Below are 72,089 nucleotides of genomic sequence, written 5' to 3'. Positions count from 1 at the left end.
TGAAGAAGGTTACCTCAGAGGACCTTGACCCAGGTAATGTTCTGGGGACCTGGGTTCAAATCCCGCCATGGCAGATTGTGGAATTTGAATTTAGTAAATATCTGGAATTAAGAATCTAATAATGACATGAATCAATTGTAAATTATCAGAAAAAAACCATCTGGTTCACTAATGACTTTTACGGAGGGAAACTGTCATCCTTACCTAGTCTGGCCTACATGTGATTCCAGACCCGTAACAATGCGGTTGACTCTTAACTGCCCTCTGGGCAATTAGGGATGGGCAATAAATGCTGCCTAGCTAGCAATGCCCTCATCCATCAATGAATAAAGAAAAAAAAAAGGGCTAATGGGCTGAAGAGTGGCAGATAGAGTTTAACTTAGATAAATGTGAGGTGTTGCATTTTGGTAAGGCAACCCAGGGCAGGACTTAAACACTTAATGTTAGGCCCCTGGGTAGTGTTGCTGAACAAAGAGACCTAGGGGTATAGGTGCACAGTTCCTTGAACGTGGAGTCACAGCTAGACAGGATGGTGAAGAAGGCATTTGGCATGCTTGCCTTCATTAGTCAGTGATTGCATTTAGGAGTTGGGATGTCATGTTGCAACTGTACAGGTCACTGGTTAGACCACTTTTATAACACTGTGCTCAGTTCTAGTCTCCCTGCTATAGGAAAGATGTTGTGAAACTTGAAAGGGTGCAGAAAAGATTTACAATGATGTTGATGGGGTTGGAGGATTTGGCCTGGAACATCAGAGGCTGAGGGGTGACATTATACAGGTCTATAACATCATGAGGGGCATCGATATGATGCATAGCCAAGGTCTTTTCCCCAGGGGAGGGGAGTACAAACCTAGAGGGCATAGGTTTAAAGTGAAACAGGTAGATTTAAATGGGACCTAAGGGGTAACATTTTCACGCAAGGAGTGGTGCGTGTATGGAATGAGGTGCCAGAGGAAGTGGTGGAGGTGGGTACAATTACAATACTTAAAAAACATTTTAGATGGATATGTGAATAGGAAGGGTTTAGAGGGATATGGGCCAAATGCTGGCAAATGGGACTAGATTAATTTAGGATATCTGGTCAGCATGGACGAGTTGGACCAAAGGATCTGTTTCCATGCTGTATATCTCTATAGCTGTGAATGTAATCCTGCATTGCACATTCATACACAGTAACTCTACAGCTTATGGTAAAGAGGTATGATTGATCTCAGTTAGAAGACATCAAATTTGCAAAAGTGGAATTCCAGGCACAAAAGCGCACACAGGAACAGCCAAGTATTCCAAGCATCTCCCCAGGCCCTCCTCACCACTTCTGCCATTGACTGTCCCAGGGCAGTAAGGGTCAGGGAGTTAAATACTGAGCTGCGTGTTTTCCTGCTTTGCCACATGTTAAAGACATTCAGTGAAACAGCAAGGCTCCACACAGAGCCTCACAGTAATGATTAGACCACTTTGAACCGTGAAAACACTCGATTTGTTTTACATTTTCTGACACCAGCTTGTGAAAATGAAGAGCCAGGCTACAGACTTGGTCAGAGTTAACTGCTGGTTTAACAAGGGCAGAGGAGTTTCACACAGACTGCCTCACTGTCTGTAGTCTCGGGCAAGAAATAACTGCCACCTCGAATGTCACTCATTGCCCCCTGACCCTGATCTTGCCCTATGCCCCGGCAGAGCAGCTACGTACTGGTCACATTGTTTGTCCCTCTCCCCTCACACCCCCACCCCTTGCATTCCTCCTTCACCATCTGACAGCCACTGGCAAATAGCTGAGATTTAGAATGGTCAGGAACAAAAACTTGCATTTGTATAGCACCTTTAAAAAAAGGCAAACAGCCTAAGGCACTCTACGACAACTCAGTCAGACACAAGATTGACAGCTAGCCAAAGTGGGCATTAAAAATAAGTTGACCAAGAAATAAATGAAATGCTAACTGAAAAATTTAAGCCACCCCATTCCTCTCCTCAGCTGCAGTGATTTCAAGAAGATGGCTCTTTTAGTTCCCTTTATTCATTTACAGGATGAGGGCGTCGCTGGCCAGGCAGCATTTATTGCCCATCCCTAATTGCTCAGAGGGCAGTTAAGAGTCAACCACATTGCTGTGGGTCTGGAGTCACATGTAGGCCAAACTTGGTAAGGATGGCAGTTTCCTTCGCTAAAGGACAGTAGTGAACCAGATGGGTTTTTTCCCCAAAAATTGGCAATGGATTCACAGTCATCATTAGACCCTAAATTCCAGACATTTATTGAATTCAAATTCTACCATCTGCCATGGCAGGGATTCAAACCCATGTCCCCGGAACATTATCTGGCTCTCTGGATTAACAGTCCAGTGATAATACCACTAGGCCATTACCTCCCCGCTGGAGAATATGGTAAAATTCGCCCCTTGGTCTGTATGGTTTATGATGTGTGTTCTTGTTGATAGGAACCATCTGGGATACCTTGGGGACATACTGCCACCAATTTTTCTTATTGGCATTAGTCTAAGCTACTGGTACTAAGTGGGGAGAGATGCAAACATGAAATCTTTGGCGGAAGAGTAACCCAAACTTGATCAACTGTCTAATTTGTAACATATTACTTAAAATCAAAGTATCCCTATAGTATGGAAGCAGGCCATTCAGCCCATCAAGTCCACACCAACCCTCCGAAGAGCATCCCAACCAGACCCACCCCTCCCTACTCTATAACCCTGCCTCACCCATTGCTAGCCCACCTAGACTGCGCATCCCTGGACATTATGGGCCAATTTAGCATGGCCAATCTACCTTACCTGTACATCTTTGGGCTTTACGATCAATTTAATAGCTGCATTACACCTGAGATATGTGATGATCTTTTGGGTGACACCAGGCTCAATATCAATGTTCCCTGTGAATCCTTTTTTCTGCTATGCAGACCTCTACATTCCATGCGGGCAGTGTCTTTTGGAAGTGAAGGTTATTCATTGGCATGTCGGTCATCATGCATGGAGCTTCCTAGCACCATGCATCTCACGGGGAACATAGGAGTAAGTTCACATTTCTGTTGAGGACACTAACCTTGGCATTTGCAATCAATACTGCAATACTGGAATTCACTGATTAGAAACAAAAACTGAAATTGCTGGAAAAGCTCAGCAGATCTGGCAGTGTCTGTGGAGAGAAATCAGAGTTAATGTTTTGGGTCAAGTGACCCTTCTTCAGAACCAGTTAGGCTCTGACTAACTCTTCCCAGGAACAGTGCTTTCTAGATAGTAGGAACTGCAGATGCTTTCTATCCTGGTCGGAGGATATCAGTTTACCCTATCAGGTGCTAACTGCCTTATATTACAAACACCACCTTACCTAAGAACAAGTCAGAATGGGCACAAAATGTCAATCATTCCTGTGATGCTCAAATGGATGAAACAATGATACTCTTGCTACGTTCATCACATTTTGGTAGACAAGGTCTTTTGAAATTTTGGAACATCACTCCAAGTTCTCCTCCATGCCACTCACTGTCCTGACTTGGAGATATATTGCTGTTCTATCACTGTTGCTGGGTCAGCTTCCTGGAATTTCCTCCTAAACCTATTGTGAAATTACCTACATTGTGGCAGACTGCAGCAGTTCAAGAAGGCAGCTCACCACCACTTTTGTCAAAGGCAACTCGCAATTAGCAATAAATGCTGGCCCAGCTAGTGATGAGTGAATAAAAAAGAAACTTTTGACTTGAATGCTGGTGCCTTTTACAATACAGAGTTGTCTTATCAGAGTGAATTCAGTTCTCAATACATGCAGGAGGGCCTCAACCTATTGATATATAAAAGAAAGACTTGCATTGACCTTGTGTCTTTCTGGACTTTAGGCTGTTCCAAACAGCTCTACAACTAACGAACTATGTTTGGAATGACATCACTATTATGTAATGCATTGGCAGAGAGGAAATTTCACCCTTAGCCTACAGTCATGCTCTAAATAAGCCCTTCTCACCGACACCAATATAAAGTGCACACAGATGACCTCATCTTGGCTGACAATATTCTGAGCGCGTGCATCTGCACTTCTCGTTTCAAAACAACTTGAAGGAATAGTGTCAGTTTCTCAGCTTCACGTTTTGTCCCACTTTTGAAGTTTGTTTCGGTGAAAGGATTAAAGCAGGCACCAGGTGGGCCCAGTGCTGATAAGGTACAATTGTTCAAATGTCCGCATTCAGAATGTGACTTTGGTCCTGACTGCTGATGACCAGAATTTGTATCTGCCAAGAGGTACGGGTTTAGAAACACAGAGAATAGGAGCAGCAGTAGGCCATTCTGTCCTTCGAGGCAACTCTGCTATTCAATGTGATCGTGGCTGATCATCCAACTCAGTCCCCTGTTCCCTCTTTCTCCCCCATACCCTTTGATCCCTTTAGCCCTAAGAACTATATCTAACTCTCGCTTGAAAACATTCAATGTTTTGGCCTCAAACACTTTCTGTGGCAGAGAATTCCACAGGCTCCCCACTCTCTGGGTGAAGATATTTCTCCTCATCTCAGTTCTAATTATCCTACCCTGTATCCTTAGACTGTGACTCCTGGTTCTGGACTCTCTGGTCATCAGGAACATCCTCCCTGTGTTTACATTATCTAGACCTGTTAGCATTTTATAACTTTCTATGACACACCCTCACTCATTCTTCTACAGTCAGAGCTTGAGAGCTCTAATTTGACACATTGAGCAGTAAGCATAGGTTCTGTGCACTGATATCCGCTGAAGATGTGGGACTGGGTTTTATGGGGCGCTGCAGACCAAACTATTTAAAAAGATGTTGGAGAGCCTGCCCACCATCCTGATAACCGCCCATCCAGCAATTTCACCCTGGGAGGAGACCTCTATCTTTAACCCAAGAGGCCTTAGAGAGCTGTCAGCCAATCTGATTGGCAGGCAGTCTCACTAGTGCCAGCTATGGATGCTAGTCATTGCTGGAACTGCAGGGAGCAGGATTCCTGCATGTGGTCATTGCTGGGACAGTTATACACCTTAGCAGACCTAAGAGCTGGTGGGCTGCCTGATGCATACCTCCCTCCCCGAATCCACCCCCACTCCAGTAAGTTCTCAATCAGGCCAGCGCTGGGTGGAAAGATGACCTGAGGGCAGCTCGCTGGCTTTTATCTCATCAAGGGTGTGGGAGTTGGTGGGAGGCATTAGCCCAGTGATTGGAGATGATGCAGTATGGCTGTTTTCAGAATGGCTCAGGGATTCCAGGAGAGGGCATAGTGGGTGCCAGAGCCCATGTCACTCTCTGTCCCTGGTGTTGTTCGCCAAGCTTTGTGTTTTCTTCCATTCCTACTGCACACCAAGTGTGACCCCACCCTGACCCGTACCAAAGATTTTTCTTTCTGCTGCTAGGCCACAGGATTGGTTTAGCTCAGTTGGCTGGAAGGCTGGTCAGTGACCCCACGAGCATGCGTTCAATTCCTACACCTGCTGAAGTTATTACAAAGTATTCTCCTTCACAACTGCTGACCCTCAGGGTAAACCTCCACCAGTTGTTCTCTCTCTAGTGAGGAAGTGACTTTATCTTTGTTAAGTGGAGTAAGCATTCTGTGGACCCCATCTGCTCTTGCAGGTGGATGTAGAAGATCCGGTAGTGCAGTTTCAAGAAAGCATAGGGGAGTTCTTCCTCGTACGCTGGACCATTATTTATCCCACAATCAACATCACAAAAATAAATGATCTGGCCAATATCACATGGGTAAAAGCAAAATACTGCAGATGTTGAAAATCTGAAACAAACACAGAGAATGTTGGAGAAACTCAGCAGGTCTAGCTGCCTCTGTGCAGAGAGAAACAATGGAGAGATTCAAGTTCAGTTTGATTCTTCTCGTCTGAGGAAATATCACACTGGACCTGAAATATTAACTCTGTTTCTCTCCCCACAGATGTGCCAGATCTGCTGAGTTTCTCCAGCATTCTCTGTGTTTATTTAATATCACATGGGTGTTTGTATCTGCTGCTTTTCTGACATTATGACAGTGTCTTTTAAAAGTATTTCTTTGGCTGTGATGTGTTTTGCAATGTCCTGTGGCTATGACAGGTGCTATATAAATGCAAGTCACTCTTTTTCAAAATAACATCAAGCAAAAGGCGAGCAGAAAAATGAAAACAGAACCGAGGAATACCTCATTGCCCCTGCTATAACTACTAATTAATTATTCTTCTAGACAGGACAGTTTAACATCTCATTATTCGTACTTGTCACCCTCTTGTTACTGTAAATATCACACTCTTAGCAGTTGAATTTTACAATCCGTTATGAGCCCATGTTTTATTACAGTTATAAGAGCCTGTTTTGCTAAATTAGTGAGACTTTCAACAGACTGTATTTCATCTGAATCACAAAAAATCGATTCAAAGCTCTTCACAGTTTTGCCCCCTATTTTGGAACTAGTCCAGCAAGAACTGACAGGAGTTATCATTTGATCTTCACACGTTGCCAGTTTGTTTCTCTCTCCTATTTTGTCCAGTAGCCTCCAGGATTGCACAGAATTATACAGACTGCATTCCTGGAGTTTGAACGTGGAATGCAGCCAGTGCAAAAGAGCGACTCTTCAGTAAGGAGTGCTGACCACTGACTTTGGGTGGCATGGCGGCTCACTGGTTAGCACTGCTGCCTTCAAATGCCAGGGACCTGGGCTCAATTCCACCCTCAGGTGACTATCTGTGTGGAGTTTGCATGTTCTCCGGGTGCTCCAGTTTCCTCCCACAGTCCAAAGAAGTGCAGTTTAGGTAGATTTGCTATGCTAAATTGCCTGTAGTGTTCAGTGATGTGCAGGCTAGGTGAATTAACCATGGGAAACACAGGAATGGGGTGGATCTGGTTGGGAAGCCCACTGGAGGGTCTGTGTGGTCTTGATGGACTGAATGGCCTGCCCCCGCACTGTAGGGATTCTAACCCCATATACCATCAGCTTCAGCATCATACCTGCTCCCACAAACTTTCAGTATTGCTTGAACTCAGCCAAACCAGTAAATATCCCACTTTGTAGCAGACACTGTTATTGTTTAACACACAGTCTTTGGGTGGAAGCAATTGAATTGTATATTTGTGTTTGCAGGGAGCAGATGTATTTTGTACAGCTCCCTGACCAGTGCAAATGTAGCAAGGGTGATGTCTGAGAAATCATTTGCACTCAGCGAGCAGTGACAGTCTGGAATGTACTGTCTGCAAATGTGCTGGACAATGGAAACATTCAAGAGGGCATGGAATGTTACTTGTACAGAAATGGTGTGCAGGGTTACGGCGAAGAAGCAGGAGATTGGCAAGAGGGAATAGGACTGGTGCAGGCATGATGGGATAAATGGCCTTTTCCTGCTCTATAACAGTTCTGTGATTCTGTATTATAAGTTGTACTTATTGCTGACGTACGATATTCCATCTTGTTTAACAAGGTAAGTGCTTTATCTATTCAGACTCATCAGTGTCTATCCTCTCCCAATGATAATTGGACAAAGTAAGATTGAGGTAGTTCACTGCCACCAAACAACCAAAAGGAGAAATTGCTGGAAAACTTCAGCAGGTCTGGCAGCACCTGTGGAGAGAAATCAGAGTTAACGTTTCAGGTTGAGTGAAACTTCCTCAGAAGGGTCCATTCTGAGGAAGGGTCACTTGACCCGGATTGTTAACTTTGCTTTCTCTCCACAGATGCTGTCAGACCTGCTGAGCTTCTCCAGCAACTTCTGTTTTTGTTTCTGATATTCAGCACCAGCCGTTCTTTCGGTTTTTACCTCAAACAACCATTGCCCTGTGCCATATACTGGCAGGGTTGGCAGATACCACAAGGTGCCAAACAGTAACAATCAGGGCAAATATCATCCATGCCTACATCTTTACCATCTCACCCAGACCCGCGACAGCTTCTGTGTTTTGATCATTCAATCCCCGGTCAGCCATAACCTCCACCTATGAAACACAAGGAATCACTGAGCCATTGGTTTCGGCCCTGGACATAAACTCACTAGTGCCACTACCCCATTCTCCTCACCAACCACTGTGCCAAGTTGAAACACACTGCTCCCAACACTTAACCCTGATTGTGCTCACAGTTCATCCCTGTGATTCCTGACCTACACCAGCAACTAGTTCAGAAACACCTCCATTTAAAATTTCTCAGTCTTGTTTTCAAATCCCTGGGTGGTAATTTTATCATGCCTTCATGGGATATAGGCATTGCTGGGCAGGTTGAGCTTTATTGCCCATCCTTAGTTCCCCTTGAATTAACTGACATAATTACTAGGCCTTTTCAGAGGGTAGTTAAGAGACAACTTCCATTGGTCTAGTGTCACATGTAGGCCAGAACAGGTACAGCCAGGTCATTGCCTTCCCTCAAAAAGAGAACCAGATGGATTTTTATAAGAACTAATGACTGTTGTCATAGCACCATTATTGAGACTGGTTTTATGTCACAAATTTATTAATTAAATTTTATATTCTACCAATTGCAATGGTGGGATTTGAAGCCACATCTACAGATCAATAGCCTGAGCCACTAGATTACAAACCCAGAGACAGTACCACCATCATCTTGCCCTTCCCAATCTCAGTAACCTCCTCCAGACCTACAACCCTCCAAAAATATCTAAGATGCCATAATTTGAGGAATGCAGTGGTTCAGGTAGGTAGCTAAAGACCACTTTGCCAGGGCCGTTTGGGATGGACAATAAATGCTGGACTAGCCAGTGACATATACATCCCATGATTGAATAAAAAGAGAAAAAAACTTCAAACATCTTGCACATTCCAGATTTCAATCACTTCAACACCAGTGGCTATTCCTTCAGCTGACACAATCCTCAGCTTTTGAAATTGCTTCCTAAATCTCTTTCTGCTCCTTTAGGATGCTCCTTAAAAATCAACCTTTTTGACCAATAGGCTTTTTGATTTTCTCCCTGTACCTCTCCTCCTTCCCGCTCTCCTATTGCCCTCACCTTATCTTACTTCATCTAACTCCTCACCCTCTCCAATACCCACTGCTTCACCTGAGATGGTGGAATCTTTAGATACCAGGTTCCCACACTTGGGAATTCTCTCTGTATGCTCCAGCAGCCTGTCTGGTGCCCCTTTCACCTTCACAAACTGTCTTTCTCAACCAGACATCAAACACTGCTTCCAACAATTCTTCAACCTTCCCAAGCGTGACCCTTTCTATCTCTCCTTTCGGGACCTTTCAAACCATTAAAAAGCTGGGGAGAAATGTCTTTGGATGTATATCACCTCCTTGATAAATGCTCCTTTTATTTTAATGCCCTCTCTTTGTCAGCTCTCTGTACCAGGCACAAGATGTCAATGCTTTGGCCTGCAGATGCCATTGCCATGACAACGCCTTCATCTGGTCCAGAGTACCTTAATAATGTCTTCAGCTGGCAAGTGATGTCAAGTGGAAGGAATACATTAAAGAAAACAAATTTCACCTCTATTCCTCTCGGTTTGTGAAATTCTTCGCTGAAATCCTTACATGCAATACTGAACAACCTAAGGCATTTTTTAAATATCTCTACTACAAAGTCATGAGTGGATAGTACATGACTGATTTCTTTTTTGAGAATGTTGATCACAAATCTTTCTGAGGGGACAAAGCTCCCTTCTTCAAAGCCCCCATCCACATGTTGCATTTTTGTTCCCACTTTGCTATGGTCTCACAGGAAATGACATCATTATGTTCTTGACCTTTGGCTTGCAAATTATTGGCCACCCTAATTGGAACACTAAACATTGCTGTTGTTTCTGCCCAGCCTGCGTTTCCAGCTGGGGTTGACATTCATTTGTTTCTTCCTTTTCCCATCACTGTCCTGTTAGCCATTAAAACCTCCCAGCAACTGTTCAAAAAGGCCTTTCAAAAAAAGAGAAAATGACAATTAATGGGATAAAGTAGGGTAAAATCTTGCAAAGGGCATGAAACATTAATCTTCCTGCGATTATGCATGTGGTGCACTTCCTGTTTCTAAAGGAGTGAATGAATGAATGAGAGAGACAGAAGCATCAAGAAGCTGGGGTCATTAAGTGTTATTAACAATTAAGCCCTGTAGCTGTGACCTTCCTTTCTGCAGAGAAAGCTCACTGCAATGTTCTCAGGGACATGACGGCTGATATAGTCCCAGAACGTGAGGAGGGGCTGAGAAAATATCCCTTTTGCTCCAAACACTGATGTAGAAAGAGCATAAACCTCATAGATTATAAAGCATTGATTACTTTTATACTAATATGACACTTTCTACTGGAAACTGGTAATCAACCCTCTTAAAAATGAGGAAACCCAGGTTCAAGGGCAATATACAAGGTGATCCTGAATATAGAAGTGCAAGGAGAGAAAGCCAGATAAATGAAGTATTTGTCTGGACCCTGAGCGCTGGAGTTCTTTGCGGAAGTCTTACCTATTACAGTTCTTACCTTCTTCAAAAATGTGCCCTATTTTGCAATCCTTTAAGGCTGAAATGGAGCAAAGCTCTCAACTCAATAAATAATCCTGTACGTTACTAAATAATAACAGCCTCGTGTATCAGGTGATGTAAATCTGTGTATTACTTAAATCATGTTTTATTGAAATCAATTTAGAAAATACGTTAACAAATATGAAAGAGTAGGCCTTTTACAGCCAAGTAGGAAGTGTGAATGTTCAGACTATTTCTAATTCAGAATCCCCTCTATTACAGTAATACAACCTGAATGTGAAGTGCAGTTTAAACCTCAGTGAGTCAGACTGTGGGCTTTCATGAGCAGAACTTTACATGGAATAATTGACAGGATTAAGGTTTATCTTTCACTTGGCTATGTGTCCAAATTCATTCCACAAAACTGTTCCTTAATTTGATGTTAATTTTTCCTAAGTTGGCAACCTGACCCAAAGAATGACTGCCCACTTGATGCATTGGAAAATGTCACAATGCTACTGAAAGAATAGGGAGTGCTATTCTGAGACTGGGGACTCTTTTTAAAAAAGTATTCTTTCATGCCATGTGGGTGTCACAGGCAAGGCCAGCATTTATTCTCCATCCTAACTGCCCTTGAGAAGGGAGCGATGACCCATATCTTTGAATAGCAGCAGGTCATATAATATAGTTATATCCACAGCGCTGTTAGGAAGGGAATTCCAGGATGTTGACCCAATGACAATGACGGAACAGTGATATATTTCCAAATCAGGATGGTGTATTGTTTACAGGGAAGCTTTCTCACATCTCTGCTGCCCTTGTCCTTCTAGATGGCAGAAGTCATTGGTTTGGAAGGTTCTATCAAAGGACCCTTGGTGCCACACATCATTGCAATGGGCACACACTGCTGCTGCTATGTGTCAGTGGTAGACATGATGCCAATCAAATGGACTGTTTATTCTTAGACTGTGTTAAATCTCTTGAATGTTGTTGCAGCTGCACTCATTCAGGTAAGTGGGGAGTATTCCATCACCCTGCTGATTTATAGATAGTGAACAATCTTTGGTGAATCAGGAGATGAGCTACTTGCTGTAGAATTCCCAGCTTTTGACCTGCTCTCATGGCCAAAAGTATGTAAATGCCTAGTCCAGTTCAGTTTCTGGTCAATGGTAACACCCAGGATCTAGCTATTTGGGGATTTGGTGATGGTCAGGCCATTGAATGTCAAAGGGCATTGGTTAGAGTCTATTTTGTTGCATAAGGTCACTGCCTGGCACTTGTGTGGCACATCACTGGGATAGAATTGAGGGACCCTTTAACTTTTGTATTTGACCACTGTCACAAGATATGGGGAAAGTGTTCTATTCCCCACTGCTAACAGCCCTCACCTTGACAGGCACAAAATTTGGAACAAAAATTAAAACAGCTGAGCTTTCACCCTTGCCTTTGCTTTATAAATGGAGTTCATACTGTTCACATCTCGAATCTGGATCGTATAAATACAGATCCACAGGAGGGAGAGCTCAACTTTCATTCTGTAATTAAATGCCACTTCCAGCACCGTGCTTGTGCTGTTTTTGTCTCCATGATGTCATGTCTGTTAGAAATACCCAGAATGGAAAAATAGTTTTCAAAAATTAAAATCTAATCTCATCCTCATATACTTAAAGGAGCAACATCCTTGTGAAGAAATACTGGACACAATGCCCTCCGCTTCTTCCTCTCCCGGAGGCCCAACCAGTCCCCCTCCATCGACAATCTCTTCCGCTGAACCGAACTCATCCTCACCCTAAACAACTTCTCCTTTAACTCCTCCCATTTCCTACAGACTAAGGGGGTGGCCATGGGAACTCGCATGAGCCCAAGCTATGCCTGCCTCTTCCCAGGATATGTGGAACAGCCCCTTTACTGCTGTTTCATTGGCACTATCCCTCACCTCTTCCTCCCATTATATCAATGACTGTATCGATGCTGCCTTGTGCTCCCACGAGGTGCTTGAAAAGTTCATCAACTTTACTAACACCTTTCAAACCAACCTCAAATTCACCTGGACCACCTCTGATACCTCCCTCTCCTTCCTGGACCTCTCTGTCTACGTCTCTGGTGACCGCCTCGAAACCGATATCTATTTCAAGCCCACCGACTCCCACAGCTACCTAGACTACACTTCCTCTCACCCACCTTCCTGCAAAAATGCGATCCCCTATTCCCAATTCCTCTGTCTCTGCCACATCTGCTCCCAAGATGGGGCGTTCCACTCCCAGACATCCCAGATGTCCTCATATTTCAAGACCGCAACATCCCCCCTTCAGTGGTCGAAAATGCTCTCAACCGCATCCCTTGCATTTCCCACACCTCTGCCCTCACATCCCCTCCCCCCAACAAAAACAAAGACGGAATCCCCCTGTCCTCACATATCACCCTACCAACCTCCGGATTCAACATATCATTCTCTGCCACTTCCGCCACCTACAATCTGACCCCACAATCAAAGATATATTTCCCTCCCCACCCCTATCTGCCTTTTGTAGGGACCGCACTCTCCACGACTCCCTCATCCGCTCCACACTCCCCACTAACCCTACCACTCCCAGCACCTTTCCCTGCCACTGCAGGAAGCGCTACACCTGCCCCTACACCTCCCCCCTCACCTCCATTCAAGGCACAAAACAAACCTTCCACATTAGGCAGCGGTTCACCTGCACATCCGTCAATGTGGTCTATTGCATCCACTGCTCCCGTTGTGGCCTTCTCTATATCGGTGAGACCAAGCGGAGGCTTGGAGACTGCTTAGTAGAGCACCTGCGCTCGGTTCGTGACGAATGACAACACCTTCCAGTCGCGAACCATTTCAACTCCCCCTCCCACTCCCTGGGTGACATATCCATCCTGGGCCTCCTCCAGTGTCACAACGACACCACCCGGAAACTGGAGGAGCAGCACCTCATTTTCTGCCTCGGGAGCCTACAACCCACTGGCCTAAATGTGGATTTTACCAATTCCAAAATATCCCCACCCCAGGCCTCATCCCATGACCAACTCTCCCTCTCATCCCTGCTTCCTTGACCTGACACAAACTGTCCATCTTCTCTCCCACCTATCCGCTCCTCCCACCTCACTGACCAATCCCCACCACTCCCTACCTGCACTCACCTATCACCATCCCACCTACCTTACCCAGCCCCACCCCTCCTCTCTCTATTTATTTCAGAGCTCCCTTACCTCTCCCCATTTCTGAAGAAGGGTCCCGACCCGAAACATCAGCTTTCCTGCTCCTCTGATGCTGCCTGGCCTGCTGTGTTCCTCCAGCTCCACACTGTGTTATTTCTCTCTGGACACATAGTTTGTTTTGTTTTGAGAAAGGTGTCAGAAATGAAAAGTGTGAGCGGGATGTGCATCATTCCACAGCTTGGGCAGTAAGCTCTGAAATACCCTCCCTAAAGCTCTCCACTTCTCTCTACCTTTTTTTAAATCAGATGTCCCTTATTAACTACTTCTTTGATCAAGCTTTTGCTCATCTGGCCATATAATTTATAGTCGAACTTTGTTTGATCGTCATGGAGCACCTTGCGATGTTTGATGACTTTAGCTGCGTGATATGAATGCAAGTTTTTGTTGTTGTTTTGCATGCAAAAGCAGCCTCTCACCAGCTACATTTGATGCCCATTATTTCATTGCAAGATATTTTTGTAAATGGAGCAAAGTAACTTGCAAAAGAGCTCTCCTTTAATCTACATCTTTAGTGTATGTTGATACCAATTGTCAGACAACTACTGACCACATCTGAATGATCCAGTTTTAAAAGATGTTTTATGTGAATATAGATTACTGACCACAGCAAGAACAGTCACAAAAATAGAATTAGGCTCCAGTTGTGAATAGAAAAGATGACAACTCTTTAAACTGTGTGCATGTGTTTGTGTGTGTGTGTGTGTTCGTGAGAATGTGTGTGTGTGAGAATATGTGTGTGTGAGAATGTGTGTGTGTGTGTTTGAGTGTGTGTATGTATGTGTGCATGTGTGTGTGTGTGCATGTGTGAGTGTGTGTGTGAGTATGTGTGTGCGTGTTTGTGAGAATGTGTGTGTGTGTTTGAGTGTGCATGTGTGTGTGTGTGTGTGTGTGTGAGTATGTGTGTGTGTGTTTGTGAGAATGTGTGGTGTGAGAATGTGTTTGAGTGTGTGTGTGTGTGTGTGTGTGAGTATGTGTGTGTGTGTGTTGGAGTGTGTGTGTGTGTGTGCATGCGCTCGCATGTGTGTGAATAGGTGAGGCTTTGTGTTGAGCCTCAGAACAATCTGTGACCAATTATTCGTGCCTATACTTCAGCTAAGCGTCCTCCTGGGGAACCTGCTGAGTTTCACAGCTTCCAACCAGAAAGAAGGCAAGAGACTCAGGGGATAAAGAAGCTTGGGAAAGTGAAATTATTTTCTAACATGATCTGAGCACATGGTTTGAAAAAGGGATAATTTGTCAATGCAATAATCACAGTTTTGAACTTGCCTTACAGCACAGGCACAAGAAAGGCTTTTTGCTTTATCTGTTTATATAGTAGCTTCATGATCCTAACTGACTTTACCAAGAGGTGGATTGGACGCTTGAGAAGAAAGTGGGAGCTTAGGGATGGAATGGGGAAAGATGTGAGTTGGGAAACAATGTTTACAGTGATGGAGACACATAACAAGGGAGATTGGGAAGGTGGGGAGGAAAGCTTTAAGGAATGAGTTCTGGTAGCTTTGGTTACATCCAGAGATCTAAACTAATAATAGCAGCATACAGCTCAAATGCCACTTTTACAACCATTTAGATATTATCACTCACCACCTCAGAGTATCCCAATGTGTTTTGGTGCCTGAAATACGTTTGGTATCTGCTCTAGTTGTTTCGCTTGATAGATAAACATTGGCCAAGATACAAAGGATAACTCTCCTGTTCTTCCTTGTTCGAGTGCCACCAGGTAGAATCGATTAGGGGTTTGAGCACCATGGGATTTGTGGCAGAATCAACCAAAGCGTCTGGCGAGTCCCATCCCAATGCTGGGAGCATCTTGCTCCAACTTTTACGCTTTTGAAAAGCACGAGGTGAGTTTCTCGCCTGGCATTGGCGAATTACTGACATCTCGGTGGGCACACCAGGTTCGGAAATTTTGTGAGAACGAGCTGGTGAGCACCTCACAGTGACAGCCATGCAGCTGGTCAAGGGGTAAATGCCCCAAACCACTGGGTACTTGGAGGATGCCAGAGAGCAGGCACCTGGCTCAGGGCCAGGCTGGAGAGCAGCCTGTAGTGTCAGCAATCAGGATCTTTGCTCACATGCATAGGGACAAACAGGAGCAGCAGGCAGATATAACGGCCCTCACAGCCTAGGGGCTGCAGCAGCACAATCCCCACAAGGATCCAATGCCTCTACAGTGGATTAGTGAACCCAGACAGGACGTGTGCAGGAAGTAGGGTACTCAATATATTGCCACCTCTCCTCACTACCCTCAGTTTAAATGTAATACACACTGTGCAGTAAAATCCACGATAGCCAAATGTAAAATGACTTGCCAAGTTTCTTGTGTGTGCCAAATCTATGCGCAACTCCTGAAGGCATCTGTCTATCTTCACTGGCAGCTCTCAATCAGGAGACAGGTTCACAGAGGTCTCCCCTCCCACACTCTCACCATTCAGCAACACGCATGTGGCTCATTGTTGGAAAGCTGGGAAAAAGAAGCACATGAGCATGACCAATGAGCACACAGGCCATTATCCCAACTTGAAAGTATCAGAGTTCAAGATTTCGGCACAAATGCGTGGGTCCATGGAAAGCTACAATGTCATTGTGTCCAATGTACACCGTATGACATAATGAACAACGATGATATCCTAAAAAAGAAAGTTGACAATTTCTACCTGCGTATCATCAACAACACGTCACACAGGAAGATCATTCAGACACTGAAAGTATCATGCCAGACAATAACCATAGATCTACAACAAATGATACACATCCATCAGCAATAACTGAAAGCAAACTGTAGAGTGAAGCTACACAGCCAAGTCATGATAACTTGATCTGATCATAATAGCTGGTCCACCAAGGCATTACTTTAATGTGTAACGGTAATGTTTCTGTATGCATAACTGAATAGGTTTATTGGAAAAGTATTCCTATTCTTTAAAAAGGAAACTATTGTATCATTGAATAAACGCCAGACTGGAGAGACACTGTGCATTTAAGGTAGTTACAATGTCATGATATATGATGCTCCAGTATAAAATGTCTTTGTTTTCATTCACTCTCAGTGAAATGGAACCAGTGTACTGTGTTCAGTCAGCCAGTTATAAAATGTAACAGTTAGTAAGCACAGAACTCAGACTATGGCTAAGTCAGAGATATCATAGTATTGTAAATGATTTGTCTTGTTAATAAATTTCAAGGTATTGTCTCAACCAGAACCTAGTCTTTGTAATATATGTTATGTGAGCTAACATATAGAGACGTGCTCATGCCATTTCATGCAGGCAGTTGTGTTTGACCCCCAAAAAACCCTTCAATGACCACTCAGGCCTTTAGGATCTCAGCCAAATGACCTTTCACCTTTTGTTGCTTACACCTTCACCTGTCTTCACAATAAGGGCCAGTGAGGGGCAGTTGGTCTACTTCACATTCAATCCCTTCATTAATAGATGAAAGATCACAATCATTATCTGAATGTACTGTGAAACTTAGGAATATTTATGTCATTAGAGATGACATATTCACGGTAATTTATCCATGCAGTTGTACATTATATTGTTAAGAAAACTGTCTTACCTTGTAATTCAAATTCCTAACTTCAATCATATGAAACACTTAGGGTACAATCATTACGTTGTTATCAATATCATAAAGGAACATAATAGCTCCAACTGTCTTTAATAACACTAATCATGGAATATTGATATTTAATTTTCTTCTTCATGGTTTTAACGCCTGACCCTTCATTAACTGAACCGCCTTCTAGAAAGGACAAATACTAACCTAAAATGGTTGCTGTGATCATCTGACTAGGTTGAGCAAGGCTCATGCAAGGATTAATTAACAACGATCAGTCTGATCCAAAATTAACATTGTTAAAAAGGCCTTGAAACTCATATGTATTTCCTGGTTGATTCACACCTTTCTGGGAATTACACATTGGGATGGAAGTTGCCTGCCGACCCTCCAGCTTGAAAACACAATAATGACAAACACCAGAATCCACAAAGAAATGGTTTTGCAGTCAACAGCTTTGGAGCAGCAAAGCAGAGAGAGTAAAAGAAACATGAATTGATAATAACAAGGAGCTGGGAACCTCCCGTTCTCTCTCAACTATAAAATAAGTGCCCAGTGATAAAGCCATTTCAAACATGTGTAGAGTGAGAACTCAAGGATATCTACAAACTTGGGCTCTGTGAAAGAAACAGCAAAACAGTTGGGAGTGAAGTCACTCTCACAACTCAAGGATCTTAAACTGCAATTTTCTTTACCTTCCTGTCTATACTAGACACCCCTCCCCCCTTTCTTTTAGCTTATTACCTGTGTTTATGCATGTGCATAATTGTGTTTTCCTCTTTTTCTCACTCAAAAAGACCTTGTGATTTGGATCCTTCATTTTAATCCCCCTAATTATGTTTTCATTGAAATGTGATAACTGCATGCTAAAAAAATTCATAAAAATATATTCTGAAGAAGGGTCCCGACCCAAAATGTCAGCTTTCCTTCTCCTCTGATGCTGCCTGGCCTGCTGTGTTCCTCCAGCTCCACATTGTGTTATCTCAGACTCCAGCATCGGCAGTTCTTACTATCTCCTCATAAAAAATATTTGTAATAATTGGCTGGGAGATGGTTAAAAAGAGGGGAGGACATCACCTCTCCTCATCCTTCATAACACAACTAATTTAAGTGTAATATCTGTGTCAAGTGGAAATTAAAAATCAAAAATGTTCAGCAATTGACAAAGCTAATGGATTTAGCTCTGGACAAGTAGATAAATTTGTTCTTCTTGAGGAACTGAATGTAATATATTAAAATTTGCTGACAATAGAAAGCTAAGTGTAGAGCAAGCTGTGAGGAAGACGAAAAGAATCTGCAAAGAGATATAGCCTGATTGGGAGATCAGGCAAAATGCTGAGCAGATTGAGTGGAAAAGTGCTCAATGGTAAGAAGAATGGGAAATAGAATAAAAAGTAGTGAATCTTAATGTTCAGAGGGAATCAGGGTGTCTGTGTAATCAAAATCACAAAAAAATGTCAATCTGCAGATAAAGCAAGCAATTAGAAAGTTATTTTGTATGTTAAAATTCTACTGTAAAGGAACTGAAGTATTAGAGTAAATGATTCTTGTTGCAAATATGTAAAACAAAATGTGGATATATTTACTTTATAAACAGATACTCCTTGTTTTATTTAAATCATTGTGACCTTATACATTAGCCACATGGGGTCAATAGGAGGTCCAGATGTGGCTCATGTATTTCTGATCAGTAAATCACGAAAGCACGATGGTTGATCAAGTGATCTTGAATGTTCGTGTAAACTTTAACTTTTTAGTGCTTTTGCTGGCAAAATTCTGAGCTGAAAGTCGGAATGTGCCTTTATCGTTGTGAACTCTTTATGTCCGAGGTAAGTGCAGGTCATCAATGAGTGGATGTGATGAATTTATCATGCGTTCTAACCTGCCTCAGGACGCTGTGACCCCAGGAGGGTACCAGAGGTCGGTGACTCTGAAATGATCTTAGCCACTTTCAGGGAATGTGAAAGCCTTCTGATCCTAGATGAGATGATACACCAGCTCTTGAATCAGTGCTTCCTGAGGTGAGGGTCGTGCTCTGATCCAAGGAGACAGGGCTACATCCAGATCGCCCAAGCAATGCGCTCTTGTGCATAAGCATCCATCACCGCTTGGTCTCAACATGACCATGCATAGATGATAACTAGCTGTTAATGAACTTCAGGGTGAAATAAATATTATCAGAAGCAAATGAGGCTGAATAGATTTCAGCTGGTAATGTGAAGGCAGGTGAAGAAGGATGTCCCTAGAAAAAGAAAATGTGATAATTCCCATTTTGGAATAATGTTGATAACCACAGGAAACAACAGTGCTGATTCTCTGCAGAAACCAAAAGTTGAAGATGCATTCGATTGTCAATCAAAAAAAACCCTCGTTCTCTTGCTAAAATTGTATCAGAGTTTCAGGAAGTCTCTGGACACCTTTGCACAGATTTTAATTGCAAAAGGTCTTTAGTAAAATACCTGAGCCACGCATTTTAAACAATGAATAATGAGAAGCTGTAGAACTAAACAACATGCTGGCCCCATAAGCAACACAGGGCTTTCATAAGAATGACAGCTCTCGCAATAGAGACCCCCAGTTTTCATTCATCCAATGTTTAGTCGTAAGCACCAGCTTTGACAAGGTTTTTCAGTCAGTCACATTTAACCTTTGACCGCACAGGGGTCAGTCATGTTATTGTCAAGGTATTGAGTTACTGTGCTTTCGTTGACCCTACGTAGACCTTTGTTAGAGCTCTGTGTGGTTGCCATGTAGCAAACCCTACAATTGATCTCCAGCTGCCAAAGCAATGACACTTCAGCTTCCAAAACCCTCAAGTATGAGAAAAGCAAATATGTCTTTTTTCTCTGCCTCTGCATCACCTCCTCACTTTCCCATCCCCCACAATACCCCTACCAACTGAAGCCTCATACAGGCCCAGAGCTTTGCAAAGGACTGAGTCATTCATAGTTGAACAAAGGCAGAATCTGAATGGGGAAACAGAAAGGGTCTTCAATTGATTATTTTCTTTGATAGAATCTTTGAATCCAGGCACAGCCTTACTGCTGTGTCGGTGCTGACATCCAGGTGGCTTTTGCTAATACCTTCAGACCGAGGATTTTCACAAGCTACTAGGAAGATTAATGCCACTTGGCTCAACACATTTTGATGTCAATATCATGTCAACACCATATTGTTACAAATTCCTCTGATCAACATAGTCTCAAACAATAATTGTCAACACAGGGAGTTGGAGATTAAAATATTTGAAATCTTCAAAGCGGGGCCTCCTGTTTGTGCAATACCTTTTCTTAAATCCCTCTCTCCTTTAGGTGTTGACACAAAGCTGAGATTCTGTTCCAGGGGTACCAGCAGAAGTTCCAAAGTTTGATCTTGCGCCAGAGGGTTGTTGTTCGACACAATTCTGGACTCATTTAGCCTGCTGGAATGAAGTGATTAAACCAATGTTACCAGGAGACATTTGCATTTACCAAGTAAGCTCCAATTGGACATGCACTTTGGTATCTTTGCTCCCTCTTGGTGTTATTCTGAAGATTTTTTATTCATTGCACCGGAGAATATTATTCTAGAAAGTGCTAATTTATTTCTGCATGCACCTCAGTCTCAACGTTTATACTCGCTATGTAAACACACCACACTGGGTGGCATGGATGGACAGTGATTAGCACTGCTGCCTCACAATGCCTGGGCCATTGGTTCAATTCCAGCCTCAGGTTTGGAGTTTGGAGTTTGGAGTTTGCACGCTGTCCCTGTGTCTGTGGATTTCTGCCGGGTGCCCTGCTTTCCTTCCACAGTCCAAAGATGTGCAGGTTGGGTGGGTTGGCAGTGGTAAAATTGCCTGCAGTGTGCAGGATAGGTGGGCTAACTGAGGCAAATGTGAGCTCATGGGGATGGGGTGAGATACTCTCTGGAGGGTCAGTGCAGAATTAATGGGCCAAATGGTCTCTACTGGCACTGCAAGGATTCTATGACATGCAAGAATGTGACAGCAAAGGATGAAGTTATGCTCATGATCCTTGCATTTTGCAAGGAAAATAATAGCAAACGGGATTAAATGGAATGATCTTTAAGGCAGCTGGAGCAGACTTGAAGGGCTGAATGGCCTACTTCATTATTGAATTATTTGATAATTCTACAGTATGTTGGAAAGCATATTCACAACTTGGAGAGGAAAGAGAGGAGATTTCTGAGTAGCAGTATGTGGATAAATGAGAGAGAAAGGGACTGTTGTAGTGTCCTTATCTCTGAGCCAGAAGATGCGGCATCAAATCCCACGTGCTCCAATGGTGTATGATAACGTCTTAAGCTATATATATATAGAGAGAAGAAAGTCCATTGATTTGAGCTGCTGTGGGTCTGTCTGTCATGGAGGTGCATTTATGTGGGATAAATATGTTACAATAAATTCCCAGGGAACAATAGTCGATTCTTGAACCATTCAATATTTTAAAATGCTTTAATGGCTGATCATCTGCTCCCATCTCAGTCACTGATATTTCACTGATATCTCTATCTAATGTCTAAATGCTACACAAGAGATGAGAGATTTATAGCAAGCCCCTCTGGGGCAGCACAGTGGCTCAGTGGTTAGCACTGGTGCCTTACAGCATCCTTGGACAACTGTCTGTGTGGAGTTTGCACATTCTCCCCGTGTCTGCTTGGGATTTCTCCCGCAGGCCAAAGCTGTGCAGTTTAGATGGATTGGCCATGGTAAATTGCCCATAGTGTCCAGGGATATGTAGGTTAGGTGGATTAGCCATGGGAAATGCAGGGATAGGGTAGGGGGGTGAGTCTGGGTGGATGCTCCTCAGAGAGTCAGTGTGGTCTTGTTGGTCTGAATAGCCTGCTTCCACACTGTAGGGATTCTATAAAAAAGAATCTGGAACGTATGTTTGAAGAAACTACATTAGGTTATCAATCAATCTTAAAAAAAAAACTTGCTTTAACTTTATTTTATGTTTAGCATACAGTTCTTCATTAATGAAGTGATTGCCAACCATGGCATCATCTTATTGTTATATTAGTGAATGTTGTAATCCTTTTGCATGAGACTGAAAAGGAATATCTTTGTATAGTGGCACATATTCCAATCAGAACATTGTTGGTTACTTTGACAACTTAAAGTAGTCACTGCCTGGGAATTCCAGTGTAAATCCATGCCACCAACTTGAACTGACTCTGTGGGCACCTAGAGGGCAGAAGGACCAGCTCTGCAATTGTAAACTGGGTGACCTGTTAATAGTCACTTAGCAAAGGAGGGTGGACATGTTCTGGATCCTGCCTTCCAAGTGAGGGTGAACAACTCTGAAATCTTAGTAACTCTACTGGGCGACACTTTCTCACCAAGCTGTTCTGAAATGTTATTACACACTTCTGGGATGGATGGGTCTTGAACTGGTGTCCCCTGGCTCAGAGGCAGAGATGCTACCACTGCGCTACTGGGGGAGATGGGTGCTGCTGAGGCAGGTCGGTGAGGTTGAGATTCTAACAAGTAAAAATAAATGCAAGTTGCCAGAGACCGAGGGCTGGTGGGTAAAGCCCTGAGAGGAGAGGGGTATGAATGGGGACAGCCAGGGGGACAGTAATTGAAGATCTGATGATCCCCTCCTCTTCCAGGTCTACTGGGTAACATTCTTCATACAGAGATCATTAGGCTCGAGGGGCTGAATGGCCTACTCTTGCTCCTATGTTATATATTCAACCAGAAACCTTCAGAATCTAAACTACACCTGTTGATAAAATATTAATCTGTCTCTATTATTGGACTGAATCTTACCAGAAATTATCTCAGTGTCAGTTTTGACAACCTACCTAGAGGGTTTCTCTCCATGAGGCCTAAAGGTTTTCTCACACTATCTTCCCAAACTCATTCTATTAAACAGGCACCACGTCCCTGTAGTGCCCTGTTTGTAATAGTTGCCCACTCACTACAGGCTGGGAATATTTTGGGATCACTGACTATGGTTGTAGGGCCACTGTGCACCCAGTAAAATGCTGGCAGCCTAGAGCTATCCTGCATGGTTCAGATTAATCACCCTGGTCATGACTGACGAGGGAAAATTGACACTGTGCTTTATGGACAGGGACCTGCAGATCCTGGTGGACAAGATGAGGACCATCCTTTTTCCGCTGGCACTGCCAGTCCCTGCCAGCCTGGTCTGAGGTTACCACCTGGATCAACACAGTATCTGCGACCGGGAGAAATGCTCAGCAATGCAGGAAGAGCCTTCTCCAATCCATCAGAGTAAAGGTCACCACCTTCTCTCTGTTACCTCACACTCACTATAACTCTGCTACTGCACACATTTGACCTCTGGGAAAGGAGTACACTCTGGTCACTTCCAAAATTGCATGCAACATCGTCCCTCATCACTCCTACCCACTCCACCCTCACTCCCCAGATCGCTCATTCTGCGTTGAGCTCTGCATTTCCTACACACTCACCTGGGGCATCTCCCCGCCATTCCCTCACCTGCACCAGCACTAACAGCGGTGACAGCCACTTTATAGAATCCCTAACAGAGCAGAAAGAAGCCATTCGGCCTAACAAATATGCAGCAAACCTTTCCAAAAGCATTCTACCCACATCCACCCCCGAACCTAGAACCCGGCATTTCCACCTAATCCACCCTAACCTGCACATCTTTGGGCTTTGAGAGCAAACTGGAGCACCCGAAGGAAACCCACGCAGACACGGGGAGAATGTGTAAACTCCACACAGACAGTCACCCGCGGGCGGAATCGAACCCGGGTCCCTGACACTGTGAGGTAGCAGTGCTAAATGTTGTGTTGCCATAAATTTTCCTCTTTCATCTCACTCAATATCTTTTTCTTTCAGTCCAGGAGAAATAACCTACAATAGAGCAGGAAGAGGCAAGATGGCTGTTAGGTGACTAACATGTGGGTGGGGTTGCGTCTCCTCACTCTGTACAAGGAGATGATCCTGGCCATTGAAGACTGAGGCAGTGATGCTAAAACATGCAGTTCCCAATGACCGAGGCTAGGAGAAGCAGAACCCATTGCTGTGATGGTCTCCCATGACCACCAATGTGAACAGACTGTAAACATGGTCAAATTTCTCCATTCGCAATGCATTCCACATTTTCCATCCTTAAGGTGGAAGTGACATCAGGTCACAGGTGCCTTCCAGCTCCTCCTCTTTTACCTCAGGAGGAAGAGGTGATAGATCCCTTGGGTAAAATAACTCCACAGAGGCCAGTATCCAGTCACCAGGTCACCCTTTATTTACACGTGGAGAGTCCTTGGCTCTGATACAGTCTCGTCAGAGTCAATTCCAAGGAAGTCAGAATGTCTGACACTTCTGTTTATATCTGTCAGGCAGGGGTCCCTGATTGGAGCGGATTAACATCCCCGATCAGGGAACTCATACCATCAAAGTAGCTTCTTGCACCCTCCCCCAGCTCAGGTACAGATACCTCAGTGGGAATATTAGCTGGATTAGAGTTACTTGCTTGTGCCTATATCACTAACATGTCTGGCAGCTAACCAAGGATAAGGGGTGGCAATGGCCTAGTAGTGTTATCACGAGACTATTAATCCAGAGACCCAGCCAATGTCCTGGGGCCTGTGTTTGAATCATAGAGTCCAAGAGCCATTGAGTCATACAGCACAGAAATAGACACTTTGGTCCAACTTGCCCATGCTGACCCAGTTTCCCAAACTGAACTAGTTCCATTTGTCCGTGTTTGGCCCATATCCCTCCAAACCATTCCTGTTCAATGTTTTTATTTGTTGTAACTGTGCCACTTCCTCAGGCAGTTCTTTCCACATACGAACCGCCCTCTGTGTGAAAAAGTTGCCCTTCAGGTCCCTTTTAAATTTTCTCCTTTCACTCTAAAATTATGTACCCTAGATTTGAACTCACCCATTCTAGAGAAAAGGCCTTTGCTACTCGCCTTATCTATGCCGCTCATGATTTTATAAACATCTATGAAGTTACCTCTCAGCCTCTGATACTCCAGGGAAAATCAGCCGCAGCCTATTCCGCCCCTCCCTTTAGCTCAAACCCTCTAACCCCAGCAACATTCCTGTCTTTTCTGAACAGTTTCAAGTTTAGTAACATCTTTCCTGCAGCACGGAGACCAGAATTGTATGCAGTATTCCAAAAGTGATCTAACCAATGTCCTGTATAGCTGCAACATGACCTCCCAACTCCTATATTCAATGTACTGACCAAACATGACCTGTGTCATGCTTTTTCAACGACCCCACCCAATGCAACTTGCAGCCCACCTATGGAATCCAGTTCAAGTCTGCCCCAGGAGTGAGAATGGATTGTTTTTCTGTTGGGGCTTGGACCTCTTGGACTCAGAGGAGAGAGCATGGCCCACTGGGTCACAGCTCAAATGGATCTGCTCAGGGAATAGGAGAGCCATCAGACACAGACTGGATTATAAGATTTGAAAAGAATTCCAGAAACTTCAGCTATACCTTGAGATGCGGAGTTTTGCTCAACCCAGGGTGGTCCCACCACATACCCAAGCCTTAGCTGGTTTTCTTAAACGGAGGTGATAGGCGTGGGCTCGGCATTTTTAAACTAGGGTGGCTGAAATGTTTCAGCTTGGTCAGATGACTGAACTTCAGACAGTAGATAGGGTGTAAAAATCTGCCTCTGTGGTAAATTGCCGGTAAATCTATCCTAAGAAAATATGTAAGGTCAAGCAATAAGTGCAGGGGAAATGGCATTTTAAAACTCCTATTACTTTTAATGGGAGGAAATAACGGCCTTTCACCTTCTGCAAAGTTGGAATGAAAAGTTCTGAATTCACACAAAACATTTTGGAACACTGAGCCACTATCAAACGTGGGGTTTGCTGGGGCTTGCATCAGAAGAGGAGATGCAAGCAGAATTGAGAATTTGCATTTCCATCCCCAAACTCAGAACATGCCAAAGTGCCTTACAGACAATATTTTTTTAAATATGGGGAATATGGGGAACACAGCAGGCAGTTCACACACAGCACGTCCTCACAAACAAAGAACGTGATGGTGAATGTTCGATCACTCATTTGTAGGATGCCTATTGAAGGATAGATATTGGCCAAGCACTGGGACAACTCCCTTAATCTACAAAATAGTGCCTTGAGATTTTTTTTTTTGCCCTTAGAATGCAGACAGATCTCAGTTTAATGTCTCAAATGAAAGTCAGCCCCCCCAACGCTGCAGAACTCCCTGCGCTGAGCTATCAGCCTAGATTTTGTGCTCGGTTCTCAGGAAGTGAGAGTTCAACCTATAATAACAAGGTGTGGAGCCAGATGAACACAGCAGGCCAGGCAGCAGCAGAGGAGCTGGAAAGCTGACGTTTCGGGTCTGGACCCTTCTTCAGAAGCGTCAGCTTTCCTGCTCCTCTGATGCTGCCTGGCCTGCTATGTTCCTCCAGCTCCACACCTTCTTATCTCAGACTCCAGTATCGGCAGTTCCTTTTATCTCAGAGTTCAACCTATGACTGCTAAAGTTGTTTCCATTTCTGGGGGAGCAGATTGATTGGGGGAGGGTGGGGCTGCAGGCTGTCACTGTTTAAAATTTAAGGATGGCCCAAATAAGATAGGAAAAAAAGAAAGAATCTTGTTCAAACGGATGTGACTCTTTGGAGCTTTCTTCCTCTAAAGGAATGGAAGGCAGAGCCTTTGCATATTTTTTAAAGCAGAGGTAAACGGCTTCTTGATAAGTAAGGGAGTGAAATGTGTAGCTGGGAATGCAGTGTCATCAGATCAGTCAAGATCTAGTTGAACAGCAGAACAGGCTCCATGGGTCGATTGGCCTCTTCCTGCTCCTAATTCATTTGACCTGGTTAAGATCTCCGAGTGTTCTCACTGAGGCGTCAGTATCTGGGCTATAAAATAATCCCAATTGCGCCTTCATTTCGTTGCCTTGGCTCTAACCTCCAAGCAGTTTGTCACTGGGTCAATGGCCAACCACTCTGCAGTCTAGTGACAAGGTGGCATAACTCAACTCAATCCAAATGCTTATTCTGGAGTTCAATATGATTCCATGTATGTTTCGGCGGTAATGAGTTTGTCATTATTCAGCTGGACTTGGTGGAAGAGGCGCTAACAGTCCTGGCAGTTACAGGTTGTAATTATTTGTAACAGCCTTTTAGAGGTTGTGATGGAATAGTCTTCCATAATCTTTTGCTGTCTTCAGATGGTGTATTCTTTGACAGAAAATTGGGGCTTTCAATCCACGATAAGTGTAAGTGCTTCAAAAGTAGGACTCTGTAAAGGATCAGGGAAAGGCAATTATCTTGAACATCATGAGCAAGGGGTTCAATTTCTTGCCTCCCAAAATTTTGTTCACTATTTGCCACGCGTCACTCCATCTGCCACACGATCTGTTTCCCGAGGCTTGGCCCTACCGCTGTTGTGTGAGTTGGTCAGAAATATTTAATCACTACTGTTGCTGCTAATAGGGAAAGCACCTTGCCCAGGTTCTATGGCTATAGCCAAACTGATTACAGGGATGGGCCTCTCTACCTTATGCAGTGTCCTTCCCCACTGACTGAAAGCATGGGAAATCAGATCAGCCATGATCTTACTGAATGGCAGAGCAGGTTTGAGGGGCTGAGTGATCTACTCTTGTTCCTTGCTCGTATGTTGAGCATTTGGATAGCGGTTAGACACTGTTTCCTGGAGCATGATCTCTGTAACCATTGGGCCCAACTGGGATTACACAGCCATCCATTATACATTAACATTAATGTGGGGAAATTAGAGAAATTTGTATGAAGTACATACCCAGCAATTGCACAGATCTTTCTGTGATCAGTTTTATACAACATCTAGTTGACTAAAGGTTTCTGAATCCATCACTCTTTCAGGCAGTGAAACTCAGAACCTTTACCTTCTGGGTGAAAAGATGTTTCCTGAAGTCCTCTTTCATCATCCTACCAATTATATTAAATCTATAAATATCCAACTGACTATTGATCACCCTGCAAACAGAAATATATCATGCCCACCTGCTCTGTCTCGGCTTCATGATTTTATATAACTCAATTAAATCTCCCTTCAGCTTCCTCTATTTGAAAAACAACTCTAGCCTACACTGTCTTTCCTCATAACTCAAATTCTCATATCCTTTTCAGAAATGCCCCTTTGTTCCACAAAGCCTGTTCATCGCAAATGCTGGAAAAACTCAACGGGGCTGACAGCGACTGTGGAGAGAAAACCAGATTTAATGTTTCATTTAGTCATAGAGGTGTATAACACAGAAAAAGGCCCTTTGGCCCATTAAGCCTGTGTCTGTCAAAAACAACTGCCTAACTATTCTAATTCGATTTTCTAGCATTTGGCCCATAGCCTTGTATGTCTTGGCATCACAAGTGCACGTCTAAATATTCTTAAATGTTGCAGGCAGTGAGTTGCAGATTTCCAGTTCCCTCTAGCCGAGAAAACGTTTCCTCACCATCGCCTCTAAACCTGCTGCCTGCTACTTTAAATCTATGCCCCCAGTCATAGATCCCTCCATCACGGGTAAACGTTTCTTCTCATCTACCCTGTCTATGTCCTTTGTAATTTTATACATCTCAATCATGTCCCCCCTCAGTCTCCTTTGCTCCAATATGACCCTTCTTCAGAACTGATGAGAGAAATGAAACAATGATGGAATTTGTACTGGAAAGAAAATGAGGTAAAAGCAAATGGAACAGAAGGGAAGGTCAGGGGACGCTGGAGGGAGATTAGAGATCACAGGTGTCACAAAGAAAAGTAGCAAAAGGAATGAATTACTTGGCTGCATAATCCAATGCACCACTGTCCACCAGTAGGTGAGCTCTCAAAGAGACAGAGGAGCCAAGTCCTCCTGTGACGGAGGGAAGGAGTGACCTACAAAAACAGAACAAAAAAGACAATGGTGGAGGATGGGGTAGGAATAAAGATAATGATACTTAGAGATAGAGAGACTGGACTGATTGGAACGAGGGCCAGGTGGATTGCATTGAGTATGAGGTCCCTGATAGGGGTTGTTAACCTGGGCCAATCAGGGAGCCCTAGCTGACAGATATAAACAGGAATCTCTGAGAACCTCCTCACTCAAGGGACTGGCTCTGAGCAAACTAGTCAGAGTTCATGTACTGTGCATGTGAGAATAAAGTGACTTGGTGACAGGACACCTGCCTCTGTGGAGTTATTTTGGAGACAGACACAAACAGAGAGGCAGCTGGACAAACAGAGGGAGAGAAAAAAGAGATGAAATTAAGTTTTGTCTTTATATCATTACCATTTACAACATCAGTTTGTCACAAGGCTTTACAGGCAATTGTGTACTATGTAGGAGATTGTAGCTTGATATTGAAATAAACAAATATAGGAGTTAACTTTATTCCATTGTTGGAGTCCTTCTTGTATCTCTTGGATGGCAGAAAAAAAAGAGTGTTCATTTTACACCTGTAAAATATGGGTCAGGAATAACCCTTGGGACTGCTTGTTATGAGTTGAACTTGTGTAATTATTTCAGCTGTTTCACTTAAAAAGACTTTTAGAAAAAAACACGTACATTAAAAAGTGTGCTAAAGGTCCTGAGTTTTTCAGACATTTTTGGCTCGTATTTATAAAAGATTTTATGAAAACCTTGGCACTGGAAATTGGCCTGTGCTGCCAGAAAGTGTAAGCTGTTCCGGGCTGGAAGCGTGGTACCAGCCACATAGACGAGGATAAGGAAATCATCATGTTTACTGACACCAACGCTCCAAAGTTGATCACCAATTGCACATTTGCATATTTCTGAATGTGCACGCAGACAATATTCAGCCAATTTTGAAAACTTAAAATTGAGGCTCTACTTTGTTGAACACTTTATGTCTCTTACCAGATATACTCTTACATTAAAATTGTATCATTAGCTATTTGCCACTCTTGGTTTAATGTGTTTATGAGAGATATCTCTGCTCATGTGCTCCTGGGTATCAGCGGGCACAGCCATTAAACACCTGAGTGAGACCCTTGGCTTTTCCAGGATTTGTTTGTTGGTGCTGGTCACACAAGATAACGACATGCCCAGTGACCGCTGCTAGCCCAATTAAAAAGCTAAGTCATACCTGAATGTGCAGCCCAGAGGAGCAGGAATATTCCTTACTACTTTCAAACGCTACCCTTTTCTCTTGGCCATGACCTGGCCTTACCACCTACTCACGGTGTCCAAAACCCAAACCTGTGCCCACAACCTCCAGGCCCGTTCTCACCAGGGCTGCAGTGAATTTATACCAGAATTTGCCAAAGTTGCAAAGTAGCTGGCTGGTTCAAATATTGACTCATAATGACAAAGGTTGGGCGTTCAATATGGAGCCTTGGGCCTCACCGTATGAGAAGAGTGGATGACCCTTGGCCCCCTATATAAGCCTTTTCTGAACTCAAGAGGTTCTGAAGAAGCGTAGTATCGGGCAGGAAATATTAACTCCGTTTTCTCTCCTGTTGAGTTTCTCCAGCATTTTCAGGTTTATTTCGGATTTCCAGTAACTGCAGTATTTTATTTTTATTAGACAACCCCACCCTCACCAGGCGACCTGTGGCCAGGGCTGTGACGCGGAAATGTGTGCAGGAAGGAGGCACTCTGAACACTGGTGTCCTGCTCTGCTACTGAGTGGGAGATTCGCTCCACACAGTCAGGTTCATCTGGACACTAAGGGGTTATGAGACTGGGATTACCTTCAAGCTGATTGGATCGTTCGTGTTGGTCTCTTAGTGAAACATTGAAGATTATTTGTGGACTTGGCAGGGTTGATGTGGAAAGGTTGTTTCCCCTTACGGGAGAGTCTAAGACCATAGACATAATCTCAGAATAAGGGGGTCACACACTGAAGACAGAGAAGAGGAGGAATTTGTTCTTTCAGAGGGTAGTGAATCTATGGAACTCCTTACTATGAGGGGGCTGTCGGAGCTGGGTCATTATGTATATTCACGCTGAGATGTACAGATTTTTAATCAGTAAGGTTGTCAAGAAAGTGGAGTTGACAATGATCAGATAATCCATGATCTCATTGAATGCCAGAGCATGCTTGATGGGCTGAAGGGCCTCTTTTTGCTCTTACGTTTTATGGTCTTATCTTCAACTTTAATTGGTCTTTTCATCAGTTTAACAAGTAACTCACTGTTTGCCGGTCCTTCCCCCAATCTGACCTCTAGGGAAATGTCTCAATGGTCAGGACTGCAGCAGTAAACTGGAACCCCCACTGTTGGGGGCAAAACTACATGCCAGCCCGGGTCAGGCCTGCACCCGAAATCAGAGTGAAAATCCCACCCTCCGTCTCAGGGGATGGTGCTCCCAGCTTTGAAAGAGATTGTGGCTTCAAGCCCAACAAAGACATGAGCAAAAAAAAAATCTAGGTTGACTCTTCCGTGTTGGAGATTCTGCCTTTAAGATGAGAAATTAAACTAAGGCCCCTACTGGCCTCTCAAATAATTTAAAAACTCCCATGGTATATCATTCTCCTCTATGGTCTGTTTGATGAAACTGATGCTACAGATCACAGGTCTGTGGAAAGATGAAGATTAATGTGATTGTACATTCTTTGCCTTAGTTCTGAAAATTCTGATGGTCTTTCGGTAACAAAATGGCACAATTTTAACAGCTAGAGAAAACAACCTGGGATTGGTTTAACTGTAGGGATTCCATATAAAGAGAGAAGATAAAAATTCCCAGCTTCCTTCCCAACATGATGCTCTTTGGTTGTATTATGGAGTGTGTGGTCTTCCCTCAGGAACCGGGTAATTCTCACTTATTGCAAGAGACTTTCAACAAGGGGGAAGCTGTTGCACTGTAGCTACCACATGGTTCTGGCTGACCAGGAAACTCTCCTGCTCTTACTGCCTGATGTAAGCATATCAGAAGGATCTACAATTGATAATCAATTTGTTCAACCAGCTTGTGAAACACCTTCTAGGGGGTGTAGGGCGGCACAGTGGCTCAGTGGTTAGCACTGCTGCCTCACAGCATCCATGTTCGATTCCACCCTCAGGCAACTGTCTGTGTGGAGTTTGCACATTCTCCCAATGTCTATGTGGGTTTCTCCTGGGTGCTCTGGGTTTCCTCCCATGGTCCAAAGATGTGCAGGTTAGGTGGATTGGCCTTGTGAAATTGCCCATCATGTTCAGGGATGTGCAGGCTAGGTAGGTTAATCAGGGAAATGCAGGGATAAGATAGGGTAGAGGATGGGTCTGGGTGGGATGCTCTTCAGAATGGTGATGTTGGCCTGTTGGCCTGTTGGCCTGTTTGCACACTGCAGGGATTCTATGATTCTCTATATTCATCAACTCCTGAAATGAGGCTTAAACCTGAAGCCTCTGGTGGGGACACTATCTGCTGTACCTCAAGATCTCATACACACAGGAAGTCAAATTGTATATAATACTCAGACAAACCATAATTCATGACAAGATTTATCTAACCTCCTTATATTTAGATTTATGCATTTGAAAATTTTGTCACCTGATTTTAGCATCATTCCACCCCTTTAAACTCTATCTTACTTCATCTTCTTCTAAGTTTAACTCCTGATAGTCACCATTTTGCATCTGCAGGGATTGCTTTATGCAGTTTCTATTGATCTGTGTAACAGTTAAAGTCTTTGGTTTGAAGGAGCTATGATCAATAAAGCCCCTCAGGTTAAACCACTATCGTCTTCTGAGATGATGGTGACTTTATCTTTATCAATAAAGTCAAGCATTGATAGATCTAATCAAGGTACACAGTCTGATAGCATAGTGGTTCTGTTACAGGGCTATCCTTGAGGCTTGGGCTAATGGCCTGGTGTAATGTGAAGTCAATTCTCACACAGGAACTGAAGAAGATATTTTCTAATCACTGTTCAGAGATGTTCTCACACACTTCTGGAGCACTTGGGACTTGAATCCACACCTCTTGGCTCAGAGGTAGGGACACTACCGCCATGCTACAAGACCCCTGAGGAACTAAGGAATTTAAATTCAGTTCATTAAATTAATCTGGAATTAAAACGCTGGCCTGAAACTATCAGGTTGTAAAAAGCCTTCTGGTTCACTAGTGCTGTTTAGGGAAGGAGATCTGCTGCCCTGGTCTGGCCTGCATGTGAGTCCAGACCCACAGCAATGTGGCTCACTCTTATTACTCCTTGAAATGGCCTGGAAAGCCACTCAGTTCAACAGAAATGGGTCACAAATGGTGACCTTGTTGGAGAATTGTCAGATCCAGTGAATGGTTAAAATAAAGTGGGCTCTTTGACTTTGACTAACTGCAGGTTTCCTGCCACAATGTTAAAAAAGAGACCATTGTTTCTCAAATTCTTTCATCTGATTTTAATCCTTGGCACCTTCACAGCCCAACATGGTTTTAAGAAGGAAAAGAACACCAACTTAAAAGGGCCACAGCAGACAGCTGATCTTATAGGAATAAAAACAAAGTTGCTGGAAAAGCTCAGCAGGTCTGGCAGCATCTGTGAAGGAGAAAAACAGAGGTAACGTTTTAGGTCCGGGGACCCTTCCACTTTGTTTTTGTTCCTGATTTACAGCGTCTGCAGTTCTTTCGGTTTTTACACAGTATTCCAGATGTGGTCCCACCAACACATTGTACAGTTGCAATAAGACTTCCCTTCTTTTATACTCCAACCCCCTTGAAGTAAGGGCCAGCATTCCAGTACCTTTCCTGATTACCTGCTGCACTTGTTTGCTAGCTTTCTGTGTTTTGTGTACAAGTTTCTCTCCCAACCCCCAAGTCCCTTTTGCATTGCAACTTCCAGCAGTTTTTCTTCATTTACAGGTAAATAATATTCTGTTCTTTTGTTCCTCCTGGCAAAATAAACAATATTGCCTGAACTGGAATTAATATTTTTATCAAAAGACACTGAACTGCAGACTGAGGCATGAAGGATCCCTTATCTCTCACTTTGACCTACACCTGTATAATAGGTTTCACATTCAGAAATGAAAAAAAAACCTCCAATTATCAAGCTAGGAAATAATGAACTCAGATACTGGAATACATGTTATTTCAGGGTAGCTGCTTTTGGCAGAGCAGAAAAGACTGCAATGAACTGGAGAAAGCTTCCTCTTTCTCAGCCTCTCAAGTGGGAATAAGTAGACATTTAATTGAATTAATTAAAAGGCAACATCAGAACACGATGAAATCAAAGGACAACTGAAACATTCACTTCTGCTGCAGATGCATGACATCAATTCTCAGATTATGGTTTATGAAATAACGCCATGAAGGCCGGTATCTGGTTACCATTTCACCCTTTATTAAGAGATAGTAAGAACTGCCGATGCTGGAGTCTGAGATAACACAGTGTGGAGCTGGAGGAACACAGCAGGCCAGGCAGCATCAGAGGAGCAGGAAAGCTGACGTTTCGGGTCGGGACCCTTCTTCAGAAATCACCTTTTATTTACATGTGCATGGTGCATGACACTGACCCAGCTAGCTCAGAGCCGCTCCTAGAGTGAGCAGAACCCCTGACACTGCTGTTTATATCCATCAGCCTGGGCTCCCTGATTGGACCAGATTAACAGCCCCAACCAGAGAACTCATATTCTATAAGATCCACCTGGCTGACTTCGTTACAATCACTACAAATTAAACCCTCTACATCTTGACAACACTGTAAGGCCTTTAAACAACTGAAGTGAAGAGGAGTCATACCAGGCTCGAAACATTAACTCTCTCTACAAGTGCTGCCAGACCTGCTGAGTTTCTCCAGCATGCTCTGGGTTTGTTTCAGATTTCCAGCGCTTGCAGAATTTTGATTTTATCCTAGTGTGTATTCCTTCCTCTTGACACTTTCCTTTTTCAACTATATACTTAAGGTCCAGTTTTTAATTTTCATGGGGTTAACAGGTAATGAAATTGCTTTTCCTTTCACTCAAGAAAACCTTGTAATTGGTTGCTTATTGTTTATGGTGGACTAGTTAGCTACATTTCAAATGCAGAGGGGTACAACTTTATGCTATAAAGAACAATAAGTTGTTGTTGTGGCCAACTGAGGAGGCTGAAGCGCGGGAGCCCATTCACCTCTTTCCACCATAATAACACAGGGTAACTTAATCCGTTCTGAGGAAGGGTCACCGGACCTGAAACATTAACTCTGATCTTTTTTGCTTCACAGATGCTACTGGACCTGCTGAGCTTTTCCAGCAACTTCTGTTTTTGTTCCTGATTTACAGCATCCGCAGTTCTTTCGGTTTTTGTTTAACTCAATCAGAGGTGAGTGCCAATGTATTTAGCAGCTACAATGTTCTCAATGTTCTCTAAGACCATGCCTGGTTTCAGTGATTGCACTTTAAAAGCACTTCATTAGTTCCAGAGTATTTTGTAAGGTGTGCTAAGGAGGCGAAATGTGCTGGAGAAATGCACCATTTTTGTCCCAGGCAAAGACAAAAAAAAGGGATCTTTCCCGTACAACATAGAAACATAGAAAATAGGAGCAGGAGTAGGCCATTCATCCCTTCGAGTCTGGTGCACCATTCAATATGATCATGGCTGATCATCCAACTCATTCCCCTGTTCCCACATTCTCCCCACACCCTTTGATCCCTTTAGCCCAAAGAACTATATCTAACTCTTTCTTGAAAACATTCAATGTTTTGGCCTCAACCACTTTCTGTGGCAGAGAGTTCCACAGGCTCACCACTGTCTGGGTAAAGAAATTTCTCTTCATCTCTGTTCTAAATGGCCCATCCTCTGTACTTAGAATGCGAGTCCTGGTCCTGGAATCTCCTGTGTTCGGGAACATCCTTCCTGTGTTTACTCTGCCCAGTCCTGTTAGGATTTTATAAGTTTCTGTGACATCCCTCTTCATTCTTCTAAACTGCGGTGAATTGTGTCCTGACTGAGCTAATCTCCTCATATGTCAGTCCCGCCATCCCAGTAATCAGAATCTCTGTGCCCCATCACTGCTGTAAGGACACACTGCAGTGGCCGATGGGCGAGAGCCAGGGTTCAGTTATTTTGCAAATTGTTGAAAACACAGGAAGAAAGGGTGGGGTCATCAGTTGGAGCATTACCTGTAAGTAGTGGAGGCACATCACCTGTCCTCACCCACCAAAATGTTACCCTCCCAGAAGGAATAAAACCAATAAATGATACATACTGGTCAGATTCGGCTTGTTTTCTATAAAATGGAAGATGACTATGTTCATTCCTAAGCATTACTGTATTATTTCCCCCCTCTGTATTGACCTAGTAACCACCACCATGTTCACCATCCCCCTCTCAGCTCCACTCCCCATGACTGTCTGAGGGCAGACGTTCCACCTTGCTAAGGCCACCCGCAGTTATGGACACCATGTGTGAACAAGATGCACCCGAACCTAGGTCCCCACCGCAAAATCCTGCTCGGGGTGTCAATAACTTCACAGAAAATATTCAACTCCTGAGGTTAGCTCCAGAGCAAGGCCAGAAGGAAACAATAAAACAGCAAAACTGGTGAATGAGGCCAATTGACTCATCTTGTATCCTTCAAAATGGTGGTCCAGTAGGACCTGGATGTTCATTTTGAGAATGATTCCAGGAATGGAAAGTTCAATTGTGAGGATAGATTGAAGAAATTGGGACTGTTCTTCTTGGAGAGAGAGAAAGCTGAGAGGAGATTTTGGCAGAGGTTTTTGAAATCATGAGCAGGCTGGTTAGAGTATTTAGGGAGAAGGTTAGTCCTGCTCCTCAAAGGAACAAGAATGAGAGGGCATAGATCTAAAGTAACATGCAAATAAAGCAAAGGTGATATAAGAAACGAAATGTTGTCACACAGAGGGTAGTTAGGGTGTGAAATCCACTGAATGTAAATATGGTGGAGAAAGTTCAATTAAAGCACACAAGAGGGTCTAGGATGATTATTTGTATAAAAGTGATGTGCAGCGACATGGGGAAATGCAGGAGATTGACAATGGGTAATGGAACTGGTACAGGCATGATGGGCCAAATGGCTTCCTTCTGCTCCATAATCATTCTGCGATTTCCAGTTACTACTCCTTTTTCTCTCTCTGGGCGAGTTGTAGAACATAAAATAGATTGCAAAGAGGAACTGAAAGACTTAAATAAATGTACCTTTATTAACCAGGCCAAATCAGTGAAATGTACTTCTCTATAAAAAGAAAACACAGCTCGTTTAAGAACATTTATACCTTTGATCAAATTTGCAAAATGGAGACTTGTATGCTTTGAATATTTTTGGGCCCAGTTGAAATCAGATTGAAAACCTGTCTCCACCTTTATTATTTTAGTTTTTTTTAATCATTAGATTTCGCCCCCCAATAATCAATCACTGAAATCTCAGTGATCATTTCTTGAACAAAATGCTACAATGTCTACTATTGTACCTTGCAGCAAGTTGACAGTCTCCCTGGTAGAGGACAATTCATCATTCACTCCTCATGCAGCTGGCTACATTGGCCAAGTGTTCAACCAGACATGTGAAATACTGCAAGTACAGATGTTCCACCTTGCAAAGACTGAGCCTTTAATTCCTCAATCCATGTAACGCCCCTTCGCACGAGCCCATGCTTAAAAAAAATGTTATTTATGAGGGGCCTGTGCCAAGTGTGAGGCCTGGCATATATTAAGGTGAAAATATTCCTTGCAGTGAGTATGTGTGTGGGATAAAGCTGCTTTATAATTTTCAAACCGTCAGTATGGGGAGGGGAGATGTCACATGCTGCAGAACAGACAGAGCCAATGACTGTTGCTTTTTAATACCAGGCAGGGCCTAGTTCATGTGCTCTGAGCCTAAAGCTGATTTTGTTTCCACCTGACATCCAAGTAAAACAGCTCAATGTTTCCTTTTGCTTTGGCTTCACATCTCCTGTATCCGTTTTCTCAAGTTTATTTGTATAGAGGCTCAATTCCAATCAGTGAGCACCTCACCCGAGTCTTACAGCTGTGGTTCAGTGTATTCTTGCCTTTGGATCACAAAAGCTGCAGCACAGTGCAGTGCTGAGGGTGAGGCATAAAAACAGAAATTGCTGAAGAAACCCAGCAGGTCTGGCAGCGTTTGTGGGCAGAAAACAGAATTAACATTTTGAGTCCGGTGACACTTCAGAGAGTGGTGTTGGTGAAGCCATCTTCGGATAAGCCATCATACCTACAGCCTATCTGCTCCCTCAGTTAGATACACAAATTCTAATTTCGCTATTAGGGAGAGAAGGCAAGCCCTGACTGGTGTGCTAGCCATTATTTGTCTCCCAATGTTAGGCAAAGTATCTGGTCATTAATTACACTTACAAATTTTTATAGATACACAATAGAAAGCATCTTATCTGGATGGATCACAGCTTGGTTTGGCAACTGCTGTGCCCAAGACCGCAACAAATTACAGAAAGTTGTGAACACAGCCCAGTCTATCAGGAAAACCAAGCTTCCTGCCATTGGCTCCATCTAAATTTCCTGCTGCCTCAGGAAAGCAGTCAACATAATCAAATATCGTTCCCACCCTGGTTATACTCTCTTCAACCCTCTTCTGTTGGGCAGAAGGTACCAAAGTTTGAAAACATGTACCAACAGATTTAAGAACAGCTGCTTCCCCACTGTTATCAGACTTATGAACGGACCTTTTTTTTAGATTAGTGTTGATCTTTCTCTGCACCTTCTCTGTAGCTGTAACACTATATTCTATATCCTGTTCTATTACCCTGATGTACTTATGTAAGGTATGATTTGTCTGGATAGCACGCAAAATAATACTTTTCACTTTACCTCGGTACATGTGACAATAATAAATCAAATCAAAGGTAGAATAATGACTTTCCCCAGATGTGGCCATTTGTTTTACTCATTGACTGGATGTGGACATTGGTGGTCAGTGTTTAGGTTGACATTCATTGCCTATTCCTAATTGGCCAGAGGGCAGTTAAGAGTCAACCACATTGCTTTGGGTCTGGAGTCACATGTAGGCTGGAACATGTAAGGATGGCAGATTTCCTTCCCTAAAGGACATTAATGAAGCTGACTTTTTTTTGACAATCATCATAGAATCCCTACAGTGTGGAAACAGGCCCTTTGGCCCAACAAGTCCACACCGAAACTCAGAGCATCCCACCCAGACCCACCCTGCTATAACCCACCTAATCTACACATCCCTGAACACTACGGGCAATTTAGCATGGCCAATCCACCTAGCCTGCATATCTTTGGATTGTGGGAGGAAACCGGAGCACCCAAAGGAAACCCATGCAGACACAGGGAGAATGTGCAAACTCCACACAGACAGTTGCCCGAGGGTGGAATTGAACCTGGGTCCCTGGCGCTGTGAGGCAGCAGTGCTAACCGCTGAGCCACCATGCCGTCCCCATAAGACATTTGGCCCATTGAGTCCACACTGACCCTCCAACCAGCATCCCACCCAGACTCATCCTCCCCTACTCTATCCCTGTAACCCCACATTTTCCCATGGCCAACCCACCTGACCTGCACATCTTTGGATTGTGGGAGGAAATTCACACGGACATGGGGAGAATTATTAGACTCTTAATTCCATATTTGTTTTATTGAATATAAATTCCACCATCTGCCATGGCAGGATTCAAACCTGGGTCCGTGGAACATTATCTGGATCCCTGCATTAATAGTCCAGTGATAATACCACTAGGTTATCATCTCCCAAATTACTAGCAGGAGGTGGGAAGACTTCAAAGCCAGAGGCTCTATAAGAGTTCATGAAGAAACCACAAGCTACCTGTTCAAGTAAAAGAAAGAGAAAGTGGAGACCCACTCTGATCCAGGATGGAGGCAACCTTTCTCCACATTTTTAAACTTTAAAATAAAAACAAATGTACTTAGTGTAGAACAATGTGATTACATGATAGAGATAGAGTTGTGTATTAATCAGCATTAAAATAGAATGCTGGGACATGACAATCCCAGGTTGTCCACTATTGTGGCTGCAGATGCATCCTCACCAGGTTTAGGAGGAGTACACATTGAGGTCCAGGATGATGGGAGAAAGAAGCCAGCCTACATCACTTCACAGCATTAATAAAAACAGAACAACATGTGTGACTATAGAAGAAGAGGTATTTGTAGTAACATGGGGATGTGAACAATTCAGAGACTATTTGATAGAATTGAAATTTCACAATGAGATAGACTACAGACCACTGGTTACACCATTAGATTCCAAAGGGATCGATTAAAATGCCATTTTAATACTCAGATGTTCAGATTCAAACTGATGTGTTATGATTACACAACTGAGAAACATAGAAGACAGGAGCAAGAGGAGGCCATTTGGCCCTTCAAGCTTACTCCACCATCCATCACTGTACATGTGCAGGGCTGAATGGCCTATTCCCGGGCATATTTTCTATGTTTTTTTTAAATGTACCAGGAAAAGCTCAGAGAACAGCAGACACATTGTTCACAGCTACAATGGATCAAGCTGAAGCAGAAGATTTTAGCCAATTTTCAGAAGTAGAAACATTTTTGTCAGTCAGTACAAACTCTTTAGCAGCTGCTGAGATGCTACAAGAAATCAGAGAAGCACAAAAGACAATTGAAGAATGTACTCAGACCAGGAAATTCTGCCAAGAAGGGTGATCAATATTTCATTGAAATGATCAGCACTCATGAACAAAGCAAGCATTGGACCATAGCAGACAACGTGCACAGCAACAAATAAAGTGGGGACCCTTATGGAAATGACTGACTAGTATATTCAAGCACTAAAACACTCAGTATGAAAATCAGAGCACCACACAGCTTTCAGTAAATTTTCTGTCAGAACCCTACCCAAAACGGGAGCTCATGGTCCTCCGATAATTGCTCAGCAAGATAATGCTGTCCCCATATAAAAAATCAGGAAGAAACAAGCTTTCTGAGGAATAAATCCAAATGATTCCCAGATTTTCAAAAGGTAACCCTGGTCAACCAAGCAAGGTTCTGTCTGTAAAGAACCTTAATTCAATAACTACACCAGTGGATCTATTTTCCTTAAAGCCGTACACCCTGGATGCTGGAAATCTGAAATAAAAAGAGACAGTGCTAAAGAAACTCAGGAGGCCTGTCAGCAATTGTGGAGAGAGAAACATTGAACAAACTGAAAGGGTCAGAGTGGAGTCAAAATGTTTTGTCTCTTCACAAATGTTGACAGACCTGCTGAGTTTCTCCAGCATTTTCTGTTTTTATATCTATTTTTCTGATTTGTTTCTTTCCTTCAAGTCTTTAATGACAAGCTAAGTCATACTGAAAGCTGTGATGGAGGAAACTTTTCATTGTATTGATGAAAGTCACTTGGCAATAATCACATGTTAGGTTCATGCACAACAGTATGTGTGGTGGCCAGGAATTTGATAAGAAGTTGAAAGGTTTTGGTATCAGCCTACCATACTTGTGCAATTAAGAACCAGACACCAACAGAATCTGCATTACTTTCTAGTCTCCCAGACAGGCCTTGGTAAAGGTTGGGAATGGACCTCATTGACTTCCAAAAGAAACTAATTAGAACATAGAACATAGAACATAGAACATTACAGCGCAGTACAGGCCCTTCGGCCCTCGATGTTGCGCCGACCTGTGAAACCAATCTGAAGCCCATCTAACCTAAACTATTCCATTATCTTCCATATGTTTATCCAATGACCATTTAAATGCCCTTAAAGTGGGCGAGTCTACTATTTTTGCAGGCAGGGCATTCCACGCCCTTACTACTCTCTGAGTAAAGAACTACCTCTGACATCTGTCCTATATCTATCACCCCTCAATTTAAAGCTATGTCCCCTCGTGCTAGCCATCACCATCCGAGGAAAAAGGCTCCCACTGTCTACCCTATCTAATCCTCTGATCATCTTGTATGTCTCTATCAAGTCACCTCTTAACCTTCTTCTCTCTAACGAAAACAGCCTCAAAACCCTCAGCCTTTCCTCATAAGACCTTCCCTCCATACCAGGCAACATCCTGGTAAATCTCCTCTGCACCCTTTCCAATGCTTCCACATCCTTCCTATAATGCAGTGACCAGAACTGTATGCAATACTCCAAGTGCGGCTGCACCAGAGTTTTGTACAGCTGCAACATGACCTCATGGCTCCGAAACTCAATCCCTCTACCAATAAAACCTAACATACTGTACGCCTTCTTAACAACGCTATCAACCTGGGTGGCAACTTTCAGTGACCTATGCACATGGACACCGAGATCTTTCTGCTCATCCACACTACCAAGAATCTAGGTCACAGAACACGCACTACAAAAGCTGAGAAAGTGATCAAGCCACAGAATGAAGTATTTTTCTGCGCACACATTTCCAGATGAGATAGAAGGGCAAAACGTAGCGGCATAGGCTTGGAGAGCCAAAGGACCTGTTCCTCTGCTGTATTGTTCTTTGTTCTTTCTCTAGATTATTTCAGCGACTAATGAATGTATAGTGATTATAACGAGGTCAGCCAGGTGAACCTCGTAGAATATGAGTTCCCTGATTGGGCCTGTTAACCTGGTCCAAGCAAAGAGCCCTGCTGCCAGGTAAGAACGGGAGTGTCAGAGGTTCTGTTCACTCTGAGAGATGGCTCTGAGGGAGCTAGACCAGGGTCAAGGACTTTTTACATGTAAATAAAGGGTGACTTGGTGATGGGATATTGGCTTCTATGAAATTATTTCAGTGGTGATGAAAACAAAGCATGTTCTTGAAGAAATTTGCTCAGAACAGTCATCTTTGAGTTGGGGTAGGCATTTCTGGCATCATGCTGTTATTTTGGGAAGCTTGACTTATTCGAATCTGCTGTCATAGACTCAGGGCGGGTGGGGGGTGCAGTGTGCATGAAGAATGCATTAGTTTTTCTGGGCAAATAACACTGGGGCTGATGAAAAGCCACAAGTAATTCTCTTGTCAGCTTGTGGACCCGCAGTGTTTTTGGTTATTAAGAGCCTAACTTTCCCTGAGGCACCAGATACTAAAACCTTTCAAGAGTTGACAGTTTTAGTTAAGGAATATTACTATCCCAAGCCTTCTCTAATTCTGAATTGCTATTGGTTTTACTCGGCAGTTCGAGGACTGGGGGAATCCATATTGGAACTTGGTGAAGATGACTGGCAGAGGCATGTGACTTTGGTTTAACCCTTAATGAGATGCTGAGGAACCATTTGGTATGTGGGATTAATGATGTAACCATGCAAAAGTACCTACTAGCTGAAGCCCAACAAGAGTTCAAACAGGCACCACAACTGGCTTTATCATTTGAAATGCTGCAAGCAGAGCATGAGTTACAGGATATTCCGACGGAAGTGGACACCCTGGCCAGTCTGACTGAGTTTGGGGAACACCACGGCAGTGAAGGCAATTGCATAGCCTCACTCAGGATATATCCTGAATGGAGGGACTGTAGGTCAGCCCAAAGCAAAACCCCAAAACTTGGCCAAATGGTTAAAATTTTCTTCAGCACAGCAAAAGAGTTCCATTAGACCTAAACGGAGTAAGAGAACTCATAGGTCAGTATTCAGAAGTGATCACACCCTGGAAAGCCCACCTACATCTGGTTGGGAACAGTAAAATTGCTTAGCAACATGCAGATCAGAACCAATCAATATAAACGCCTGGTTAAATAAGCACCAGTTCTAATAGAGGTTGATACCAGCGCAATCGTTTTAGTGATTACAGAACCAGCCTTTAACAAAATTCGCTCTAGACTCCAATCCTTAAGTTTGCACAAGACCTTAGCTAGACTGAGAACCTATACCAGGGAAACCCTACAGAGATAGGGTACAACTTCGGTCTGGTCTCTTATGAGAAGCAACTGTTTCAGTTACCACTGATTGTGGTAAAAGTCTTGGGCCCAAGCTTGATAGCGCAAAATTATTTGAGAAAGATTCACCTAAATTGGCTCAACATTTTCCAATTAGAAAATGGCTACCTGAGTGAGGTCCTAATTAAATACCTGGAAGTTATTCAGGAAGGTCTAGGCACTATCAAAGGAGCCAAGGTCACCTTGCAATTTGACCAGGAAACAATTCCACAATTCTGCATGGCCTGTTCAGTACTATTTGCCTTACAGGCAAAAGTAGAGGCAGAAAGCAGAAGGTTGGAAAGTAAAGGAACCATCAAACCAATCCAATTTGCAGAATGGGCAGCACCAGTTGTACTGATTGTGAATCCTGATGGGTCGGTTCGCCTTGTGGAGATTTTAAACAAACGGTAAACTGCTTTTCGCAGCTGGATAAATATTCAATCCCTCACAGAGAGGATTTATATGCAAAGCTGGCAGGGGGACTGTCCTTCATGAAGCTGGACATGAGCCATGCATACACGCAATTGCTTTTAGCTGAGGATTCTCAGAAGTATGCTACAGTTAATACCCGGAAGGGTTTGTACCAATATACGAGACAGTCATCTGGGTATGATCAGCCCGCACAATGTTTTTTAGCAGAGCATGGAGAACGTTTTACGAGGTCTACTCCAGATCGCCATTTATCTAGATGACGTGTTAATAACAGGGAAGACCAACAAGGAGCACATAGAGAACTTGGATATTGTCTTTAGACATTTTTCCTCGGTGGGTGTTAGAAGGGAAAATGTGTGTTCCAGGCCTCCCAAGTGACCTACTTGGGTTACAGAATTAACAAGACTGGGTTACACCCATTGGAAGGTAAAGTGAGGGTGATCAAAGGTGCCCTGGCTCCCACGCTTGTACCGGAGCTTAGATCTTTCCTTGGAATGGTGCATTATTATGGAAAGTTCATATCTCACCTGGCCTCCATCCTGACACCTTTGCATCAATTCCCAAAAAAAGTTTCAGCATTGGAAATAGTCTTGTAGCCAAGCCATAACTTTCAGGGAAGTTAAGAAACAGCTATCATTCTCTAAGGTGTTGGCACACTACGTGAGATCTGGTACTGACATACAATACCTTCCCCTTACAGCATCAGGGTAGTATTAGCTCACAGGTGGTCTAATGGAGAGGAACACTCAATAACATATAACAAGGTGTAGAGCTGGATGAACACTGGCCAAGCAGCATCAGAGGAGCAGGAAAGCTGACGTTTTGGGTCTAGACCCTTCTTCAGAAACTAACATATGCATCCAGGACTTTGGCTAATGCAGAGTGTTAATACTCCCAGGTATAGAAGGAAGATTTGGCAGTCATATTTGGAGTTAGGAAGTTCCACCAATACCTTTGCAGACTTAAATTTGTATTAATAACAGACCACAAACCCCAGCTCTGTCTAATTAAAAAGGTCAAGCTGGTGTCGCCCATACCTTCAGACCGAATTTAGCAGTGGGCTCTAATACTAGGTGTGTATAATTACAAGTTGGAGCACCGTGTGGAAGGTCAATTAGCAAATGCGGGTGCGTTGAGCTGCCTCCCCTGGCAGATGCACCACCGGTGGTATCACCACTGGAAGAGTCCCGTAATGGTTTTAAATTTTCTGTACACACGTCCAGCCACAGCTGTCGGTATCAGATTTTAGATGCAGAAAGATCCCGTCCTGGCAAAACTGAAACAGCTGGTGGTGATGGGGGAACCAAAAGGGCTGTCACAACCAGAACTGAAACGTTTTTAGACGCAGAGAGACCAGAACACAGTAGAGGACGGCATATTATTATGGGAAGCGAGAGTGATTATCCCGAGCAAAGGTCACCGCCAGATACTGGCTGCACTCCACCAGCATCATCCAGGGGTTTCCAAAATGAAGATATTGGTGAGAAGTTATGTCTGGTGGCCAGGATTGGATGCAGACTTAGCTGCATTGGTGCAGCAATGCCCAGCGTGCCTACACGGACAAAAATTACCACCAGCAACTCCCTCACATTCGTGGGAATGGCTGGGAAAACCCTGGACTCGGTTACACATCAACTATGCAGGTCCTTTCATGGGCTCAATGTTCCTAGTTATAGTGGACACCCGCTCAAAGTGGCTGGATGTGCATAGCATTCATTCATCAAGCTTGGGGGTGACGAAAGAAAAACTGTGAGCGTCTTTTGCAATACATAGCCTCCTGGAAGTGTTCATCACAGATAACAGGCTGTCATTTACTAGCAGGGAATTTGAGTATTTCCTCAAGTCAGATGGTAATTGACATTTAAGGACAGCTCCATGTCATCCATCATCCAATGCTCTGGAAGAAAGAGCAGTCCAAACTTTGAAGACAGGCTTGAAGAAACAGCCTACAGCTTCACTCGATACCAAACGGTTCTGGTTCCTGTTTGATTATAGGACCACCCCTCATAAAACTACAGGGAAAGCTCCAGCAGAATTTCTACTTGGGAGAAGAATCTGCAGCAGGTTAAATCTGATCTTCTTGGACATGGGGGAGGGTGAAACAGCATCAGGAACATCAATGCCGAACTCAAGGCTCGACTAAGTGAGAGAGACAGTTTACTTCAGGGGACAAAGTTTGGTGTAGGAACCATGGGAATGACTCTACATGGGTAAAAGGCATGGTCGATGAGAGGTCAGGTCCAGTGACGTACAAACTTTGGGTAGATGTGATGGTCCTGAACCTGCACATGGACCAGGTGAATGCTGAAAACTTGCAAACGGGGCCGAAGCAAAACATGCCCGGCTCCTCGGAACAGTTGGAAAGGCTGGCAGAACATATGAGTTCTCCCTCTCTGTGAAGCATTGAAGAGGTCTCTGAATTTGAGATCATAGTGTCATATAGTCATAGAGTGATACAGCACAAAAACAGAGCCTTTGGTACAACCAGTCTACGTCGACCATGATCCCAAGCTAAACTAGTCCCACCTACCTGCGCTTTGCCAATATCCCTCCAAACATTTTTTATTCATGTACTTTTCCAAATGTCTTTTAAACGATCTAACAGTACCCACATCAACCACTTCCTTTTGAAGTTCATCCCACACACGAACCACTTTCTGTAAAAACATTGCCCTTCATGTCATTTTTAAATCTTTTTCCTCTCAGCTTAAAAACATGTCCCCCTAGTCTTGAAGTCCCTTACCCGATGGAAAAGACACCTGCCTGCCATTCTCCTCTCAAGCTCCTACAGTTCAGTGAAGAAAGTGCCAGTCTATCTAATCTCTCCTTGTAATTCAAGCCCTGCATTCATGACAACATCCTGGTAAATCTCTTCTGAACCTTCTCCAGCTTAATAATATCCTTCTGAAAACAGGGTGACCAGAAATCGACGCAGTACTCCACAAGAGGCCTCCCCCAACTCCCTGTACAACCACAACATGACATTCCAACTCCTACATGTATAGAAAAACCGAAAGAACTGCGGATGCTGTGAATCAGGAACAAAAACAAAGTTGCTGGAAAAGTTCAGCAGGTTCGATAGCATCTGTGAAGGAGAAAACAGAGTTAATGTTTCGGGTCCGGTGACCCTTCCTCAGAACACTGAGTCTTTTTTGAATAAAAGTCAAAATACTACAGAAATTAGAAATCTGAAAAAAACCGAGAGAATGCTGGAGAAACGCATCAAATCTGGCAGCATCTGTGTTAGGAGAAACAGGTGGCATTTTGAGTCCAGTATGATTCTTTTTCAGAACTATTGAGTTTCTCCAGCATTCTCTGCGTTTATTAAAGGTACCTCCATCTGCTGTGATAAGATATAACTTCCTATGTCAAGTTTCATCAGCAGTTTGAAGAGCAGGTAGAGGTAGTTCCTACAACAGAGGAGAACATTAGAAACAAGATGCCATTCCTACAAGTTGGAGAATGGAGCAGTATATCTCTGTGGCAGGTTGGGTGGGTTTCTGCTGTGGGATGTCTGTGCTTTAATTGCATATTTACTCCTCACTTCAGCTTGTTAGTTCATTCTTCCAGAAATAACAATGTCTTTGACCATTATACTGTCAGTGAATTGTGTCTCAAAAGCATTGCAATATAATTACTGCAAACTGTTCAAATTTAACTTGCAGTGAATTGTAAGGGATTTGCATGAAAGTTTTATCATTTATCCATTCTCAGTCTGAAGCATAAGCCTAATGGAATTCTGGTGTAACCAGGTGAGAAAATAATGGGTAAGCTGAACATGATGGATGGTAATCCAAGCAGCGCGAGAGAGTAAAATGGAACAGTTTTTGTAGGTTTGAATTTCAGATTTGGATTTCCTGCTTTCAATTCACATGCGGGGATCTATCAACCATTATATGGAGCAGTGAATTTTCGTCTCAAATTAGTCTCCTCCCTATACTCGGCAGACAGCCTGGCCAAGTGGAGGTTTTCTGATGATTTGAGTTTAAAACAGACGCTGCACCAGCCAAGGTAGGTCACAGGCCTGTTTCCTGTTACTTTGTCCCTGCCAACAGTGCTGTAGGGATGTAACAATTACACTTGGCAAACGTAGCTTCAAATAATGTTGGCCAAGATCGGACAAATGTGCTCGCAGGCCTTCTGTGCAGTGACTCCTGCGCTATGTCGGGTGTGGATGGGTTTTGGGTTTGTTGGTAATTCCTCAGCCCCTCAATCCTGTCCTCTTACTACCTGGCCACAGCCAGTGAAATGGGCCAAGCCTACGGGCCGTGTCAACAACAAGTTGCATTTGCAGAACGCCTCTCAGGGTAGCAGAATGTCCCGAGATGCTTGAAACAAAATTGAGGCCTCGAATTGTTCTGAATGACCCAGCCCTTGGCAGCTGACTGTGGGTGAAGATTTCCAGAGATTCATTACCCTCTGAGAGAGAAAATTCCACCTACGGAGGAGGATGCAAAAAGATCAGGTGGGGTAGGGTAGGCTGAAAGCTTTAAAGGGCTTTTCTTTACTAAATAGTTTATAGAATTCGCAAGACAGAAACAAAGTATTTTACACAGCTGACTGTCATAAAGCGGAGGTTGACCATCCCCTCTGAGAACTAAAACCAAAACACCCAAAGGGGAGCACCTCGCCCTATAATCTGTAAAAGGATTGTGAAAAAGTGATGTAACCTGCTTGTCAACAACTCCTGGTTAAATAATACAAATCCCTGACACTCACTTTAAAATCAATAAGTAACAATTTATTTATCTAACTGTAACAGTTAACAAATTAACTAAACTATTAACAAACCAAATAAACTCCTTCTAACTACTAAATATTCCCAAATAAAACAAGATTCTAATGATATGCTGTTCCAATAAATACAAGTCCCACTTCTATGAAACAAAATAGAATTCAATCTCTTGAAATTAGAGCCAGAATTTCTGTGCCTTCTCCGTCGATTTTTCTGTCAGGAATATTAACTAGTTGTGCCAAGGGTACCTTTGTTATTTAGATGGTGCTTTCTCAAAGACATAGAGGAGTCTGTGAGACCCAGTGATAACCTCTTCAGAGCTGAGGGCTATTAGCTCTGGCAGATTGCAGTTAACTCTGGGGTTTTTTCCAACTGCCCCCTTCATTTATATCCTTGATGACATATCAATATTTCTCACAATAGGATTGGACCTATGTTGTTAAAATCATAAGATTTAAATTTAATTGGTTTTTGGTGTCTAAGTGCCCGGTTCAAATTGATGGGCAAAATTCAGAAGCTTGTTGTCTTGGTAAAAACTGCAGCTGGGCCTACAAACTGTATAGCCTTTTGATACAGATATTTCAATTTGAGTATTCTCTGTGTACTTCCAAACTTTCAAGCTGCTGCTCACAGACATCCATTATAAATTTCTAAGCACAGAAAAAGAACATCGTCTTTTAAAGGGACACCAGAACGTCTTCCCTGTAGCATTTTATAAACACCAAATTCTAACTTCCTGCCTCCCAATCCGCAAGTATTCTACCAAATTTGCAACACTTCCACCCTTAAGAAATAAAATGAATCATCACTATGAAAAGATGGCTTTATTTTTTCTTTTAAAGCCTTAACTCCATTATATTACTAGATCCATAGCTCATTAATCTAGAGTTACACATTTTGTACTAATACACATTGAACACTAGCGTTTCTATCTTATATATACTTCCTTTAAACTCACGATAAAGCATCCATGATAACATCTTCACGACCCGCAACATGTACAATCTGTAAATTAAATGCTTGTAATATGAGACCCCAATGAAATAATCAGATTTTTTGTCCTTAATTCTTTCCAGAAATGATTGTGATCGGTATACATGATTATCTCTGATGTTTGCAACATAAACATGATAATGTTGTAAGGCCATTACCAAACTCAATAAGGCTTTTTCAATGCTTGAATATTTTTTCTGGCAGATTTGAGTGTTTTTTTTTGAAAAATAACCAACAGGCATTTCAATTCCACAATCACCCTCCTGTAACAACACAACTCCAACCCCTACATCGTTTGTGTTAATGGTGACTTTGAATGGTTTCAAAAACTTTAGTGTGTCTAAAACTGGTGCAGTGATTAGCGCTGCTTTTAAATTCTCAAATGTCTCCTGGCAGTGTCGTGTCGACCGAATTTTGTGTTCTTTTTTAACAAATCCATCAGCAGTACTTCCATAAGAGATAACAAGGTGTAGAGCTGGATGAAAACAGCAGGCCAAGCAGCATCAGAGGAGCAGGAAGGCTGAAGTTTCGGGTCTAGACCCTTCTTCAGAAATGGGGGAGGGGAAGGGGGTTCTGCAATAAATAGGGAGAGAGGGGGAGGCGGATAGAAGATGGATAGAGGAGAGGATAGGTGGAGAGGAGACAGACAGGTCAAAGAGGCGGTGATGGAGCCAGTAAAGGTGAGTGTAGGTGGGGAGGTAGGGAGGAGATAGGTCAGTCCAGGGAGGACGGACAAGTCAAGGGGGCGGGATGAGGTTAGTAGGTAGGAGATGGGGGTGGGGCTTGAGGTGGGAGGAGGGGATAGGTGGGAGGAAGGACAGGTTAGGGAGGCGGGGACGAGTTGGGCTGGTTTTGGGATGCTGTAGGGGGAGGGGAGATTTTGAAGCTTCCATGCTACTAAAGCATGGTACAAATTTCCTGTAGAATCTGTTCAATCCTAAAAATTGCAGCACTTCCTTCTTCAAGGATGGTCTTAGAAATTCCTTGATGGCCTTTATCTTCATGTTCCTCGGCATCTGCCGTCCATATCCGATGTTGTGCCCTACGAATGTCACTTCCGCCATCGCAAATTCTGATTACGCCAAGTTTATGACTGACTTTGCCTTCCGTAGTCCCTCAAAGAGCTCTGCTAGATGCTCCATGTGATTTTTCAATGAATGGCTAAAGATCACTAAGTCATCAATGTAGATAGCACCATTATTCAATCCTGCAATAACTCTGTTCATAAGCCTTTGAAAAGCAGCTTGTACATTTTTCATTCCAAAGGGGATTTAAATTGATTTAGCCCATTTCAGGTTACAAAAGCAGAAACCTCTTTTGCTCTCTCCAACAAACGTACATGGTGAGGCCACACCTGGAATATTGGGTGCAGTTTTTTCTGAGGAAGGATGCTCTTGCTCTTGAGGGAGTGCAGCGTAGGTTTACCAGGCTGATTCCGGGAATGGCGAGATCGAAGTATGAGGAGAGACTGACTAGGTTAGAGAGAGTAGGAACTGCAGATGCTGGAGAATCTGAGATACCAAGGTGCAGAGCTGGATGAACACAGCAGGCCAAGCTGAAGAAGGGTCTAGGCCCGAAACGTCAGCCTTCTTGCTCCTCTGATGCTGACTAGGTTAGGATTGTTTTTGCTGGAGTTCAGACAAATGAGGGGGGATCTCATAGAGACTTATAAAATTCTAGCAGGACTAGACAGGGTAGATGCAGGGAAGATGTTCCCCATGGTGGGTGTGTCCAGCCACCAGGGGTCACAGTATGAGGATTCGGGGTAGACCATTTAAGACGGAGTTGAGGAGACATTTCTTCACTCAAAGAGTGTGAGCCTGTGGAATTGATTACTACAGCAAGTAGTTGATGTATTCATGAGGGGACTAAATGTAGCAGTTGGGGCAAATGGGATCAAAGGTTATGGGGAGAAAGCAGGATTAGGCTATTGAGTTGGATGATCAACCATGATCGGGATGAATGGCAGAGCAGGATTGAAGGGTCGAATAGCCTCCTCCTGCTCCTATCTTCTATGTTTCTATGTTTGCCAGTAACCACGATGTAAGCCCAGCTTTGTGATGTAAGTGGCTTGTCCTATTTTTTACACACAGCCCTCCAGACTTGAAAATGCATATGAATCAGATCTGGTCACAGCTTTGATCTTCTGATAATCTACACAGAATTGTTGAGTACCATTAAGCTTGTGAAAGAACACGATCAGTGAACTCCACTCACTTTGACTCATCGCTATGATGTCTTCTTGTTGCATTGCTTCCACTTCCTTCTGAACCTGCGCTGCTTTGAGAGGATTAAACATGTAGGCGTGTTGTTTTATCAAAATAGCATTCCCTACTTCAACATCATGTAATATGGCATTAGTCCTCCCCATTCTATTTCTACATAAGTCCTCATAGCACTGTAACAAATCTTTCAATTCAGTTCTCTTTTCCTGGGACAGATAGCTCACTACCCTATACCATTCCTTTGGGACTTCCTCATTATTAAATTTATTCTGAGGCAAACCAAAATACAAATCACCTGGATTTGATTCCTCATTCTGAGTGGCAGTAACTAATACCTGTTTCTCCGGTTCCCTTTCCCTGTCATAACAATGTTTCTGCATGTTCACATGTCATAGTTGATAAAATTTTCCTATACGGCATCTTTACCAGATGACTCACCTGACTTAACATCTCCTCATTCTGATAGGGACCACTAAACCTTGCTTTGAAGGGGTCTCCTACCAATGGTAACCGCCAATAATTTATTCTGATGGGCAAACGTATGAATTTTAGATTTCTTATCTGATTCTTGTTTCATTAGATGCTGTGCTATCTTCAAATGTTGTCTAGCTAATTCACCTACACTGTTTAATCTTTCTCTCACCTCAGATACATATTCCAACTATGAGATCTCTGACTTCGGACCTATCAACGTTTCCTTAATTAATTTTAAAGGCCCTCTTATTTCTTGGTCGGATTTTAATTTAAATGGAGTAAACTGAGTTGATTCATTTGGAGCATCTCCAATAGCAAATAATATAAATGGGATACCTTTATCCCAATCACTTGTGTAATCCTGGCAATCAGCCCTCAGCATTGTCTTTAGGGTCTGATGCCACCTTATAATGTTCCCTGGGATTCAGGATGGTGCGCACTTGATTTCGAGTGTTGGATGCTTAAACTATCCATGACCTCTTCAAATAATTTGGCAGTAAAATTGGACCCTTGGTCTGACTGAACCTCCCTGGGTAGTCCATAATGGGTAGAGAAAGCCAAGCAGCTCTACCACAGCCATTTTTCCTCTGACATTCCGTAGTGGAATTGACACTGGAAATCTGGTAGACACATCCATTATGGTTAGCAAATACTGGTTCCCAATTTTAGTTTTGGGGAGGGGACCTACACAGTCAAGTATAACCCAGGTAAAAGTTCTTCAAATGCAGGAATTGGCATCAAAGATGTTGGTTTCTTTACCATCTGATACTCATAACAGATATGGCAAAATTCAACCACATCGTTATATAATCCAGGCCAATAGAAATGCTTCTTTATTTTCGCCTGAGTTTTCCTCACTCCTGGATGACCTACTACAGGTAATTTGTGTACTATCCGCAATACTTCCTGTCTGTATAATACCAGCAACACAATCTGGTGAACTTCCGCCCATTTCTCATCTGCACTGACCTGCCAAGGTCTCCATTTCCACCTTAAAATTTTATCCTTAAGGTAATAGCATTCTGGAATGTACTCTGATTCCTTTTCTGAATAGGCTTTATGATGTAAATCCTTTACCATCTCATCTTTTTGTTGTACTCTGTTAATCTTTCAGAACTGAACACCTCTGCCTGATCCTTTACCTGCGTAAGTTTTCCTTGAACATCTCATCACATAGAGTGACAGCTAACTGGACATCAACTCCTTCATCTTTCTCTTTTGTTTTCCCTTCTTGTTTTAACTTATGGCTGTGGGGTCTCGTTACCACACAGTCCAGAAAAGTTCCACGGTATTTTTCTTTTAAATCCTCAGTTCCCTGGTTTTCTTTCAGCTTTTCCACTACAATGGGCTTCACTCCCATCTATGGTCCAGCTATATTGTTTCCAAGAACAAACTGTATTCCTGGAATATCCAATTTTTTCATCACTCCCACTATCACTTCCCCAGCCTTGATTGGACTTTCTAGCCTTACTTGAAACAGCGGAACACGACTCCTCTCTTCATTTATTCCACAGATTACCACTCTCGTGGGCAACACTTCAGAAGGAGTGCAAATATTATCCTGTCTTACAATTAGTGACTGACTAGCTCCCGTATCTCTCAATATTTTATCTTCTTTATCTACTCCCCCTGTTCTACTTGAGTAAATCTTAACCATATAGGTGAAGTCTTTGAAAACGTTGGGCATTATCTTACTTTCCAGCCCATGACTAGGCTGTGCAATCTCCTGCAGTTCTTCAACTTCTCTTGGGTTTCCTTTGCTATCTTAAATAATCCCACAGGTTTAGCCTGTTTTACCACATTCCTTTTCCCAGTTCCTTTCTTAAACTACCAGCACTGTGACTTTGTGTGTCCCACATTGTTGCAGTGAAAACATTTGAGGTCTTTCACATCTTTTCCACCCTCTTGGGTTCCTTTTTTCACATGTGGTAAGCTGTTCCTGGTATGATTTTTTTTTGTTTTTCATTGAAAAACTCCCTCTTTCCAGTTGCGAAGTTGGGTAGAGTACTCACGGATTGGGAGGCAGGACGTTAGAATTTGGTGTTCGTAAAATATCGATATTTATAAAATATGGGGGAAAGCAATGAGTGGTCCCTTTAAAAGATGATGTGCTTTTCCTAGGTTTTGAGATTTTAAAAAAGTCTGTGGGCATCTTGTGGGTTTGCAGGTGAACAGAACACCTGAACTGTAAATTTGTATTGAAAGGCTGGATGGTTAACAGGCCAAGCTGCAGTCTTGTTTTGTTATCAAGACAACAAGTTTGAATCTAGCCAATTAATTTAAGCCAGGCTTTTAGATTCTAAAAACCAATTAAATTTAAATCTGATGGTTTTGACAACTTAGGACCAATCCTACTGTAAGAAACTGATATGTCATCAAAAGTATAAAAGATGGGGAGAGTTGCAAGATTGGCAAAGAGCAAACTGCCATCTGCTAAGAGATCAGCTTCCTCAGCTCTTAGAGAAAACATTATCTAAATTAAGGTACCATGGCACTCCTAGTTAATATCCCTGACAAAAGAATTCAATGGAGAAGGTGTTCCTGCTGGAAGATCAATGGAGAAGACACAGAACATTCTGGAAGACGTAACCTGGCTGTAATTTCAAGAGACTAAGTTCTAATTTTTTTGATTTTGGTTTATATAAGTGGGACTTGTTTTTATTGGAACTGCATATCATTAGAATTCTATTTTATTTGGGAATAGTTAGTAACTAGAGGGGAATTGTTCGGTTTGTTAATAGTTCAGTTAGTTTGCTCGATGTTAGAGTTAGATAAAGAAATTGTTAGTTGTTGATTATGGAGTAAATGCCAGAAGTTTATTTTATTTAACCACTCCGTTATAACATATTGTGGCAGGTTATACCACTTTTCACACTTCTTTTAACAGATTATAGGGTGAGGTGAGCCTCTCTGTGTGTTTTAGTTGCTGTTATCAGAATGGGGAGGGGGTCAACTTTGGCTTTATAACAGATTGGGGGCTCAGGTCTGGGATCTGCCCAGCTCAGGTCTGGGATCTGTCCAGCTTGTGTCTGGGATCTGGCCAGCTCAGGTCCAGGATCTGGCCAGCTCAGATCCAGGATTTGGGCAGGTTAGGACTGATTGGGTCCAGGATCTGAACGGATTTGGATAGAAATGGACAGGCCAGAATTGGACAGATTTAGGGTACGAAAGGTCCCAGCAGTTTAAACAGATTTGGAGATTACTGTCCTACATCTCTGAATAAAACTAAAGTGAGAAATGGTAAATCTCTTTAATTTCGGTGACTTGTTGTTCGTTAAATCAGAAGTGTGGAAATGGTTCTTAACATTGCTAAAGAGCTTCTGGGGGTCAAAGATGCTTCCCAAATATGCCAAGAAAGTTTAAAAAGACAGAAAAAGGAGGAACCTTTAGAATTAGCAGACAGGCTAGAATTAGGTTTAACTAGGAATAAGAAGAAAGCTGAAATTATAAAGGGGTTAGTCAAGCATTTTGGTACACCAGAAAAACAGTTAAGTGCAATGGAGTTAGAAAAAATTAGATTGCAACTTAGACAATTGGAGTTAGAAGATAAAGAAGGGGAAAGAAATGCCAGGGCAGAAAGAAAGATAAAGAGAGAGAAGAAAGGGAGAAAGAGAGAGAATTTGAACATTGGAAGTTGCAAATTAGACAGGATAGCCAACTTAAAATGATGGAAATGAAGGTAGAAGATAGGCTTAGTGAGGAGGAGAGTGATGATGAGCAAACCTGTTGTAGCCAAAGACCTGGTAGGGATATTTCCTTTGAGAAATTGGCTAAACAGGTGAACTAGCCAGAGACTACATGGGTAATGTTAATTCAGACTAAGTTGGTAGGCAGGGCTAGTGAGGTATTTGCAGTGCTATCAGAAGAGGTGTCGAGAGAATATGAAGAAGTAAAACACGCTATTTTGAGTGCCTGCAAATTGGTACCAGAAACACATAGACAACAGTTCAGTAATGTAAGAAAGGAACCAGGTCAGATTTGTATCGCGTTTTAAAGAATTTAACAGAGCAACTTCGATAGATAGATGAGAGCATTAAAGGTAGAAAAGATATATGAAGATCTTAGAGATATTATTCTGTGGGAGGAGTTTAAAAACTCACTTCTAGAAGTGATAAGAACTCATGCTGAGGAACAGAAAGTTAAAACCATGAGAATAGCTGCAGAGATGGTGGATGAATACACCTTAGTCCAGAAATCAAAATCCAGCTTCTGGCAGCAATTTCATTCCACAAGAGATAGAAATTTGGAGAGAGGGAGATCCTTCCATGAAAAACAAAAAGTAGATCACACTGTGAACAGTTTACCACACGTGAAAAAAGAAAGCCGAGAGGGTGGGGAAGATGTGAAAGACCTCAGATGACTTTTCACTGCAATAAGGTGGGACACACAAAGTCACAGTGCTGGTAGTTTAAGAGACTCACTAGGAGAAAGGATGTGGCAAAAGAGGCTATACTAGTGGGATTAGTTGGAGTAGTGAAGGAAATCCCAAGAGAAGTCAAGAAACTGCAGGTGAGTGCACAGCCTAGTCATGGGCTGGAAAGTAATATTATGACCAATCTTTTCAAAGACTTCACCTGTTTGGGTAAGGTTTTCTCAGGTAGAACAGGGGGAGTAGGTAAAGAAGTTAAAATATTGAGAGATACAGGAGCTGGTCAGTCTCTAACAGTAAGAGATGAAAATATTTGCACTCCTTCTGAAGCATTGCCTGAGAGAGTGACACTCTGTGGTATAAATGGTTCCCCTGTGTCAGATAAGGCTAGAAAGTCCAGTCAAGGCTGGGGAAGTGATAATGGGGGTGATAGAAAAATTGGTTTGTTCTTGGAGATAACATAGCTGGATCAAAGGTAGGAATAATGCCCATTGGAATGAAGAGGCTGAAATGGTGGCTCAGTGGTTAGCACCGCTGCCTCACAGCGCCAGGGACCTGAGTATGATTCCACCCTCGGGCAACTGTGTGTGTGGAGTTTGCACGTTCTCCCTATACCTTTGTAGGTTTCCTCCGGGTGCTCCAGTTTCCTCCCACAGTCCAAAGATGTACAGGCTAGGTGAATTGGCCATGCTAAATTGTCTATAGTGTCCAGGGGATGTGTAGATTAGGTAGGTTGTAGGGGTAATGGGTCTGGGTAGAATGTGTTGAGTGTCAGTGTGGACTTGTTGGGCCAAAGGGCCTGTTTCCACACTGTATGGATTCTATGATTCAATGAGTTACAAGGAAAATACCCTGAAATTTTTTGGACTATGTGGTGACGAGATCCCACAGCCATAAATTAAAAGAAGAATGGAAAACCAAAGAGAAAGATGAAGGTGTTGATGTTCAGTTAGTTGACACCCTGTTTGATGAAATGGTAAAGAAAAACCCTAAGCAGGTAGAGGATTAGGCAGAGGTGTTTTGTTCTGAAAGATTAATGGAGTTACAACAAAAAGATGAGACAATAAAGGATTTATATCATAAAGGAATCAGATTGCATTCCAGAATGCTATTACCTTAAGGATAAAATCTTAAGGTGGAAATAGAGACCTTGGCAGGTCAGTGCAGAGGAGAAATGGGCGGAAGTTCACTAGATTGTGTTGCCGGTAGCATACAGGCAGGAAGTATTGCGAGTAGCATACAAATTACCTGTAGGAAGTCATCTAGGAGTAAGGAAGGCTCAGGCTAAGGTACAGAAGCATTTCTATTGACCTGGATTACATAAAGATGTGGTTGAATTTTGCCGTACCTGTCATAAATGTCAGATGGTAATAAAGCTACAGGCAGTAATAAAGCCAATGCCTTTGATACCAATTCCCACATTTGAACAAACTTTTACCTGGGTTATGATTGATTGCATAGGTCCCTCTCTAAGACCAAAAGTGTGAACCAATATTTCCTAACCATAATGGATGCGTCTACTAGATTTCTGAAGTCAGTTCCATTACAGAATGTCAGCGCAAAAAAGGGTTGTAGAGGAGCTGCTTAGCTTTCTCTACCTGCTATGGACTACCCAGGGAGGTTCAGTCAGACCAAGGGTCCAATTTTACTGCCAAACTATTTAAAGAGGTCATGGATAGTTTAGGCATCCAACACTTGAACTCAAGTGTGCACCATCCTGAATCCCAGGGAGCTTTGGAAAGGTGGCATCAGACCCTGAAGACAATGCTGGGTGCTTATTGCCAGGATAACCCAAGTGATTGGGATAAAGGTATCCCATTTATATTATTTGCTATTGGAGATGCTCCAAATGAATTGACAAAATTTACTCAATTTGAATTGATATCCAGACATGGAAAGGGAACCGGAAAATCTGATACTAACTACTGCCGCCCTGCATGGGGACTCAAATCCAGATGATGTGGATTTTGATGTGCCTCTGAATAAACTCAATAATGAGGAATTCCTTAAAGAATGGGTACGGTAGTGACCTATCTATCCCAGGAGCAGAGAACTGAATTGAAAGACTTGCTGCAGCACTATAAGTTCATACGTAGAAATAGAACGGGGAGGACTAATACCATATTGCATGGGATCGACGTAGGGAATGCTGTTCCAATAAAACACCCCCACATGCTTAATCCTCTCAAAGCAACACAAGTTCAGAAGGATGTAGAAACTATGCTCTAAGAAGACATCATGGAGCCAAGTCAAAGCGAGTGAAGGGCGCCAATCGTGTTGGTTCCCAAACCTGATGGTACTCAACAATTCTGCGTACGTTATCGGAAGGCCAACGCTGTGACCAATGCTGACTCATACCCAATTCCAAGGCTGGAGGACTGTGTGGAAAAAGTCAGACAGGCCACTGACATCACAAAATTGGACTTACTTTGCGGTTACTGGCAAGTACCTTTGCCGGAGAGAACGAAAGAGGTTTCTGCTTTTGTAACCCCAAAAGGGCTGTATCAATTTAAAGTTATGCCTTTTGGAATGAAAATCATATCGGCCACTTTTGAAAACTTATGAATAGAGTTGTGGCAGGATTGACTAACTGACTTAGTGATCTTTAACCATTCGTGGAAAGATCACATGGAGCACTTGGCAGAGCTCTTTGAGATACTACAGGAGGCAAATTTGGTCATAAACCTGGCAGAAACAGAATTTGCGAAGGTAGAAGTGATGTTCTAAGGACACAACATCGGACACGGATGGATGACGCTGAGGAACATGAAGATGAAGGCCATCAAGGAATTTCCAAGACCATCCTTGAAAAAGGAAGTGCTACAATTGTTAGGATAGAGCGAATTCTACAGGAAATTTGTACCAAACATTAGTAGCGTGCTGGCACCGCTGACGGATTTGTTTAAAAAAATGCAAAATTTCAGTGGACAGAACAATGCCAGGAGGCATGTGAGAATTTAAAAACAGTGTTAACCACCACACCAGCTTTAGCCACGTGAAATTTCTTGAAACCCTTCAAAGTTGCTATTATCACAAGCGATGTAGGGGGTGGAGGTATGTTGTTACAGGAGGGTAATTGTGGAATTGAAAGGCAATTGGTTATTTTTCAAAAATAAACTCAATATCCACCAGCAAAAATTTTGTTATTGGGTTTGATACTGGCCTTAGAACATTTTAATGTCTATGTTGCAAACAATGCATCAGAGATGGTTGTGTATACCGATCACAATCTTTTGACATTTTTGGAAAGATTTAAGGACAAGAACACCAGATTATTTTGTTGGGCTCTCATATTACAAGCGTTTAATTTACTGCTGTTTATGAAAATATTATTGCAGATGCTTTGTCGCTTGGAGATTAAAAGAAAGTCTGTGGCCAGCTTGTGGGTTTGCAGGTGAACAGAAGACCTAAATTGTAACATTTGTATCAAAAGGCTGGATGGTTTTGTTTTGTTATCAGAGAACAAGGTTTGATTTTGCCAATTAATTTAAAGCAGGCAAATAAATACTAAAAAACAATCAGATTTAAATCTGATGGTTTTGACAACATAGGACCATTCCTAGTATAAGAAACTGATACGTCATCAAGGGTATAAAAAGACAGGGCAGTTGCAAAATTGGCAGAAAGTGAACTGCCACCTGCTAAGAGATCAGCTCTGTCAGTTCTTAGAGAAATCATCATCTAAATAAAGGTACTGTGGAACTGTTAGTTAATATTCCTGACTAAAGAATTTGACAGAGAAGATGCTCCTGACTGAAGATCAATGGAGAAGACACAAAACTTTCTGGAAGACGTAACCTGGCTAGAATTTCAAGAGACTAAGTTCCAATTTTTTAAAAATTTTGGTTTATATAAGTGGAACTTCTATTTATTGGAACAGCACACCATTGAAATTTTATTTTATTCAGGAATCGTTAGTAGTTAGAGGGGAATTGTTAGGTTTGTTAATAGTTCAGGTGATTTGTTCAGTGTTAAAATAAATTGTTACGTGTTGATTATAGAGTGACTGCCAAGAGTTTATTTCATTTAACCACTCTTTTATAACAAATTGGGGGTGTGAGGTAGGTTATACAACTTTTCACACTTCTTTTAACAGATTATCGGGCGAGGTGAGCCTCTTTGGGTGTTTCAGCTTTAGTTATCAAAGGGAGTCAACCCCCACTTTGTAACATTCCCAATTTCTATCTCTCATGGAAAGAAATTACTGTCAGAAGCTAGATTTCGATTCATGTACTGAGGCATTTTCATCTGTCATCTTTGCATCTCTCCTCACTGCTTTAACTTTCTGTTCCTCTACATGAGTTCTTATCTGTTCTGGAAGTGAGTTTTTAAACTCCTCGAGCAGAATAATATTTCTAAGATACTCATATGTCTTTTCTATCTTTAATGCTCTCGTCAATCTATCAAAGTTGCTCTATTTATTTCTTATAAACTTGATTTAAGTCTGACCTGGTTCCTTTCTTACATTTCTGAACCATTGTCTATAGGCTTCTGGTACCAATTCATAGGCACTCACAATAACCTGTTTTACTTCTTCATGTTCTCCTGACACCTACTCTGACAGCGCTGAAAACATCGACTAGCCCTACCTACCAACTTTGTCTGAATTAACGTTTCCAAAACTGTCTCTGGCCAGTTCATCTGTTTAGCCAATTTCTCAAAGGAAATGAAAAATGCTTCAACATCTTTTTCATTGAATTTTGGTATTATTTTGACAGATTTGTATATATCCCTACCAGGTATTTGGCTATGATGGGTTTACTCATCATCACTCTTCTCCCAAAATAAGTCTACATTCTACCTTCACCTATCCTGTTACATTGAATTTCCTGTCTAATTGCCAACTTCTGAAGTTCAAACTCTCTCTTTTTCCTTTTCCGCTGCTATTAACCATAATTCTAAATGTTTTATTTCCCTTTCTTTCTCTTCAGCAAGGACTCTTCTTTCCCTTTCTTCTCCTTTTCTTTTTGTTCAGCTAGGAACCTTCTTTCCCTTTCATTGTCCTCTAACTCCAGTTGTGTCATTTGCAATTTCATATTTTCTAACTCTACTGCACTTGACTGTTTCTCTGACATACCTAAATGTTTGACTAACTCCATTACAATTTCAGCTCTTTTATTATCCCTAGTTATACCCAATTTTAGCCTGTCTGCTAATTCTAAAAGTGTCACCTTTTTCTGTCTTTATAAAGTTCCTTGGCAAATTTGGGATGCATCTTCAAACCCCAGAATCTCTTTTGCAATGTTAATAGCCATTTCCCCACTTTTGATTTAACAAACGACAAACCACCGAAATTAAAGAGATTTTCCACTTCTCACTTAAGTTTTTTTTAAGATCTAAGACATAAGTCCCCAAGTCTGTTTACATCTGCTGGGACCTTTTGTACCCCAAATATGTTCAAATCTGTCAAGATTCCGGATGACGAGCCCCCATACTGTTATAAAGCAGATGTTGACCCCCACCCCGGAGCTAAAACTGAAACACCCAAAGAGGAGCATCTCACTCCATAATCTGTAAAACGGGTGTGAAAAGAGGTGTAACCTGCTTTTCAGCAACTTCCAGTAGTTAAATAAAATAAATCCTTGATGTTCACTTTAAAATCAACAAGTATCAATTTATTTATCAAACAGTGAACAAATTAACTAAACTATTAACAAACCAAATAAATCCCTTCTAACTACTAACTATTCCTGAATAAAGCAAGATTCTAATGGTATGCCGTTCCAATAAATACAAGTACCACCTATATAAGAAAAAAGAATTTAGTCTCTTAAAATTACAGCCAGGTTATGAGTCTTCCAGAATGTTCTGTGCCTTCTCCATCAATTATTCTATCAGGAATATTAACTAGTTGTGCCATGGGTACCTTTGTTATTTAGATGGTGCTTTCTCTAAGACATAGAGGAGTCTGTGCAAGCCAACGATTCCCTCTCGAGAGCTGAGGGCTGTTAGCTCTGGTGGTTGGCAGTTAGCTTTGGAGTTTTGTCCAACTGCCCCCTTCTTTTATACCCTTGATGACATATCAATATTTCTTACAATAGAATTGGTCTTAAGTTGTCAAAACCATCAGATTTAAATTTAATTGTTTGTTGGTATCTAATTCAAAAGCTTGTGTCATGGTAAAAACTGCTGCTTGACCTGTTAACTGCTTAGCCTTTTGATATAAATGTTTCAATTTGGGTGTTCTCTGTGTACTTGCAAACTTTGAAGCTGCTGCTCAAAACTTCTAGTGGTTAAATCAAAAATTTAAATTTCTAAGCATAGAAAAAATACATTATCTTTTAAAGGGACGACACAATGCTTTCCGCTGCCCCACCCCAGTATTTTACAAACGCCAAATTCTAACTTCTTGCCTCCCAATCCACAAGTATTCTACCCAACTTCGCAACATGTTCCCATGTTGTGTGTCCACAGGAGACTCATCTCGACCTACTTCAGTTAATCCTAATGTAATCTTTCCCTTCCTTTCCCACTCGTGCACCTGCCTCATTTCCCCTCAAACTGATCAAAGTGATTTGCATGCTTCATATTTTTTTTTCTCAAACTGTTTTTCTCCTCAGGAAGTTTCTCATCTCCGCTTTGCTGGATATATGGAGTATACCTTTTGTTTAGTGCTCGCAATCTCCTATCTTCTCTATTTCTATTCTATGAGAACCCTTCATCATGTTAAAAATCATTGTTAAGTCACCCATTGATCTTAATGATGCAAACAAGTTATAGGAAGAGGCTGAATATTCTGGGGCATTTTTTCCCGGAGCATTGGAGGCTCAGGAGTGATCTTATAGAGGTTTATAAAATCACAAGGGGCATGGATAAGATGAATAGCCAAAGTCTTTTTTTCCTAGTGTGGAGGAATCCAAAACTAGAGGGAATAAGTTTAAGGTAAGAGGGGAAAGATTTGAAAAGGACCTGAGGGGTAACTTTTTCACACAGAGGATAGTGCGTGCATGGAATGAGCTGATGGAGGAAGTGGTAAAGATACAATTACAACACTTAAAAGGCATCTGGATGGGTATATGAATAGGAAGGATTTAGAGGGATGTAGGGCCAAATGTTGGCGAATGGGACTTGCTCAGATTGGGATGTCTGATCAAAACAGATGATTTGGACAAAAGGGTCAGTTTTCATGCTGCATGACTCTGTTTGTCTATGAGGGAAATCTCAGTCTGCCTGTGGGAAACCAAGGGGAAAGGTCCTTTCTCTGTACCTTGTAAACAGTGGTCAGGTCTGTGCTCAGTGATCAAACCACCCCTTGAGGTAGGTTGGGGGTTTGGGGTGGGGGAGAAGTGGGGCAGCAGAGTGGGCTATCACTTGGTGTGATTATCACAGGGGCACCCACTTCATTGACAGATTCGCCAACCAATCAAGGGTGGCAATTTTTCTCTCAAAACTGGACGGCCATTCAAGAGGCCTCCCAGTTTGAAAGACATGATGTGGAGGTGCTGGTGTTGGATTGGGGTGGGCAAGGTCAGAAGTCACATGACACCATTATAGTCCAACAGCTTTATTTGAAAACGCAAGCTTTCAGAGCGCTGCTCCTTCATCAGATGAAGTGAAGTGAAGGGCAGCACACAGGTGCAGAATTTATAGATAGAGAGATCAAAAGATAGTACAAATGGAGTGAGTGGACTGTCAATAGGGCTGAATAACAAATCAGGAGATCAAAAGTGTCAGACAGGGTGCGTAAAGTGTCAATAGCTGAATAGCCAGTGAAGATCTTACTTTGGTTAGACCCTCAGCATGCAACTATTACCTATCATGTTATTCCAGACATTTGGTTTGTCTCCAGTGCTGTCTAATTTTAAATTTTTGGAATTGTCTTCCTGCCTCAGTTAATCAGCTCATAGGTCATCCCTTCAATTGCCATTCAGCTGTTGACACTTTAAGCACACTGTCTGACCCTTTTGATCACTTGCAGTCGACACTCCACTCGCATCATTTGTACTATCTTTTGATCACTTCACTTTTTAAAAATTATTCATTCCTAGAATGAGGCTGTCACTGGCCAGGCAGCATTTATTGCCCATCCCTAATTGCCCAGAGGAGGGTTAAGAGTCAAATATATTGCTGGGGGTCTGGAGTCACATGTAGGCCAGACCAGGTAAGGATGGCAGTTTCCTTCCCTAAAGGACATTAGTGAACCAGATGGGTTATTCCGACAATCGATTCACGGTCATCATTAGACTCTTAATTCCAGATATTTATTGAATTCAAATTCCATCATCTGCTGTGGCGGGATTCGAACCTGGGTCCCCAGAACATTACCTGGATCTCTGGATTAACAGTCCAGCAAAAATACTAGACCATTGCCTCCCCTGATGAAGGAGCAGCTTGTGATTTCAAATAAAGCTGTTGGGCTACAACCTGGTGTCGTGTGATTTCTGACCCAGTTTGAAAGGAGCAGCTGGCAGCCAAAGAGGGTAAATAAGAGAGAAGGAGGCTTTAATGCAGCAGCATGTATTTTGCAAGGATTCATTTTTTTTATAAAAATGTTTTTTTTTCCGCCTGGCCCCCATCTGGGAAGAGATGGGAGAATCTCTCTACAGGGTGGCCTGACGTTGCTCCTGCTCCCAGGCAGCAGGGAGGAACTGGGACCTCTTTGGATCATTGTCCCCACATTCCCCCCCATTATTGAGACCCTCGGAAGACCTCGTCCAAGCACTTAACCTGGCACCCTGCAGGAACCTAGAAGCATATTGGAAAATCCCACTTGGTTTCCTTTCACTGGCCTGCCTATGGCTTTCAATATGGAGTGTCATGGGTAAGACTGACATCCCATTACCTAGATCTAGCCTACGCCTAAAACAGTCTGGGGGTGAAGTGGATCTGGTGAATTGGCATGCTGGCCCGTGAGGCTCCAATCATGGACCTGAGAGATGTGGTGGGGCTAAAACTCCCGCCCAAGGTCTTCCTGTGTCACCATCTCAAATCGAGTCATGTTTTTTTTTTAATAATTAATCGGAGAGTATTTTGCTGCGCCATTGCATTTATTTCTGAAGTACATCGGCATGCTGAAGTTCACACCCTGCTTGGATTCAATCTAATTAGGCTGAATCCCCACTAAGAACAAGATGTATTAAAGTACTGCCTTGCATTAAAGCCCTGGTGTTAAGGAATGTCTTTACTTGCATGCAAGAAATTCCGACTAATAGATGCTGCAGATGCAAGGTTAGGAAGAAAATAGGTTTTAACAGCAATCACAGACATGTGGAGAATCGAGGTTTGATCCCTTGTCTGTGATGAATTCGCTGATTGCAGCCAAAAGGGGCTTCCTACAAATCCAATTTTGCTGAACGAAAGAGGATTAATCAAATACACAAGGCAGGATTCTCACCCCTGTTTGCCAAAACACCACTCACGCTCAGCAATAGCAGTAACAGGTTCACAGAAAGCAACAGCCTCAGAATGAGACCACTCAGCCTATTTTGTCTGTGATGGCTCTTTGAAAGAGAGATCCATTCAGTCCCACCATCCTATACTTCCTGCAATGGCTTTGCAAATTCTTTTCCTTCAAGCATTTATCCACATCTCTTTCGAAAATTACTATTGAATCTGTTTCCACTGCCCTTTCAGGCACTGTGTTTGAGATCACAATAACTTAAGGCAAAGATAATGAAAAATATCTTATGCGGATGGTAGTGAACCTGTGGAATTCATGACCCCAGCAAACTGCGGATGCTGAGCCATTAAGTTAATTAAAGGCTGAGATAGACAGATTTTTAGTCAGTAAATGAGGGATTGTTTCAGAGAGCAACATGTCATACAGCCAACCAGAGAACTGGCTACTTTAGATTTGGTATTATGTAATGAGGAAAGATAGATAAATGGTGTTGTATTTAAGGATCTTCTTGGAAGGTGTGACCACACCATGCTAGAGTTTCAAATTCAGATTGAATTCAGAGTGAAGACAGAGTCACATACAAGAGTTTTAATGTTAGACAAAGGTAATTATACAGGCCTGAGGAAGGAGTTAGCCCGAGTGGGCTGGCCAAAAATACTAAAGAACAGGACAGTTGAACAGCAGTGGCCAATACTTCGGGAGATACGACATCCCTCTCAATCAAAGTATTTTCCTGAGGGGAAGAGAAATTGTAAAATGGTGAAAAATCATCCGTGGCTCAACAAGAAAGTCAAGGATAACATAAAAGCAAAAACTAGGTCATACCATACTGCAAAACGTTAGTGGCACTCTGGAGGATTGGGAGAACTTTAAATGTCAGCAAAGGGCTACTAAAAGCCAAATCAAAAGCGTTAAGATGAACTACAAAAGGAAACTATCAGAAAATATAAGCACTGATACCAAAAGCTTCTAGGAGTATATAAAGAGGAATAGAATAGTGAAAGAAAATACTGGCCCTTTAGAGGACAAAAATGGTGAGGTGATAATGGGGTTCAGTTCTCGGGACTCAATTATTTACAATATATGTAAACGATCTACAATCAGGGACGGAGTGTAACTTAGCAAAGTTTTCAGAGGATATTGAAATAGATGGGAAAGCAGGCTGTGATGAGGAGATAAAGAGTTTACAGATGCATATTGATAGGCTAGGAGAACAGGCCAGAATCTGGCAAATAGAGTTTAATGTGGAAATGTGCCAGGTTGTCCATTTTGGCAGGAAAAGTGAAAGGGCAAATTATTATTTAAATTGGAAGAAAATTCAACGTGCCTCAGTGCAGAAGGATCTGGGTATCTTTGTGTATGAATCACAGACCGGGGATTATGCAGGTGCAGCATATAATAAGAAAGGCAAATGGAATCCTGGGATTTATTGCAAAAGGTCTGGATTATAAAAGTAAAACAGTTTTGTTACAATTACATAAGGCATTAGTCAGACCATACCCGGAGTACTGTGTCCAGTTTCGGTCTCCTTACCTGAGGAGGGATATGGTGGCACTGGATGCAGTTCAGAGGAGGTTCACCTGATTCCAGGGATGAAAGGGATGTCTATAATGAGCAGTCCAATAGATTTGGCTTGTACTCGCTGGAGTTCAGAAGAATGAGGAGGGATCTGACTGAGGTTTATAAAATGCTACAGGGGATTGATAAGGTGGACGTGGAACAGATGTTCCCCCTTGTGGGATGGTTTTGAACAAGAGGATGTAGATATAGAGTGAGAGGAGGTAGGTTCAAAACTGAGATGAGGAGAAACTACTTCTCTCAGAGGGTTGTGAATGTGTGGAAATCACTGTCCCAGAGTGCAGTGCAGGCAGACTCAATCAACAGATTCAAGAAAGAAATAGATATGTTTCTGATGAAAAGTGGGATAAAGGGCTGTGGGGAGCAGGCAGGAAAGTGGAGTTGAGACTAGGATAAGATCTGCCGTGATCAAGTAAAATGGGCTCAAATGGCCTACTCCTGCTCCTAATTCCTATGTTCCTATGTAATGCTTTGGGGACTCAGATTTGACAATATCCACAAAGTTATTGTTGTTAAAAACCCATCTAATGTCCTTTAGAAAGGGAAAAAACAAAGGCAAACTCAGTCCTGTCAATCCTGTAAAGCCTTCCTCAATAACATCTGGGGGCTACTGCCAAAACTGGGAGAGCTGTCTCACAGACTAAAGCAACACCCTGACACGGTCATAAACACAGAACTCCTTCCAGTCAATGTCTGAGGTCCCACTATCACCATCTCTGTCCCACTGCCAAAACAGGCCTAGCAGAGGTGCTGATACAGCGGTATGCAGTCAGGAGGGAGTTACCCTGGGAATCCTCAATATTGACTTTGGACGTCATGGCTATTACATATTGGCGCTCCTCCATGCTGAACAGCACTTGGACGAAAACTGAGGGTGGCAGGGGTGCGGAATGGTACTCTCGGTAGGGGACTTCAATGTCCATTAGCAAGATGGTGAGGCAGGATCACTGCTGACCAAGCTGGTTGAGTCCTAAAGGACATAGCTACTAGACTGAGCATGTGGCAGGTGGCAAAGGAAGCAGTAAGAGGGAGAAAAGTAATTGGCTTTATCGTAAGAATGCAAGAGCAAAAAGTGCAGGAGCAGAAGTAGGCAATTCAGCTCATCAGGTCTGGTCTGTCATCCAATGACATCAGTGGAAATGATGAAGCATTTGCGACAACTCTCAGCCAGAAATGGTCGATCCGCGTCGGCCTCCTCCAGAGGTCCCAAGCATCATAAATGCCAGTCTTCACCCAATTTGATTCACATAATGTCAAGAAATGAAAGCAGATGATGTGGGTGGCATCGTAGCTCAGTGGTTAGCACTGCTGCCTCACAGCGCCAGGGACCCACATTCAATTCCACCCTCAGACGACTGTCTGTGTGGAGTTTGCACATTCTCCCCATGTCTGCATGGGTTTCCTCTCACAGTCCAAAGATGTGTAGACTAGGTGGATTGGTCATGTTAAGTTGCCCATAGTGTTCAGGGATGTGTAGGGAAATGGGTTGGTGTGGACTTGTTGGGTCAAAGGGCCTGTTTCCACACTGTAGGGATTCTATGTCAAGAAGAAGATAAACACTTATTTAAGTAATTCATTTTTATCCTTGTATCGCCAGATTTTGGCCACAAAACACTTTTCATTGTGTTTTCAAGATGTATGTGACAATAAATAAATCATTCATTCAAGAGAGTTCCAAACATCTACCACATGTCAAAGTGCTTCTTAACGTCTCGCCTGAACAGTATGGTTTCTTGTCAAGAAACAATATGGAGGCACTGGATCCTGTAAAGGCTACTACCCCTGACAACATTCTGGCAATAGTATTGAAGTTTTGTGCTATCAATCTCGCTTTGGCCCTTACCAAGCTGTACCAGGGCACCGTGGAATCTTCAATGCTGGCAGACAGCTCTGCCCTCAGTACTGCATTGGTGTATCACGATAATGTGCTTCAGTTCTGATGTGGAGCCTGAACTTAACAACCTCCTGACTGAAAAGGTGAAGGCTGTACAAACTGATACTACAGGTGTGTGGCCTTCCGGCAAGGGGAGTGGAAGGTGACAAAAGTTGTTAGGGGAAAGAAATGTAAATAAAGAAAGAAGCTGTGAAAAGAATTCCCTGAAATAATTAGCTAAAAGACATCAATGCTATGACACATTATACAAAGAGTTAAGAAGGTCACGAAAGGAGCCTGGAAAAATGCCTCCAGGAATTCCAGTGCTCAAGAACTCGGCTTTCATTTCAAAAAAACAGCTTTCCAAAAAAAAATGCTACGGAAGGGAAACAAAATAAATATGGTGCTCCTTATCCCCCTCCACCGACAGTAACACAAACAATGTCTAAATGTAATAAAAAACAAAAGTCCCACACCTGCATGTAGACAAAAGAGGTCTGACAAGACTTTCATCAACTCTGGTGAATAAAAACTATGGAGAGAGCTGAAGGCAGCTGTATTTTACTGTTCGAAGGAAGAATTTGTTGGTGAGGAGGTTCAGGGTGCCTGTAAAAGTAATACATAGGAGCATAGGCACAGGAGTAGGCTATTCAGCCCCTCTAACCTATTCAGCCATTCAATGAGCTCATGGCCATTCTGTGGCCTAAGTCCACATACCTGCCTTTGGCCCATATCCCTTAATACTTTTACTTAACAAAAAATTATCTATCTCTGATTTAAACTTAACGACTGATCCAGCATCCACTACAGTTTGTGGAAGAAGAAGATGAACTCTTATTGAAGTAATTTATTTTTATTCTTGTACCTCAAAACGGTGCTGGATTATGGTGACAATACACTTTTCATTATGTTTTCAAGATGTATGTGACGATAAATAAATCATTCATTCAAGAGAGTTCCAAACATTCACCACCTTTTACATGTCAAAGTGCTTCTTAACATCTCGTTTGAACAGTAAGGTCCTAATTCTTAGACTATGCTCCCTAGTTCTAGAATCTCCAACTAGTGGAAATAGTTTATCTTTACCTACCGAGTATTTCCTGTTAATATCTTGAAGACTTCAATCAGATGCTCTAAATTCTAGAGAAAGCAGGCCTAATTTGTATAATCTCCCCTTGTAACTTAACCCCAGGTATAGTTTTTGCAAACTGACACGGCTGAACTGAAGAGGTGTGAATGAACACTGGCCCTCCACCACAGAAACAGACTACTCCTGCCACCACACAGACCTCCCGCACCCCCCACCCCTCCCCCGACCCCCGGCCCCCCGCCACCCCCAGCAACAGATGAGCAAAATTGGTCACCTGGCTACCCCAGTAGCGTGAGGGATAGAGCGAGAGTTCTGCATCAAACTGAAGCAATCACGAGATGTGCTGTACAGTTCAGTCGTGGAAAACACCAGTCACATATCCTTAAAAGTTTTCCATTGACAGCACTATGGCAAAGAGAGAAAAAACAGACTGTTCAAACTCTATCAACGAGGGAATGGCATGTTGCAATTTGACAAAACAAGTGTCTAGTGTCCTCTAGCATTGATGGAACAGGAAGTAGTTCTCAAACTACAAAGACCATTTGTGTCCAAGACAGCATATAAACAATCTCAAAAACTGAAAGAACTACGGATGCTGTAAATCAGGAGCAAAAACAGATGTTTCTGGAAAAGCTCAGCAGGTCTGGCAGCATCTGTGAAGAAAAATCAGAGTTAACATTTTGGGTCTGGTGACCCTTCCTCAGAACAAGACCCATCTCTAGATTATTTTTGCTTTATTTTGGTCTTTGAGCCAATGCTGCTATATAGAAAGAGAGAAACTGGAAGCAGCAGTAGGTCATTTGGCCCATTGAGCATTCAATATGATCATGGTTGATCCTCCATTTCAAGGTCACATTCCCTCTTTCTTGCCCTGTTACCTTTAAAATCTTTTAAAGAATCTCTTTCTTGAATATATTCAGTGACTTAGCCTCCACTGCCATCTGTGGTAGAGAATTTCACAGGTTCGAGAGAAGGAAAGTTTCCTCAGCAGTTCAAAATAGTCTACCCTGTACCCTGAGACTGTGTCCCCTGGTTCCAGATTCCCCAGCCAAGAAAAATACCTTCCCTGCATCTAGTCTATCTGTTGTTTGGAGGGCCTGTGCAGAGCTGCTGAGCTGAAT

Source organism: Rhincodon typus, chromosome 29 (genome assembly GCF_021869965.1).
Source record: "Rhincodon typus isolate 14 chromosome 29, sRhiTyp1.1, whole genome shotgun sequence".
Lineage (NCBI taxonomy): Eukaryota > Metazoa > Chordata > Chondrichthyes > Orectolobiformes > Rhincodontidae > Rhincodon > Rhincodon typus.
Note: the sequence above shows the minus strand (reverse complement) of the source record.